This window comes from Anomaloglossus baeobatrachus, unplaced genomic scaffold (genome assembly GCF_048569485.1).
Source record: "Anomaloglossus baeobatrachus isolate aAnoBae1 unplaced genomic scaffold, aAnoBae1.hap1 Scaffold_111, whole genome shotgun sequence".
Lineage (NCBI taxonomy): Eukaryota > Metazoa > Chordata > Amphibia > Anura > Aromobatidae > Anomaloglossus > Anomaloglossus baeobatrachus.
Window position 1 is genome coordinate 375,576 of NW_027441881.1, and position 69,425 is coordinate 445,000.

At 47.7% G+C, this 69,425-nt stretch overlaps 1 long non-coding RNA gene and 1 pseudogene across 1 annotated transcript in view; both read right to left on the reverse strand.

The window, feature by feature from the left end:
- Positions 1–3,586, reverse strand: part of LOC142260483 (uncharacterized) — a 15,335-nt gene extending 11,749 nt beyond the window's left edge. The window contains exon 1 of the long non-coding RNA XR_012728661.1: positions 3,488–3,586. This is a non-coding gene — a long non-coding RNA (uncharacterized LOC142260483). The remainder of the gene's footprint in view (positions 1–3,487) is intronic.
- A 19,550-nt stretch (positions 3,587–23,136) lies between these two features.
- On the reverse strand, positions 23,137–54,254 carry LOC142260485 (uncharacterized; annotated as a pseudogene).
- Positions 54,255–69,425: the final 15,171 nt, after the last annotated feature.

A 69,425-nucleotide genomic window follows, 5' to 3' on the forward strand; every position in this document is an offset into this window, starting at 1 on the left:
GTGCGCCTGCGCGGGTTCGGAGATGTGTATGACGTAGATACGTCACGCACAGATGCTTCAGGAGGATGAAGAAGATGGCTGAAAGAGGAGGCACCGGCACCGGAGGCCGAAGATGCCCATTTCAGCCACATCCACTGTAATGACTGGTTTAGGTGAGTATTCTAAAGTCTTTTTTATGTTCTACACAGCGGCCTGGGCTCTTATATACAGCATGTTAGAATGCTGTATATAAGAGCTCACTGGTGGTGGCTGCAGCTTATAGGGCAAAAAAAAGCCAGGCCTCATGTGTGTGCGCGCGCACACACACACACACACACACACACACACACAGCCAGGCCTCATATGTGCGCACACACACACACAAACACACACAGCCGGCCAGGCCTCATATGTATGTACACGCGCGCTCACACACACGCACACACACACAGCCGGCCAGGCCTCCTGTGTGTGCGCACGCACACACACACACAGCCGGCCAGGCCTCATATGTGTGCGCACGCACACACACACAGCCGGCCAGGCCTCATATGTGTGCGTGTACACACACACAGCCGGCCAGGCCTCATGTGTGTGTGTGCATACACACACTGCCGGCCAGGCCACATGTGTGTGTGCACGCGCACACACACACACACAGCCGGCCAGGCCTCATGTGTGTGTGCACGCGCACACACACACACAGCCGGCCAGGCCTCATGTGTGTATGCACGCGCGCACACACACACACAGCCGGCCAGGCCTCGTGTGTGTGCACGCGCACACACACACACACACACACACACACAGCCGGCCAGGCCTCATGTGTGTGTGCACGCGCACACACACACACACACAGCCGGCCAGGCCTCATGTGTGTGTGCACGCGCACACCCACACACACAGCCGGCCAGGCCTCATGTGTGTGTGCACGCGCACACACACACACACACACACACACAGCCGGCCAGGCCTCAAGTGTGTGTGCACGCGCGCGCACACACACACACAGCCGGCCAGGCCTCATGTGTGTGCACGCGCACACACACACACACACAGCCGGCCAGGCCTTATGTGTGTGTGCACGCGCACACACACACACACAGCCGGCCAGGCCTCATGTGTGTGCACGCGCACACACACACACACACAGCCGGCCAGGCCTTATGTGTGTGTGCACGCGCACACACATACACAGCCGGCCAGGCCTCATGTGTGTGTGCACGCACGCACGCACGCACACACACACGCACACACACACACACACACGCCTCATATAAAAAATATGTGTATATATATATATATATATATATATATATATATACACAGGTCTCCTATATTCGCACATGCGTACACGCACAGCCAGGTCACATACACAGGTAAAACAACAAAGCACAAACACACAGCCCCAGGAATGAATACTTACCCTCAAACACGTGTCTGCACAAGCAATGGCGCCGGCCTCGGAGGAGAACAGGAAGTCAGGAAGCGGCTCTTCGCAGTGAAGTTCCGGCTGATCAGCCCTGCATGACCCTGGCCCCGCCCCCAGGGCTGCTCCGGGAGTGGCTGAGTGCGGCTTCCGTAGAGCAGTGAGTGCAGCTGCCGCCTCCTGTGTCTGCAGACAGGAGCTTCGGGGCCGGAGCAGCCGCTCACACTAATGACACAAATGGCCGATACTACCGCTCATACACCGGCCGGAGGGCAGCTCCCCTGCAGCAATGGCCGCTTCCCCCTGCAGCAATGGCCGCTTCCCCCTGCAGCAATGGCCGCTTCCCCCTGCAGCAATGGCCGCTTCCCCCTGCAGCAATGGCCGCTTCCCCCTGCAGCAATGGCCGCTTCCCACTGCATGTGAGATAGTGGCACGTGGCTGGAGCACAGGTTCATGGGGACAGTGCAGCATCGGTTGTTCCCGGTCTCTGTGTGAGCTCCGGGATAACCCTGCTCCACACAATGGCCCCGGCTCTGACAGTCACTCTCCACTCAGGAGCTCCATGTCTCCTTCCTCACAGAGCAGGGGCTGCAGGGGTTGCACATAAGGCAGGAGGGGGCATCAGGCCACTGTCAGGGGAAGGGCTCTGCTCCCATAGCTTTGGGTTAGTTTGGCCATGGTCTATGTGAGCAGCATTGCTGTGCTCGTGCTGTACCTCATTTATTTGCCCATATTGTCTCCACACGTGTTTTATTGCTGAGACACCTGATCTGTGTCACATACGGTAAGGCTATGTGTCCACGGGAGAATGTAGCTGCGGATTTTTCTGCATCAAAATCCGCAGCTTTCCCACAAAATCCGCACCTTTTCAAAGGTGTGGATTTTCCGCGGAATTGCCGCGGATTTTGGTGCGTATTTTTTTTTTTTTCCCCCAATTTTAAAGCCAAAATCCGGATGAAAATCCGCAACAATAATTGACATGTTGCAGATTTTTCCGGATCAAAATCCGCACGAAATCCGCCGCGGAAAAATCCGCGGCGTGGGCACAGCATTTCCAGAATGCCATAGGCTGGGAAGTGCCTGAGCTGCAGATTTTCGGGAAATCCGCGGCTTTTCCGCGAGAAATCCGCGGCAAAATCCGCGCATTTTCCGCAGCGTGGGCACATAGCCTAATTGTTGGTGTTGTGCTGTATCTGCCCTCACTGGTCTCCTGCAGTGTGCTGCCATCTAGTGTCCTGTCCTTTGCATTACACCCTATATTTTATGTTTTTCACAATGAAGATATGTTTTATCCCTTTTATTTTGTTCTGACTTCTGTGAATTGTTCTTAGTTTTGCTAAACCTGAAGCAATTCCATCCATAGTTATTTCTGAGCAGTGGGTGGTGGGATTATATTGTGATACCTGGACATCTTTTTACTTTAAACCCCTTTGCTCAGTTTAATTGGCTGAAATTTGTTGGGTTTTTTTGCTTGTTTTTTAAGGAAAATGGCGCCCGGAGGTAGCGTGTGCAGATGAGATCCTAGCTTGTCATCTAGCCGATATCACAATCTGCTCATGCGCCGACTCCGGGAGCCATTTCTTTGAAGCCCGCACGGCCGAAAGTTCTGGATGTTTCCTGCCTCACTCACAGCACCCGCAGCCAGCATGTGTTACCCCCTCCGCACCGCCCACAGCATCGCCCTGCTCCACCACCGCCCCTGCCTCCTGTGACCCCGCTCTACCACCGCCCCTGCCTCCTGTGACCCCGCTCCACCACCGCCCCTGCCTCCTGTGACCCCGCTCCACCACCGCCCCTGCCTCCTGTGACCCCGCTCCACCACCGCTGATACCCATTCTCTGTAAGACACCACCGAATTGTAAGACGGACACCCTTTTTTTTTTATCTAAACTTGTGATGCATCTTATAAACTGCAAAATACAGTGTATATATATATACACCCCATACAGGGTATTAATAAAAAATGAACTTTTAACAGACATGAAGGGGTTAAGATACTGAAATAAATAAAGTAGTAAAATGAATCAAATTCCAAAAGTGCCGCCCACTGAAATCCGCATGTCGAAGGCTTCTGCCTACCTGGTTGCCCATGGATACGTCCTGTAGTTCCTTCATGACAGGTCGCACATGCTCAGTAGACACCTGCTGTTCTTCTATAGTGGTCATCCTCTTCTCACTTTGCAGTGATAGTGCGCACGTTTCACTACACAGAGTCAACACTGACACTGTGCTCCCACTTCTGTCACACATAACAGTATCCTCTCAGAAAGTGCCGTAAAGCCGAACGAGCACAGACATACCAGCAACTAAACCACTGTTTTTTTCTCATATAAAGCATGAATATTTATGTTGATATTTGTTATAATGGCCGCCTCCTGCCTATACATACAATATAAACACAACTGGGCCTTCATCCACACTGTCTGAAAGAGAAACTGTCTCTGTTGCCCATAGCGACCAATCAGAGCTCAGCTTTAATGTTTTAAACAGCTCTGGTAAAATGAAACCTGTGCTGTGATTGGTTGCTATGGGAAACAAAGAGATAGGAGAGGACACATAAGGGAAAATATCTAATACACATACAGAATTGTAGGATGGAGGGCGTTGGACTATACACAGAACCTCCTATCACAAGCAATGGAGGAGCAACTAATATAGCTTTACACGGATGAGAGCAGTGAGTCTGGAGAAGAAGCCGGGGCTTGTGGGAAATGTAGTTTATAGAGGTCACATGGCCACCAGTGAAGGACTTCACACTGAGCACAGAAACGTGTATGGAGGAGATGGAGCCAGAAAAATGTAAGGAATGACGCAGTGAGGATCTGGAGATATGGCCGGGCTACTATAGAGAAGAAAGAAATAGATTCAGGGGTAAACATTTTAATTTGCAAATCTTGAGGCGTTTACACTCACACACACATAATACAACTGCTCCAATATACAAGGAAATATCTGTGTATTACATATAGACTGATACATCGGCTGCTGAACCAAGCAGATATTACAGAGAGCGGTATAACTATCCGGGGTGCAGGAGTCACAGTCACCCCAGGATCCTGGGCCCCGCATCTAATCCGAACACTGGGAAAGCTGTGTCAGCCGAGAAATAGGTACAGTTATCACCCAGCTTTCCCAAAGCCAGATATTTTACTAACAAGTGTATGAAAGAGGGATAGTTGATACCCTTTACAAATATTACTATTAACCCCTTCAACCACCTCCCCTTGGCGATTTTCCATTTTTTCCTCCTTCCAAGAGCCATAACCTTTTTATTTTTATGTCAATATACCTGTATGAGGGCTTGTTTTTTTGCAGGACGAGTTGTCCTTTTGAATGACACCTTTCGTTTAACCATATATTGTACTGAAAAAAGAGAAAATATTAAAAGTGCAAATCCACAGTTATTTGGGGGGGGGGGGGGTATTTAACATGTTCACTATATGGCATTATGATTTCCCAGGTCGGTACGAGTTTGTAGACACCAAGCATGGATAGTTTCACTTTTATCTAAGTGGTGAAAAAAAATTCAGAATTTTGCCCAAAAAAATAATTGTGCTTTTGTTGCCATTTTCCGAGGCCTGTGGCGTTCTCATTTTTCAGGATCTGGGGCTCAGTGATGGCTTCTTTTTTTGCATCTTGAGCTGACATTTTTACAATTTTTGCACAGATGAGATGTTTTGATCACCTGTTTTTGCATCTTAATGGATGTTTCTGCGACCAAAAAAAACTATTTGAGTTATAATAATAAGTTTTATTTCTACAGCGCCAACATATTCCGCAGCGCTTTACAGTTCAGAGGGGACATGTACAGACAATATGAGACAATACAAAATAACACTATTAGGGTATGTGCGCACGTTGCGTACTAGCTCAGCACCGTAAAAGGTGCGCTTCAGAGCGCAGCTGAAAAGCTCCGTTCTGAAGCGCATGGTGCCGGCGAGAACGTGCGCTCTGCCTGCAGCTCCTGCCATAGACAGAGCAGGAGCTGCCGGCAAAGCACACGGAAGAAGTGACATGTCACTTCTTTTTGCGCAGCGCTTCGGCAGTAGCCGAAGCGCTGCGCACTAAAACGCCACATGCGCACGGCCCCTGCACAATCTCCATAGACTGTGCAGGGGACGCAGTACGCATGCAGTTACGCTGCGCTGCAAAGCGCAGCGTAACTGCATGAATTTATGCAACGTGCGCACATAGCCTTAAGATACCAGGAGGAGTGAGGGCCCTGCTCGTAAGCTGCAGTCTATGAGGGAATAGGGGAGGCACAAAAGGTGAATGGGGGAGAAAAGCTTGTCATATATGGTCCAGCCATCGATTTAATAGGGGATTCAAAACCAGCTGCATGAACCCGTCATCGGCCAGAATTTATACAGGTACAGGGGACAAGAATTGGAAGTAAAAATTTTGTTATGAAGGGCAGAAAGGGACTAGATTAGATTAGGGCAGTGAGGGGATAGGCTAGTCTAAAGAAATGCGTTTTTAGGGCCCGCTTAAAGGTGTGGATGTTGGGAATTAATCGGATTGCTCTTGGTAGTGTGTTCCAGAGCATAGGCGCAGCTCAGTTAGGAATTATTTTCTCGCCGCGCTGTGTGACAATCAGATCAATTGATTTTATATTTTGCTAGATCGAGCATTTCTGAATGGGGTACCCATGCTGCCTGATAGTATAGGTGTGACGCCCTGGCAAAACTAGGTAGTCATAGATAGGTCCCCGCACAACACCTTCCCTTATTTAGGAAAAACACAGTCGACCTGAAACCCTAGTCACCCCCCCTTAGGCCCCCTTCACACACAGGTGTCTCCGGTACGTGCTAGGTCAGTGCCCGCATGTACCGGAGACACGGGCACACGTAAACCCATTAAAATCAATGGGTTTATGTGCACGCACGTGTTCAGCCATTGGCCCGTGCCTCCGTGTGGAGCAGACGTGTGACCGTGTGCTCCATACAGAGGCATGTCCATTTTTCTCCGGCAGCAAGGGTGTCACGCGGCCCGCACACGTACCACACGGATGTAGTGTGGATACTGGCCCATGTGACACGTGCCGGAGAAACACACGTGTCATTTTATTTCAAATCTGTTTTATTATTAAGTTTATAAATCAAGCATACATCTTGAACATTTATAAAGATTATAAAACATAAACAGTGATTTCTCAGTTTCGGAATGACAAAAATAACATCACATTGTAGATTTCATTGGAACTCTATAAGCTATCCTTATGCTAACACTCCATGACAAACCATACACTAGAAATCAGAGTTCCAGCTAAACATGTCTTCCTGATAATTGACAAGACCACTCTCAGCATAAAACAATCCCCTTTTAAGTTATTGAATAAACATTTAAGAAAAAGTAGAAAACTAGAAAAAAAAAAAAAGAACAGATATAAGCTTAGAAAAGAAGGAATCAAATAGAGTGAAGAAAGTAGGGTAAAGAGGGGGTGGGGGAAAAAAGTGTGTGGGGAGAGGGGAAGACAAGGTATGTCACCATTTCTCATCCCAAATAACCTGCCAGACTCACCGTGAACTCAGGAGACTCCATGAACGTAATCCACGGTCCCCACACTGTGATACATTTTTCCGTGAGCCCATTAAGTTCAGCTGTGAGTTCCTCCATTCTCTGGAGGTTTGCCATCTCCTCTACCCAGTCAGCTAACGTGGGGCATCTAGTCTGTTTCCAGTATCTGGGAATAATTATACGGGCTGCTGCTAAACAAAATCGCAGCAGGTCCCTCTTTTGTGACTTGAATGAACCTGGGAGGATAGAAAGCAGGGCCACCTGGGGAGATCTCTCCACCTCACCCCCACTCATCTTTTTATACAGAGAAAACACTGAGTCCCAGAATGGTTGCAATTTAGCACAGCTCCACCATATATGTAACATAGACCCTTTTTCTGTACCACATCTCCAGCACATGTCGGACACTGAGGGAAAGATAGCATGCAATTTGGTCGGGTATTGGTACCACCTTGTGAGAATTTTATAGTTTTTCTCTTGGGCGGCACAAGCCAGAGAAAGTTTGTGGGTCCACAGAAACGCCCTGCTCCATCTGTCCTCCGAAATGTCCTCTCCCAGTTCCTCTCCCCATCTATAGACAAATTTGGGTTTGTCCGACATGTCTCTCTGGTTCAGCATTTTATAAATAAGAGAGATGACATGCCCAGGTGACGAACCCTGCAAGAACAATTTCTCAAATGGAGTAGGGGGGGTCCTCAACTTCCTCTCCCTGTCCTGGTTGGATAGAAACGATTTCAGCTGCATATATTCTATCCAGGAAACCTCTCTCCCTGTGGCCCGTAGAGATGCATAAGGGGGCAGGGTATTTCCCTGGAGCACATGAAAAAAACGAGTTTCCTCCACCCGAGCATATCCCAGAAATTTATTGGAATGAAGCCCCGGAGGGAACTCCTGGTTGCCAAAGAGGGGGGTAAGTGGACCCCTCCCCTGTGAGAGAGAACCCCTCTTAACCTCACCGTCCCACGTCCCCATCACTGTCCAAATAAACTCCATTCCCTTCTCTATCTGTGACCTACTCTCCTTTCCCATCCATGAGAGGAAGTGCAAAGGGACTCCCAATCCGTCCTGTTCGATCGCGACCCATTGTTTCGAGTTCCTATGGAAGTGCCAATCCATTATCCTCGTTAGAATAGTTGCCCTGTAGTATAACTGGAAATTTGGGAGCCCTGCCCCTCCATTATTTTTGTGTCTGGTAAGAGTTTTTATGCTTGTCCGAGGTCTCCCATTCCCCCAAACGAACCTTGACAAAGCCGTCCGAATTTTGGAAAAGTAACTCCCCGGCAGCTGAATAGGTACCGTTTGGAACAAGAAAAGAAACCTAGGAAGAACATCCATTTTAATAGCGTTGATACGCCCAAACCACGATAGTCTTTTTTTGTCGTACTTCTTTAAATCCCTAATTGTCCTCTCTAACAGGGGTAGAAAATTATGATGCATAATTTTTGTTGGATCCCGAGGTACAACTACCCCCAGATATTTTATAGCTGACGGTTGCCACTTAAAGGGAAAATTTTGGGTTGTACGGGCTAGATCTTCCGCCGACAGAGTCACATTCATAGCCTCTGATTTAGAGAAGTTCACTTTAAAATTACTTAAGTTACCAAACTCCTCGAACTCTTTGAGCAAAGACGGGAAGGATATGTGTGGCTGGGAAATAAACATGAGAAGGTCGTCAGCAAATAAAGCTAACTTGCGATTCCCTCCCCCGGCCTCTATCCCATGGATACTAGCATTATTTCTTATGGCGACCGCGAGATGCTCCATGACAATGACGTAGAGCAGAGGTGACAATGGACATCCTTGCCTTGTTCCATTGTGGACCTGAAACGATGACAACAGAAACCCATCTGTCCTAACTTTTGCTGAGGGTCTCGAATAAAGGGACGCAATCCTATCTAAAAAATTTTTGCCCAAACCCACCTGCTTTAGAGCGGCCATCATGAAATTCCAACTTACCCGGTCAAAGGCCTTCTCCGCATCCACTGAGAGTAAACACATGGGAAGAGAATGAGCCCTCGACCGGGTCATCAGGAGGAACAGTTTGTTGGTATTGTCACGTGCCTCCCGACCTTGTACGAACCCCACTTGATCTGTGTGTATTATCCCGGGCAAGGAAGGAGCAAGTCTGTTGGCTAAGGCTTTGGAAAAAAGTTTTAGGTCTAGATTGATCAGTGAAATGGGTCTGTAATTTGTAACTAACATGTGATCCTTCCCCGGTTTGGGGATAACACATATATGGGCTTCGAGAGATTGCGCCACCCATTGGGAATTTTCTGAGATGGAATTAAATACTTTAGTCAAGAACGGGGATAGCTGAGTTTGGAATATTTTATAAAATTTAGGGGTGAACCCATCTGGACCCGGACTTTTGCCTGAGGGAGATTCTTTAATGATAGATGCCACTTCTGCTTCTGTAAAGTCCGTCTCTAAATTTTCAACCTCAGCGCTGGGTATAACCGGTAGGGCCGTTCTGGATACGTAGTCGTTTATTTTATTTTCTAATGCGTCATGTGGCATGTCTCCAAATTTGCCCTTTATGTTATATAGGTCTCTATAATACTTTTGGAACTGTTCCGCGATGAGAGTTGGGTTCTGAGTCGAAGAGCCGTCTGCTTGTTTAATCATGGGAATGTGGCTGGGGTCTCCCCTAGGGTGTAGAATCCTAGCTAGTGGTCTACCACATTTATCTGCATACTCATAGAGGAATCTTTTTATTCTAGTCCTATGTCGCTCATACTGTCGGTCGAGAATCGATTTAAGCTCCTCTCTATTTTTGACTAGCTCCGCCAGTGTCAAAGGTGATAATGTCTTCTTATGGGCCCTTTCCAGATCTGAAATATTCTGAAGTAGGGACAAAATGGTTTGGGCTCTCTCTCTCTTAAGCCTAGCCCCATGTTTGATCAAAACCCCTCTCAACACACATTTAAGTGCCTCCCACTGCACGGGAAGGGCTGTGGGGTCTTCTGAGTGTATTTCTAAAAATTCATCAATCGTGTTCTGTAGATCCTTCATGCACCCCTGATCCCCAAGCAGACTATCGTTCAGCCGCCAAGACCACGGCCTCCCTGCCCCATCTGGGATAGTAAGGCTCAGGAATATAGGAGCGTGGTCAGACCAGGATATACTGCCTATAGAGGCCTGTATCTGCCAAGTCAGAGCCTTTTGGCTCACAAGAAACAGGTCTATGCGGCTGTACGAGGAGTGAGCCGGGGAGAAGTATGTGTAGTCACGCTCCACTGGGTGTAACGTTCTCCACACATCTACCAATCGAAGCTCTTGTATTGAGCGTTTAACTTTTGTTAGCTTTCTGAGAGAGAGAAAATTGTGTCCCGAAGTTGTATCTACCTTAGGGTCCAAAGTGAAGTTTAAATCGCCACCCACGATCACGGTCCCTTCTGCGAATTCATCCAATGATGACAGGAGAGAGGAGCAGGACGTCGCCAGATCTCTGTTTGGTAAATACCAATTGACAATGGTAAAGATAGATGAATTAACATTAATTTTCAGAAAAATGAATCTTCCCTCAGTGTCCACTCTCGTGTCCAGAACAGTGTGCACCAGGGCTTTATGGATGCCTATAGACACCCCTTTTGATTTTGACTCTGGGTTGGTGCTATGGACCCATTTGGTGTAATATCTGTCTTTAAAGTTAGGGAGGTGACCAGTTTTGAAATGTGTTTCCTGAATCAATAATATATGGACTCGTTTCTTATGCTTGTCAAAGAATACCTGAGACCGTTTTTGCGGGACATTGAGGCCCCTCACATTCAATGAGCCAAAGGTAATCTGCGTCATTCTGAGGAGGAGGAACGGTGAGGAACCGGGAAGTAGGGTCAGAGGATGGGGATGGGAAGAGAGGTGTGGGTGGAGAGAATAGAAAAGGTTAGGAGAGAAAAAAAAAAAAAAAAGAGGGGGGGGTAGAAGGATTAAGTATATGAAGGAAACTACAAACAAAGAGAGAGTACCGTAGGCAAAAAGGTCAAAGCACCTCTTGCCTGTAGGGTCGTAACGTGACCCTTATACTTGGTCAAATAAACTAGAGGTAAATGCAGAAAAATAAGAATCTCTATATACCAGGGATGTTAATCCTACGCCACTACCCTGTGGCGTGTTATCCCAATCAGGGAGGGAACTTTCCACAAAGGAGCCCCCTGCCCTGGACTAAAAAACAACTTTTAACTATATATATTTTGATTTGCAACTTGTTAAAAGCACTAAAATTAATACATCTAGTTATCAAATATTTTATAGTAGTACATACAAGTTCACAGTTCTGTTTATGTTGGAGGGCATAGTATATTAATTAAGTTTTTATAAGGAATACATATTATAATATTCGTATTGAATATACATAAGTGCTGACATGGAAGGATATTTATATATTCTTCCCGAAGCTTCCAGAAGCTTCTGGAAGGTTACGTCATATGGAACTATATTCAACTAAACACCCTATATGGATTGAACAGTTGGTATATAACACACGATGGAGGGGGCTACTGCTCGCTCCTCCACATTGCCTGCTGTCAGAAGACTCCAGTGCTGCAAGATGAAGACACACTGTCCGGCCTAAGAGATGACACCCCCTGCCTTGCCATTCAGGACCCAAAGAGAGATGGGTAAAGATTTCCCATTGATCAGTATGGACTAAATGAACTCTTTGCGTAAGCTATCAAAGTATATTATTTTTCCTTTCTGTAACTGAACCCTGGCAACCATTTTTAAATAGATAAAATACATTTATTTTTTACATTTTTGAAGTCCTTTCTTTCATGCGCTTTTACGTATTTGAAGAAAAATATATTTAAGAGTATATTTTTTAACATTTGGTGAGCCAGCTATTCGTGGTTTTTTTACATTTTTTGTTGTTCCTTCACTTTGCATAAGGGGGGTCGAAGTAATAAGTATCTTAAGTATCTCCTGCAAAGGATCAGGAATCGACAATTTATAAAAATCACGCAGAACCTAGGAAATACGTATAAGTCAAGTTGCATGAAAGTTTTTTTGAATGAACTTTAAAGTCTTTACAAAGCCTCAGAAGTTAACTTTTGACGTATTTTTGAGCAAGAAAGATAAAGCCAGTCCATAAGAAGTATTGGACGTGTTGAAGAAGGTGAATCAAGTCTTAGAAGATCATCTGATCAGTTCAGGTAAGAAAATGGATTTTATCTCTTCATATGTTAAGCAAAGTAAACTTCAGTTCACTTATTCAGACATTTCTAATGTGGAAGAGCTTTGGTTACGCTTTTATGGGGAGTGTGAACTTGAGAATTCACGTATAGAATGTGCAAGGTCTTTTAATAGAGAGAAACAGAAAATCAGAAATGTCTGTCATTTAGTCTATGATTTTCACAAGTTAATAGTAGAAAAATGTAAAAATGGTGGAAATAGACAACCTGAATTGTCAGGAGAGTCAGTGATAGAAAAATCCAAAGACTGCTTAGAACCTGGAATGTCAATCAGTGATATGGTGAATTCTGACTGTAATGTTGGAAATGATAAATCAGATTTTGATAATGGCGGCAGACACGTGCTACCTAATCAAGGTGCCTTTCAACATACTGAGAAAGAAGCAGGAAATGACGTAGAGAAGCCAGAAGGGGGAGGAGCCAGAGTGGGAGACGTGCAGAAAGGACACGTGCAGAGAGAAAATGGCGACGATCAGTTTCTAAAAATAGAACAGGCTAAGTTAGGGATTAAACTTAGAAAAAATTTATTGGACATATGCAAATTAATTCCCGCATATAATCCTAAAATACATGTTTGCAGAAATTCAGAGATATTTGAAAGTTCCATTGAGAAGTTAAATTTAACCAATAGTGAGACGAATCAGTTATTCCGTATGTGGATACCTCAGCATTTCTTTAGACAATTGACATTAAAAAAGTCTTCTGACAATGAGACATTTGATTGTTCAAATGATAACGATATCATAAGGCTGAAAAATCTCATCTTCTGTGCAAGGAATGAATCTGATCCAAATTATGAGATGTTGAAGGAATTACAAATTGAACAGAATGAGAGTACGTTCTCATTTATGTCCGTTTTTGAACGCTTGTATAGGGCGGTCATTCCAAATGTCAGATTGGATGGAATGATACATTTATTCATCAAGAAATTTAATTTCCTTGAGAATGCCGCCTGTGCGGTGGCATTAAATAAAAAGTCCCTATTCGAATGTACGACATTTATCGATTTTGTTAGAAGCCACCAAAGTCAATCAAAACAGAAATTAATTAATTCTGAAAAACCAACAGTGTCTCCCAGATCCAGATATTTCTGTGACAGGGTGTATGAAATTCGAAGGAAGATGCATACGTGTTACAAACCATACAATGCATCCCAATTTTTATCATCTAAAAATCTTTTTTCACAGGAAAAACCCTTGTCTCCAGTGGAGGGTTTGGTCACTGGGATTGATGATCCCAGACAAATGATGAGTAAAAGTTGGGAAAGACAGAAACAGGTGTCTTGTGCAGATTCTTTCCCTGGGTTAGGATTTGACCGCCAGCGACAGCTGGGAGACATTCTCTCTCATTTAAGAGAAAACCTTGAATTACATAAGTTCAGAGATTCCTATAAGTTCAAAGTGAATCTAATAAATCGAATCTTTGAAGAAAAAATTAGGTATGGTCTTCAGTTAAATAAAGTGGATTTCTGGGTAAATTAATTTTATTGTTTGATAAATATGTTTATTCATATACAGTGAATCAATGCATATATATATATTAAAGGTAGTGATAGTAAATCAAGGTCATATTTTCATTTAGTAAAATGATAGTTTAATGTTATAAATTAATAATTTGATCTCTGTATATGGATAATAATATTTAAAATAAAATAATAAGAGAAAGTAACGGATTTTAAGTGTTTCATTTTTATCATAAATATGATAATTTTATTCTTTTATTTCCCTCAGAATTTATCAGTAAAGCAAATTGATGAAGTATTAACTTTTTATTTATACATATGTTCTTGTCCTCAATCAGGTAACATATATTTTCTTGTGTAAGGTTAATCGCGAAAGCATGATTAATAATAATTATTATTTTCTCAGGTACCAATTGTCAGAGAACTATTATTTTAACGTTTCTTTTATGAAATATATACATCTTCTTTAGAGTTATTAGAAATGTAATCTGAGCTTTGGAGTGTAGTAAAACTGCTTGCTGTTTTGGAATGGTGTTCTTTGCACGTAACCAGAGCATGTGACTTGGTACTAAAGCTAATAATAAATGTTTGTTCCATGGTCATATGTACAGTATGTAATACATTGGAATTTGTTTTTTTCGAGAAGTACTTCAAATTAGTAACATAATTTTTGAAATGCGCATAGAATATTGGAAAAAAAGGGATATGTGTCTGTCAGTTTCTATGTAGAAGTATATGTTAAAGAACCATGACAGTCTTGTGTGCATAGATGTGTCTATGAATGATTGATTGTTGGAGCAGCTGCTAATGTGAATGTTAAGTACTTTGGATCCAGAGAGAAAAAAAAAAAAAAGGGGAATTTTTGTTTTAACTTCGAGGTTATAATACATGTATGTATACTATTAGAATAAATAAGTTATAGTACATAAGTATAAATAATGAAGGAATTTATACAGAATATATATCTTATTCTTAGACATATTTCTTTAATATAGAGATGTTAGGATCTTTTGTGTTAAGTCACTTCTTTTACTGATACATAGATTGGTAATCATTTTTCTTTTCAAATATGGAAGTGATATTTATAATATGGTCTTGAAGATATACCACACAAATTTTAATTTAATTTAATCTAAACATATTAATTTTTATAATATCATATTTCATGATATTGAAAGGGAGAGGTTTGGTCTCAATCACACACATTTATATTTGATAAATATATGTGTTTATAGGATACTTTAATAATTAATATTTCAAGTACAAAGGAAGAATTGAAAAAAAAAATATATTTGAAGTATATCATAATGCATTTATATACTAAGAGAAGTGTATTATTTGCAAGGTTACATGACTTAATTATTTTTATAGGTTGCTGATATGATAGGTATGGTAATCCTATAAGATACTGGTAACATTAAGGTTATGTATTATTAAAGACATAGGTGTTATATACATAGAAGGCCTTATTTTTATTTTAATTTTTATTTTTATTCCGATTTTCATTTTTCCTTTTATTCCTAATTTTTATATTAATTATTATTTAATATTCACATTTTTAATCAAAATCTTAATTCTACAATTTTTATTTTTTTCCTTCAAATTTTAAATATCTCAATTGAGAAAACACTTCAATATTTAGTTCAGTAATATCTAATATAAGAATATTACTTTATTAAATATGAATCATATTAAAAGGGAAAAGTTCCATTTTTTGGAAGAAAAGATACTTCCTTCATCAATATATACAATTGTTTACTTTCTGGTAATACATTATTTTTATATTAGTATGTTAACACAATAAGGATGAAATATTACTTATAGTTACACATTTCCTTATAGTAGGTTATTTAATAAATAATAGACAAATCAAATAAATTAAATTAGAGTAATAAAGATGGAAGATCGAGGTACATCTAGGTTTACCTTCCTATATTTACAAATAATATATATTATATTTTTAATCAATAATAATTTATAATGGGTATTATTGTGTTTTGATGGAATCATCCAGTCTTTTCTAAAAGGTTATTTGCTTTGGTTTATAATTTTACAAATAATCTAACTAAAAAGCCACATTGTTGCCTTTCATATTTATAATATGATACATGTTATAGGTACACATTATATTATTTCATATTTTATATTATATTTTGGTTACATTCAACACATTGCCACCTATGGGTTTGGAAGGGTAATGCACCAATGACAAAAAAGGTCATTACATGAGAATACTATTGTCTATACCATTATGCAGTATTATTACATCATTCTAAGTATCAATTATATTAATACTTCTACGATAATAATAATGACATGGTATTATAGTATTAGAGTTATGATACGCTGTGACATTTATTAGTGATAGTTATTGCCATATTTGGTATTTAGATTAGGGAATGAAGTCGTCAATCAAGATTACAGAAGATAAAAAGACTTTATAATTTTCCTAAAGTTAAAAGGGATTCTGCAAAAAGGTCCAAAAGGTAACGTCTCAAATAAGACTGTGAAACATACAATACACTTACCGTGCTTGCACCTCAGAAACATAGTGGTCTTATGGTTCAAGGATGGACAATGACACATGGTCTGTGCATTAAGACCTCCCTAAAGTTACTAAGAAGAGCAATGACGTGTTAAAGTTAACCCCTGTCGTGCTGACCAAGAACGTCTTAACATCTCTTCCAGGATTTGACAACAGGCAGCATGGAGGATAAAGGTGACTAATGTAAATTACACTGCACAGACATCAAAGACTTCTGCTATTCTTTAACACTCATGAACTGTGGTTTATCAACATTGGCTATGGACTTTGTAATAAAGAATAAAGTTTATGGACTTGATCTAACGATGATAAACGCAATATGGGACTGTATAAATTGGTAACCATTCATTTTTATCAAAGGATTTATTTCTAAGAGACTGTGTTTATGCCAGATTACATCGGAGATAAGAAGACATCAACTCAGATGACATCATATGGTGACCGGATTTGTTTTTTGCATTTCTTTTTAGGTCTAGCGAAGTATAGTTATATATTTTTATATGATTGATCAGTCACGGCCTATCATAACATGAATCCACATTATTATATTATTGAACTTACAACATGAATAATCCAAATTGATTATTATTCATCATTATTATTGATATTAATCCATTATCACCAAATAAGGAAAGAAGATTTGTTATTTTAATGATGTATTAATTCTCGGGGTTACTCCACCCGCTTCAAGGGGGGATTGTTAAAAGCACTAAAATTAATACATCTAGTTATCAAATATTTTATAGTAGTACATACAAGTTCACAGTTCTGTTTATGTTGGAGGGCATAGTATATTAATTAAGTTTTTATAAGGAATACATCTTATAATATTCGTATTGAATATACATAAGTGCTGACATGGAAGGATATTTATATATTCTTCCCGAAGCTTCCAGAAGCTTCTGGAAGGTTACGTCATATGGAACTATATTCAACTAAACACCCTATATGGATTGAACAGTTGGTATATAACACACGATGGAGGGGGCTACTGCTCGCTCCTCCACATTGCCTGCTGTCAGAAGACTCCAGTGCTGCAAGATGAAGACACACTGTCCGGCCTAAGAGATGACACCCCCTGCCTTGCCATTCAGGACCCAAAGAGAGATGGGTAAAGATTTCCCATTGATCAGTATGGACTAAATGAACTCTTTGCGTAAGCTATCAAAGTATATTATTTTTCCTTTCTGTAACTGAACCCTGGCAACCATTTTTAAATAGATAAAATACATTTATTTTTTACATTTTTGAAGTCCTTTCTTTCATGCGCTTTTACGTATTTGAAGAAAAATATATTTAAGAGTATATTTTTTAACACAACTAAAGCTCTGTATAAAGAAGGGAGAAGGGGCTTTGAGAGGGTATTGTACCTTATAATGTTGAGGGGCGCCCCCCATTACACCCAGGATGGAAGGAGGGAACCCGCCACCCCCCTGTCCAGGGCGATACAATAACCCCACAACGCGAAATTCCCATCAGGACCAGGGGATAGACTCCATCGTACTGTGATCTTATAACCAAAAACATACTAGAACAATTTAATCCACCATTCTCTTATACATCAGACCGGCCTCCCTCCTCTTTCTCTACGAGAGCCACGCATCCGATCACCGGCTGGGACGGTGACTCCCCCCCATTGGAAAGTCCGGCCAGTCCTCTATAGGCACTAATGGAATGTCCAAGGCCGCGGTGAACGAGGGTAAATCCGCCGGAGACCGAAGAACATGCATTCGTCCCGCGTGCCGAACCTGCAGGCGGAAGGGGAACCCCCAGCTATATGGAAACTCGTATGAGCGGAGAATGTCCAGCAGAGGTTTAAGAGCTCTTCTCCTTTGTAAGGTAAAACGGGATAGATCTTGTAGAATCTGGATTTGGCTCCCCTCATACGATGGTGATACTCCACTGCGGAGCTTAAACAGAATGGCCTCCTTAATAACATAGCGGTGGACCCTACAGATCACATCCCGAGGTCGGTCGTTCTGGGCTGGTTTGGGGCCCAACGCTCTATGCGCTCTATCCAATTCCAGGGGTTGGCTTGATGGTTCACCCAGAATATTATTGAAGATCACTTGAAGGGTACCATGTAAGTCCTTGGACTCGACAGACTCAGGCAGGCCGCGCACTCTGAGATTGTTTCTTCGGCCCCTATTTTCAGCATCATCCATTGCTTCAACCACGTATTGTATTTGGCGGGAGTGTTGTTCTAATAGTGCCCCGTGGGCCTGTGAAGTGTCCTCCATATTCTGAATTTTAGCTGCCTGCACTTGACTCTGGGTGTCCACTCTCTCCACCTCCCCTTCAGGGCTGACAGCTCTGTGCGGTATGCCTGCTCCAATCTGGTTATATATGCCTCCATATCTTCCCTGGTGGGTATAGCTGAGAAACGTGCCCGCATCTCATTAAGCTCTGTCAGAACTCCTGACTCTTGTGTTTTTGTTATGGCTGGCTCTGACCCTGCATGCTTGTCTGCATCTGGTAGCTTTAGATTTATGTTGTGCTTCTCCCTGGGTACGGTCTCACTTCTGTCAGGGACCTGTAACTCATTTGCAGTGCAGTGTCCCCCCTCCTGAAATTCCTCACACTCCTGCATGTGTGTTATAGGAGAGGACGTTGCTTCCCCCTCCAGAGGCCTCCAGGCTTCAGGGCTACTGTTTACATCAGCAGGCACTTCCCCCGTGCTTCTCACTCCGGGTTTCCCCTGTACCTGCAATCTTGGGCTGTCTGGCCTTATCTTCTGTATCTCCTCTTCACTCCGGGTGGTCTCTCCTCTCAGTCGCGTCAGCTGCTGAGCCTTTCCCTGCATCTCCATAGCTGCCATCTCACTGCTGCACGCTGAGCTCACCTCGTGTGTAGCCTTAGCAGCCATCTTGGGTGCCACCTGTGAAGCTTCTCTCTGCCCCGGCCCGGATAAAAAGTGTTTGATCCCTCTCTCCTCCGATTGTGAAGCTCTGCTGCTGCACCCCTGGGATCTCTCTCGTCTCCTCCGCTGCATAGCCTGTGTTGCAGAGTCCTCAGTTGCGTGGATCATCAGTTATAAAGTCCAGTGGCAGGAGCTAAGACAAGTCACGTCCTCACTCCTTCATAGCCAGGACACGCCCCCACACGTGTCATTTTAAAAATATTAAAAAAAGCACATACCTCCACCAGCTTTGCAGTCTCTGCCACGGCTGTCACCTCCATCCAACCCCCAGTGAATTTGAACAACACATCTTCTTCACTGGGGGCCGGAAGCAGCGTCAGCAGGGCGTGGCCTGTGCCGGACACTGTCATTCAGCACCACAGACAGCTCCGGAAGACACAGGTAAGGCGGGGCTTTCCGCTCTCCGTGTGTTATTACGTATAACACACAGAGAACACGCATGTGCCACAAACACGGTACACTGGGAGCAAACCACCCCTTTAATACGTACGTGAAAAAACTGTACTTTTTTTCATGTTCGTGTGAAGGGGCCCTTAGGGAAAGATAGACACACCAGTGGGCGTGACCAGGCCGTTGGACAAGCCCACCCAGGGGTCTAGACAGCCTGGGGTGGGAAAACAGTAGTTAGTGTAGTTTTGGAGTTCAAGGAGAGAGGAGTGTGGGCTGAAGCTAAGTGTAGCTCCAGCAGAGAAAGTTCAAGTTGAACGGTGCCAGGGTAGGAGCCCTGGTGCCACTGGCTAGATGGCAGACGGTGGTCTCCGTCAGCAGGAGACGGGAAGACGGCTTGGCAGAACAGAGGTGTACCGGGCCAGGGTTGTAGCCCGCCGGTACCAACACAGGAACAGACCCAGAAACCGGAGCACAAAGGGGGGTACTCGGACCCTGAAACCAGGACCGGAAATAAGCGGCCTGGTTAACCAACCGATTAAGGCCAGGATTATAGGTCCTGTCCCACCCAAAGTCCCTGATAGAAGACAACAGCCCACCGAAAGGAATAAGAGGTCACCGCCAGGGCCCATAGATCCCACGGGCCAGCATCTGCGGGCTCGGCTCTTTAGGCCACATCCAGCCGGGAGCGGACTCATGAGTTCCAGACTAGGAAGTCCATCTTACACAAAGTCAGTGCAGAGGAAAATTATAGAGACCACCAGCCTGGGTGGGGGACCCGAATGCAACCGGCCACCAGCGCCTTACTTTACCAGAAACTCGTGTGATTTCTTGACTGATTAATCAAGCACTCCCCCCTGGCGTCGCTATACCCTGCACCAGACAGCACATAGGGAGCATAGTTTTCCCATTTCCTGGCAATAGACACATGGAGACAGGCAGAGGAGGAAAAAGCTGTGGAGCCTAGGAGAAAGGCTTGTGACTTAGGCTGGTTTCACATCTGCGTTGTTTCAACGCAAACGGACTCCGTCACTAATGTTTACAGTTCATTTATTTACAGTGGAAGAACGACAGCATGACTCATGCACTACCCGCATGTGTCCACATGGTGTCGTGCTTACACTGTAAATAAATGAACTGTAATACAGTAGTGACGGATTCCGTTTGCGTGAAAATAGCGCAAGTGTGAGTGGGGCCTTAGCTAGCTAGGAAGTGAGGGTAGGCAACACTCATTATGAGAGTAGGATTCCACTTGTGAGAAACGCACGCTTATCTCGCATCGCATCACCCGGCACGGCCTGCCTCTTTCCTGACAGGAGCGGGTCAGCTGCATAGAAATACAGAAGCAGACCCGCTCCTGTCGAGAGAGAGGTAGGCCATGCCAGGTGATGCAATGCAAGATATGCGTGAGTTTCTCGCAAGTGGAATCCTACCCTAAAGGTTACTAAAGAGGGATACAGAGGCCCCTGAAAAGAGCTCCAGCCGGATGTTGCTTTTTTATGGTACATCTCACGTTATGCCGGCGTCACACAGGACGATAAATCGTGCAATCGCATAAGCAATCGCACCCGCCCCCGTCGTTTGTGCGTCACGGGCAATTAGTTGCTTGTGGCGCACAAAGTAGTTAACCCCGTCACACGCACTTACCCCCCCTAGGCGACGTCGCTGTGGGCGGCGAACACCCTCTTCCTGAAGGGGGAGGGACGTTTGGAGTCACAGCGATGTCACACGGAAGCCGGCCAATAGAAGCGGAGGGGCGGAGATGAGCGGGACGTAACATCCCGCCCACCTCCTTCCTTCCGCATTGCCGGCAGGACGCAGGTAAGCTGTGTTCGTCGTTCCCGAGGTGTTACACGGAGCAACGTGTGCTGCCACGGGAACGATAAACAGCCGGAGCACAGAAGGAGGACCGACATTCTGAAAATGAACGACGTGTCAACGAGCAACGATAAGGTATTTTTGCTCGTTCACAGTCGTTGGGAGGTGTCACACGGTACGATATCTCTGATGATGCCAAATGTGCATCACTAACGACGTGACCCCGACGACATATCGCCCGTTATATTGTACCGTGTGACGCCGGCATTAGTCCCTGGTTCCTAGACAAGATTTCCCCTTGACACATTTTCGTGACTTTTTTTTTAGTCACAAATACTAGTTAAAGCAATAAATGGAACATTTTTATTTTCTGCTAAATTCATGAACTGTGTGCAAAATTTTGAAAACTTTGGGGCAAAATAAATTCGTCAAAAAAAGACAAAATAAGAAAATTGGCTTCATGAAATCACAAATGATGAATCCGGCCCATAGTTTTCTTAGATGTTTGTTTGCATATTATACCGTACTTTCCGAATTATAAGACGCACTTTTTTCCCCCCAAAACTGGGGGAAGAATGGAGGTGTGTCTTATAATCCGGGTATGGTATAGGCGAAGTTCACACTTCTGTTGCTTTGCATCAGTCACAATCCGTCGCCTTGAGGAATTACGGTATCCTGAAAAATATTTTGCGGGAATCCTTTTTTTTCCCCCATAGAATTCTATTAGCGACGGATTGTGACTGATGGCACTGTGTTGCATCCGCCGCGTGACGGATCAGTCGTTTACTGACTGACCATCCGGCGGGAGCAACGTTTTTTGTCTGCGGCTGATTGGTTTTTTTACTGTGAGCATGCGCACAGTAAAAAACCATGATGACTGTAAATTCAGTTCCAGCGGCCAAAACGATCAGCTGATCGCCTGGTGGCTGGCTATTGTGAACGATCAGCTGATCGCCCGGTGGCTGGCTATTGTGAACGATCAGCTGATCGCCCGGCGGTCGTAAAAAAAAACCCAGTAAAAAAGAAAAACACAACTGATCTTTTTTGCAGCATCAGTTGTGCCACTATCTGCAACGCAACGCATCCGTTGCATCAGTTACACTACTGATTGTGACTGATGCAAAACAACGGAAGTGTGAACTTAGCCTTACCGGCACTGGTGTCACAGGGTTGGAGATACAGAGAGATCGGAGAGGGGGGTGTCACTGCAGCGGAGCAGCTCAGGAGGGTCAGTGGACAGTCAGCGAAACTGCGGACTCGTGGGGTGTTGCTGCTGCGGGCACCATTAATCTGCCAGTGGGCTGCTGGCTGTTTTGAGTTGTCAGTTGACACAATGGAGTTCAAGAAAATGGACGCAGAGGCCAATCTGTGCAAGCGCTCGCTCTGCAGCCATTTTCTTGAATTCCATTGTGTGAACAGCCGAAGATTCCACGGAGCCTGCAGCCCACCAGCAGATCAATGGTGCCAGCTGCCGTGACACCCCACGAGCCTGCTGTATTGCCAACCCTCGTGCCACTGACCCTCCTGAGCCGGGACACCCCTTCCTCCGAGCCCACAGCATCACCGACCCTGCCTCCTGTGACCTGCCTGAGCTGCGCCACCACTGCCGCTCTCCCCTGGTGAGCTAATATAAGATGCATAGAATTATAAGACGGATCCCAATTTTAACAGTAAAAATATTTTTTTCCTATTTTCCTGCTTCAAATTCGGGGTGCGTCTTATAAAACGAAAAATACGGTACAGAGAAATCATATCCCACTGTAGGTTACATTAGGTGAATATATTTCTTCCCTGAATCCGCCCCTCCCAGATGACTACTCCTGTAGTAATGAGACATTTTTATAAAATTGCCCCCAGTTCACCGAGCCGCACACACAATAAAAACACCAGCAGTAATGTGCAATAATATACCATTTATTATCAGCAGTTTTAGCTGTAGTTATACAATCATTTGTCTTATCATTAGTCATTTTTATTTATTACAGTTAAAATATTTTCAGTTTTTGCCATCTGGAAACCATTAACAAGAAGCTGATGTCAGATCCTTACATGCTTATGAGGATTCTTTTTAACAGTATGACGATATACAGTAATTCTGGCCACCACTAGGGGGAGCTAAATGTTTAAAAGATTTATGCAGCATTTTTTTGGACTTAAGGGGTTTTTCACTTATAGAAAACTGGTTTCAATATGTTTCCCAGCCTGTAACATACAGTTAGTACTTGCCCTCCCGCTGTTCAGCACCAGTTCTCCACCGCAGCTTTGGTTTCTGCGTATCGGTTGCAGAGGTGACACCATGACTGCAACGCACATCGCTGCGACCTGACACTAGACCGGGGGAGGGGGGAGTACTGTCTACGTTTGTGATTTTACATGCTGGGAAACGATTGGGGATCACTTTTCTATAAGTGGAAAACTCCTTTAATGACAGCTGTATAAATCTTTACGTCGTGATCTCCCCTTCGTAATGGCTGAAAGTAGCGGCTGTTACAGTCATATAGCTATCAGGGTACAGGCAGGCAGGAGCCGGCGGCGGTGACTCCGGCCTCATAGTACTCGGCTATGCTACTAGTGATTTCAATATTCAGAAAGCGCCACCTTCATGTGCTCAATGTGCTGACTACACAGGATGAAAATAACAGGATCTGTGACCAGCAACCCATCTCATCATAACAGCAAATGGATCCAGTTGTCAGTCAAGATAAACATTTACTAAATGGAAGCGGAAGCAGCGATCGGCTGATCATCAGCAGATCTCTCCTAAGGGGAATATATCATCTATATCGTCTAATAATTAACACCGGAGCTGAGCCTGTTGTACACAGGGGACATGTTGTCTCTTTTCCACAGTATCTGTCTTTAAAGGGAATCTGGCAGCAGGTTTTTGCTATTTAATCTGACAGAAGCATGTTGTAGGGGCAGAAAGTCTAAAGGGTACTTTACACGCTGCGATCTCGCTAGTGAGATCGCAAGCGATCGTACCCGCCCCCGTCGGTTGTGCGACACGGGCATATCGCTGCCCGTGGCGCACAACCTTGCTTACCCCTGTGACACGCACTTACCTGCCCTGTGATGTCGCTCTGGCCGGCGAACCACCTCCGGCAGGCGTCCAATAGAAGCGGAGAGGCGGAGATGAGCGGGACGTAACATTCCGCCCACCTCCTTCCTTCCTTCCGCATTGCCGGTGGAGGCAGGTAGGGAGATGTTCGTCGCTCCTGCGGTGTCACACACAGCGATGTGTGGTGCCGCAGGAACGAGGAACAACATCGCTAATAAGCAGAAAAAGATTTTTGGTTTTAGGACGACCTCTCCAAAACCAACGATTTTTGTCTCTTTTGCGACCGTTTAAGGTCGCTCATATGTGTCACACGCTGCGATGTCGCTAACGGCGCCGGATGTGCGTCACAAACACCGTGACCCCGACGATAATTCGTTAGCGATATCGCAGCGTGTAAAGCACCCTTAATTCCAGGGATGTGTCAATTGCTCAGTAGCTTGCTGTAATTTCAATCAGTGTTTTATCAGCAGGACATTATCACTAGAGGATTAGGTCTCATGTGGTGGCTAGTCCAGCTAGTCTGTGTAAACCTGACCCCAGCACTGATTGGCAGATTGCTGACAATATACAGTGTACACAGGAAACTGCCAATCAGTGGTGTGGGCGGGGTTATACAGAGCTCAGCATTCCGAGTTCTGCTACATCTACAGCAGTGAAGACAGGGATTATATCAAAACTGCACAAGCAGTTCAGTAATTGACACATCCCTGGAATCAGACTCTTTGCCCCCACAGTATGCTGCTGTCAGATTACATAACAAAAACCTGCTGACAGATTACTTTTTACAGCAGCAAACAGTCAACAATCAAACTGGTAACTTGATAAATGTTCCGGTCAGTCACTAACAGCAGCATTTAGGCTCCAAGATCCGACTCAGGTGTTAGTTTGACTGCCCATTAGCCTTCCCGCAACATGATCATGAGGCATCGATGGGCTGCCATGACGGCTGAGGACCTATGTAAAGTCCACATACTGGTCAAGCTGATTTTCCTGTGATGTTCAGCCATAAGCCGTGATTTTTACACTACACAACATCAATGGAGCATTGCTCTATACAGAACAAGCAATCACAGGGTCAACGCCGTTAAAAAAGAAACCTAACATGTTAGAAAAGGAAAAAAACCACAAACATTCAAATCCCCTCCTTTTCCTAAGTTAAAAATAAAGAAATGTAAAGAATTCAAAAATTGAAAAAAACAACAAAAAAAAACCAAAATTGTATATATAAATCTGAAATTAATCAGCCCAATCTGCATTTGGATTTTTTTTCCCATTTTCCTAACTTTATACGGTAAAATGAATGGTGTCAACAAAATCTGCAGCTATTCTCACAAAACACAAGCTCTTATACGTCTATGGTGACGGAAAGATAAGAAAGTTATGGTGATTAGAAAATTGGGAGGAAAAAATGAAAATGCAAAACTCTAAATTGTCTGTCTTTAAACGGTTAAGTCTGAATAATCCTAAATTTGCATTAAGAATTAGACGCTATTATTACATATGATCTGTTTTCTCTTTTTCTTATTGATTTTCACATTTAATTTTAATTTTTTATATTTTAGCTTCTATACATGATTATGGGGGCGGCCATATTGTCTGAGCTGCTGCTATTTCCTGTTAATGTCACTCAAAGATTTGCTCCACAGCAGACACATGGATGGAGGAGACCGTCGTCTGGAGAGGACTTGTGGGCATGCTCTGTGTCCTGTGCAGAGATCCCTGTGCGGGGAGGGGGAGCTGTGTCCATCAGTTATTGTCAATGGTGGATCCTGCATTATCCTCCTCCAGCTTTATACCAGAGGTGTTACCTTACATTTCCTTCCTGTGTTGATAATGAGACTGCTGAGAAGTGATCTCTGTGGAAAATCTATTCTTAAGGTCAGTGGTGTCAGGAAACACAGGAAGATTTCAGGAGGCTCCGGAGGGAAATGTATTTTATGTCATAAAATTCAGAAAAATGTTTACAATGAAAGTTACTTTACAAATAAGGAATTTTCTGATGTTACTTTCCTGTTATGTTCTAATCCTCACCCAGTTCTCTACACAGTGATCATCAATATATACCATAAATACACATAATACAGCATGAAGGGGCTCGGAGAAGGCGGCAGTGAAGGTGTGTAAGTGTCTGATGGGGTCACACAGCTCATAAAAGGACAACTGCCCGGCCTCATAATCCAGACAGATCCTGACTCTATCACTGGAGATCTTGTCCGGTAACTGGATCTCTTCACTGTCATGTTTCACTGAATACTGATTATTAAATCTACACAAAATCCAGGATTTGTTATTCTCTCCAATCAATGACTGATCTCCCCTCCTGTCTATACTGGGATAACACATCCCCACCATCCACCCCCCTGATCTACTGCCCTCCACATCCCAGTGATGTCGTCCTGAGGTAAATCCCCTCCTGCTCATCACCTTATTACACTGGAATCTCTCTGCTGTTTCTGGACGATTCTGGTTATTTTGTGTCCTGGTTGCAGTTTTCAGGTCGTCTGATATAAGGAGATTATTAGCAGCTGTGTTTACATCCAGTAATATGTCTGCAGGATCCTCCACATAGATCCCCCTCCTTATACCTGATATTACCTCACATAATGTGTGTAATGTGTGTGAGATCACAGCCACATCCAGGTCATCTCCATCATGGAGCTGTTTATCATGTCCCCCTGTGTCCTCATCACCTCCCTCCTCCTCAGGATCACACAAGTCCCCGGTGTCTGGTTCCTGTAAGACGGTCAGTGGATCAGTCATGTTACACAGCTCCTCAATGTGCCTCATCTTCCTGGACAGCTCGTCCTTCTTTATCTCCAGCTGATGGATCAGAGCAGACAGTGACAGTGACTCTTCCTTTTCTTGCCTGGAGATCTCACTCAGGGCCTTCTTCTCCAGGTCGTCCACCCGTCTCCTGATGTCTGTACACAGGGCAGTGACTCTCTCGGCTTCTCCGGCTGCTTTCTCTTCAGCTTTTCTCCTCTGCTCCTCCAGACTCCAGACTCTTTCCACAGCTTTCACTCTCTTTGTGATCAGTTTATGGAGAACAATTATCAGTTTCTTCTTCTTGTTCTCTGAGGCCTCATCCAGTGACTCCATTTTATGTCCTTTATGTTCTCCAATCAAACTGCAGGACACACAGATACATGCGGCGTCCTCAGTGCAGTAATATTCCAGGATCTTCTTATGGACAGAACATTTCCTTTTCTCCAGAGAAGTGCTGGGATCAGATAAGACGTGTTCTGGTGATTTGCTGTGAGCCCTCAGGTGTTTCTCACACAGAGAAGCCTCACAGTGTAGACAGGATCTAACAGCAGGTACAGGAGAGTCCACACAGTAAGTGCAGCAGATCCCGGTGATCTCTTGTTCTTGCTGAGTAACCAGGAATCGTTCTGCGACATTATGAAGATTTATGTTCTTCATCAGCGCCGGCCTCTCCTGAAACCCTTCTCTGCATTCAGGACAGGAATAAACTCCAGACCCGTCCTGTGTATCCAGCACACGATCAATACAGACCCGGCAGAAGTTGTGTCCACATCTCAGCGTTACAGGATCCTTAAAACTAGATAAACAGATGGAGCAGAGCAGCTCGTCTCTCAGAATAGCAGACGCCATGGCTGACGAAAGAAGGAAGAAATGAAACTGAATGTGAATGTTACTCAATATTTAACAATGTTGTAGTTACATCCATTCATTTAAACCCTTCACCCCCAGATCAGCAGACACCGTGGCTCATAGTTGAGGGAAGGAGGAAACGAAACTGATAATACTTAGCGATGTTGTAGTTACACCTATTCACTTAAAGGGGTGGTTCACCCCTTTTCATTATGGGCCACATCGATATAATGTTGAGAAATAAGGTTTCTTTCAAATACCTTGTGTTGCCAATAGTGCCTGTTAGCAGCGCTATTGTGGTCCGCTTACCCCATCACGTGACCCCTGGGCTCCATGACCCCCAGCATCCGGTGTTGTCACGCCAACTGAGGCTGGCTGCAGTCTCCATGAGTGACTGGGCAGTGGGCGTCGTTGCACCGCTCCACACAGCCCAGCATGAAAGTCCATCTCCCTGCTCCCTCCTCTTTCACTCCAGAGCAAACAAGCCGGAGCGATGCTGGGCTGTGACGAGCAGGGAAACGCCACCCACAGCCCAGTGACTCACGGAGATAGGGGCCGGCCGCGGTGGTGTCATGTGAACAGGAAGTTGACATCACCAGATCCGAGGTCACGGAGCCCAGGGGTCACGCGATGGAAAACAGCGGTCCGCAATAGTGCTGCTCACAGGCACTATTACCAACGGAACGTACTTGAGAGAAATATTGTTTCTCAATGTTATACGGATGTAGCAAAAAAATGGGTGAACCGCATCTTTAACTCCTTAATAGGAATCTGCCACCAGTTGTTTAATACCCCTTGTGAGAGTAACGTGATGTAGGGGCAGAAACCCTGATTTCAGAGTTGTGTCACTTACTTCACTGGGTCCTGCATTTATTATTAAAAACGGTTTCCTCTGTTGCACAGCTACAAGTTTTCTGAATGCTGAGCTCTGTATAACCCCACCCAGGCCACTGATTGGCAACATTCAGTCTACAATCTACATAAGCTGAAAGCTGCCAATCAGTGGTGGGTACAGAGAGAAAGAAGCAAGAAAAGCACAATACGGTGATACCATAACACAATTGTGAATAGATAAGGGATGTATGCTCACCAGATTAAGTTGTATATCACAAGAACTTTAGAGTATATCGGCTGCCAATGGTCACACGAGAGATGATTGAGGAGAGTTGTAGGAAATATACGTGACTTCTATCTCCGCTGCTGGAAGGTGAGACAAACGGGTGGGGAAAAACAACAAAAGCACTCCTTAGTATCTTCAGTAGGGACCTTCGCAGCTGCAATAGAAACACCACCACTTACTTTAATGGGTCCTGCATTTTTTATTAAAAACGTTTTTTTCTGATGCACAGCTTCATTACCAGTTTTCTGAATGCTGAGCTCTGTATAACCCCACCCAGACCACTGATTGGCAGCATTCTGTCTACAATGTGGATAAGCAGAAAGCTTAAAATAGGAAATATGCATGACTTCCACCTGCGCAGCTGGAAGGTAAGAAACAGGTGGGAAAAGACAAACAAAAAGCACTCCTTTGTTTCTTCAGTAGTAAACTTCGCAGCTGCAATTGAAACAACACCACAGCTATGCAGCGCTGAGCTCCTTCAACATAGTCAGCATAAGTATGAGCTATAGCCGGCATAGGGAGGAGTGAAAAGTGAATATTTACAGGAGAAGGTTGTGGCTGCAGCTGAGATTACAACTACCTGTTACATCACTGCAGAATAGACATTTACCTTAACCCTTTCAATACTTGACGGATTGAAATACGGTAAAAAGGATGCAGGAGACACAAGATGATTCCTAAGATTTATTTCCTAAGCATCTCAAGGTATTCCAACCTCATTAATCAGGAAAAAAAAAACCACAAAAGGCGCAGGCATCTCAAAAAAGTCCACATTTCAAAAGGCGCCAAGGTCGAGCACATGACATGTCAGAGGTCACTCTCAGTTTGATTCAAAAGTAAAAATATGCAAAAAAAAAAAAAAGTTGAAATGTCATGTATATAGACAATTTGGCATAAAATTATATATAAATATAAGCTTTATTTTGTGGACATAAAAGTATCTCCGATAAAATGAGTGTTTGCCTGCGATGTGTATAGAGCTTGTAATCATGTGGGGATGTGATAACTGAACTGCTGTTAGTAAGATGAGCTACAATGAGGTTAGGATCGCAGGCCGATAACGAAGGACGGGTGGACAGTCAGAAGAACAACATCAAAAGGAAGAGAGGTTGGTCAATTACAAAGTGGAAAAAGTGGTCCACGTCATACACACTCGCCGCCACTGAGGTCCTTGCACAGGCGCACTACAATACTTTGATCTGCCCTGAGCAGGGCAGATCAAAGTGCGCCTGCGCAGGACCTCAGTGTCAGCGAGTGTGTATGACGTGGAAGCGTCATGCACACAGGCTTCAGAAGACAGAGGAGCAAGATGGCCGAGAGAGGAGGCGCCACTCACCAGGCCAACCAGCACCGCAGTGACTGATTTAGGTGAATATTATAAAGTGTTTTTTTATGTTCTCACAACAGCCTGCGCTCTTATATACAGCATGTTAGAATGCTGTATACAAGAGCCCAGTGGTGGTGGCCGCAGCTTATAGGCCATAAAAATGACGACAGGTTCCCTTTAAACTTTTGTAAAAAATAAACTGAAAATTGCGGCATGCAATATTATTCATCCCCTTTACTTTCAGTGCAGCAAACTCACTCCAGAAGTTCATTGAAGATCTCTGAATGATCCAATGTTGTCCTAAATGATTGATGATGATAAATATAATCCACCTGTGTGTCATCAAGTATCCGTATAAATGCCCCTGCTCTGTGATAGTCTCATGTCTCATGTTCTGTTTAAGGCGCAGATAGCATCATGAAGACCAAAGAACACAACAGGCAGGTCCGTGATACTGTTGTGGAAAAGTTTAAAGCCGGATTTGGTTGCAAAAAGATTTCCAAAACTTTAAACATCCCAAGAAGCACTGTGCAAGCGATCATATTGAAATGGAAGGAGTATCATACCACTGCAAATCTACCAAGACCCGGCCGTCCATCCAAACTTTCATCTGAAACAAGGAGAAGACTGATCAGAGATGCAGCCAAGAAGCCCATGATCGCTCTGGATGAACTGCAGAGATCTACAGCTGAGGTGGGAGAGTCTGTCCATAGGACAACAATCAGTTGTACACTGCACAAATCTGGCCTTTATGGAAGAGTGGCAAGAAGAAAGCCATTTCTCAAAGATATCCATAAAAAAAGTGTCATTTAAAGTTTGCCAAAAGCCACCTGGGAGACACCAAACATTTGGAAGAAGGTCTCTGGTCAGCTGAAACCAAAATAGAACTTTTTGGACACAATACCAAACAATATGTTTGGCATAAAAGCAACACAGCTCATCACACCATCCCCACTGTCAAACATGGTGGTGGCAGCATCATGGTTTGGGTCTGCTTTGCTTCAGCAGGAACATGGAAGATGGTTAAAATTGATGGGAAGATGGATGGAGACAAAAACAGGACCATATTTAAAGTAAACCTGTTTGAGTCTACAAAAGACCTGAGACTGGGACGGAGATTTGTCTTCCAACAAGACAATGATCCCAAACAAAGCAAAATCTAAAATGGAATGGTTCATAAATAAATGTATCCAGGTGTTAAGGCCCCGTCACACACACAGATAAATCTTTGGCAGATCTGTGGTTGCAGTGAAATCATGGACATATTGTTCCATTTGTACACAGCCACAAACCTGGCACTGATTGTCCACAATTTCACTGCAACCACAGATCTGCCGCAGATTTCTCTCTGTGTGTGACAGGGCCTTTAGAATGGCCAAGTCACAGTCCAGACCTGAACCCAATCGAGAATCTGTAGAAAGAGCTGAAAACTGCTGTTCACAAACGCTCTCCATCCAACCTCACTCAGCTCCAGCTATTTACAAAGGAAGAATGGGCGAGATTTTCAGTCTCTCGATGTGCAAAACTGATACACATACCCAAAGCGTCTGCAGCTGTAATCGCAAAAAAGGTGGCACTACAAAGTATTAACTTAAAGGGGCCGAATAATATTGCACGCCCTAATTTTCAGTTTTCTATTTTTTACAAAAAATGTAAAATAAGCAATATTCAACTTCATTGTGTCCCACTTGTTGTTGATTCTTCACCATAAAATTTAAAATTTTTACCATTCTGTTTGAAGCCTGAAATGTGGGGAAAGGTTGAACAATTCAAGGGGGGGGGGAATACTTTTGTAAGGCACTGTACCTCATGTAATAGTTCAAACTGCTTTTTTTACTCAGGTGGCATCAATATTAGCTTCATAGATGGTCATTGCTAGACACAATTAAGCTTCAGAAAGGTCTAGTGCACAATCAGCTCAGCGTTCACCGCAGACACAGAACTGCTCGTGGTTCTGGGTGCATATTGCACCCGACAGGTTCACTTTAAATGAATGTGAACATCTCAAGCACTACATGGCTCAAGATGAAAATTGTGAGACTCTTCTGTGTCGCCCAGGGCTATGGGGTACTCCCGGCCCGTATATTTACGGGGATACTGTGTCACGGGAGAATACTGGCCGTTGCCCGGTTCCGTGACCTTGGGGACGCTTTATAATGGGGAGTATTTGTAAGTTAACAGTTTTACTCACTCTGGACCCTTGGACGGCTGGTTCAGGTCCCTGTAGTTCGTTTGATGACTCAGTTGCTCTGTCCCCAGCACCCTCAGTGTGGTTGGGTCCCCGTAGCATGAAGTCTGAGTCCCAACTGTCTTTTGGCAGTCACCTCGTACGTATGGTGGGCATTGTGGACCCTGTAAGGTTGGTCCGTGGTCCCGAACCCTGATCCGCTTGTTACTGCCGATACCCCCGGATCTGTGGGTCAGTGAAGGTCCCCTCATTGTGCAGGTATTTGCCAGGCCGCGTGAAGATGGTGCCTGACCTAGGACCCTGTGCCCCATCGGTGCTCTGGTTCCAGTGGTACTTGGGTGTACCTATCCTGGCAACTACTCTCCTGTACCCTCGGGTCACCATTGCACGACCCAGCTTGAGGCACTTCCATTCACTTTCACTCTCCTGACTTGACTGACTGTTCCCTCCCACCAGGCTGTCTAGTCCCCTGGACTGGCTCCGCTCTCTAGGTGGTCATCCCTGTGGTGTCTGACTAGCCAATTACCCTTGGTGTGGAGTGGAAACTGGGATTTTGTGTGTGTGCAGATGTTACTGGCACTGGTGTTCCAGGTCCCTGGGGGTAGGCCCTGCATCCAGGTGAGGATGCAGTACCTAGTAGTGCCCTGAGTAGTTCAGGGGCGCTACATTTCCTGCATAGGACTAAAAAAAATTGAAATCTGAATTCCCAAATGTTGAAATTGCATTCAGATAGTTCATGTGCTTGACGGTGACCAACTCTACTGGAGAACGTACTTTTTCAAAACTGAAACTTCTAAAAAATCTGCTTCGTAATCACCGTTTCCACTGGCTTTCCTCATGTGCATGGAAAGTGACATCCTGAAGACCATTGAATTCAAGGCAATAAGAAAGAAATTCTCTGAAAACAAAATCCATACCTCCATAGTGTGCCATATAATGTATGACTTACTGAGGATTGTGTTTTTCGAGCCTTATGTATTGTTCAGGTGTTTATCATGTTGATCACTTCAATGTTTTTAATGTGCTCACACCAGTTTTGTTGATGTGCCAATAAAATAAATATATTTAATATTATCGCCATTTACTTTTTATTCCTGTAAGTGGTTGTCGTAGAGGTCCCAGCACAGTGGTTTGCCCAGGGACCCAAAATGCTGTTAAAGGGAACCTGTCACCGGTTTTTTACCTATAAGATGCGGCCACCACCAGTGGGCTCTTATATACAGCATGTTAGAATTCTGTATATAAGAGTCCAGGCCGCTGTGTACAACATAAACACTTTATAATACTCACCTAAACCGGTCGTTATGGTGGATGTGGCTCAAATGGGCATCTTCGTCCTCCGGTGGTGGCGCCTCCTCTTTCGGCGATCTTCATCCTCCTTCTGAATCCTGCATGAAGCGTCTACGTCATCCACACTCGCCGGTCCCGCGCATGCGCACTACAATACTTTGATCTGCCCTGCTCAGGTCCTGAATGCCGGCGAGTCTGTATGACTTAGGACGCGTCATGCACCGCGGCTTCAGAAGATGGAGGACAAAGATGGCTGAAAGAGGAGGCGTCGGCACCGGAGGATGAAGACACCAATTTGACCCACATCCACAGCAGCAACCGGTTTAGGTGAGTATTATAAAGTAATTTTTATGTTCTACACAGCGGCCTGGGCCCTTATAAACAGCATGTTAGAATGTTGTATATAAAAGCCCACTAGTGGTGGCTGCAGTTTATAGGCTAAAAAACTGGTGATAGGTTCCCCTTAAGATGGCCCTGGTCTGGAGACTTGTGGTCAGTCTGTACATCACAAGCCATTCTCAGATTGTGAGACATGGATGAATGAGGCCGGCCTCACAGAGGTCACCTCACACCTCTGCCGCTTCTCTCAGCTATATTATCTAAGGGGTTTAAATTCCGGTTGCTTCGCTATCTCCATTCTCGGCCTTTGCAGCAGAGTATCTGCTCTATTTTATAGATGACACCAACTGCTTAGGTGAAAGCACAACATCTCTGGAGAACGTGTAGGGTGGCACGAGGTGGTAGGGGCGGATGAGGGACTGACTCCAGACGCCCCCGAACACTACATGAAAACCGTGGCCCTGGCTGGGTGCGTGGACTTGTGTGGTGTAGGTCATGCCTCTTAGCAGACCGCATGTCACCATTGCCTTTGGCAGGCCAGGACCAGACAGCAGTGTAGACTGACACCGAGATCACCAGTCCTTATTAAGCAAGTCTTTTACGGAACAGTTTCCACAGTTCTTTCAGCATTACATCACATGTGAGCAGGGGCTGGCTGGCAAATTTTGGCCGGGGGGGGTCAAGCACACAGCAGCGGCCCATGAGCAGCGGCCAATCCTTGTTGTATTTACCTCCGGCTGCTTCATGTAGGGAGTAGAGGGAACAAGTTTTTTGAAAAGATAAAGCCGAAGTAATGATGATATAGTTGTGGTCAAATGCCAACTAAATTCTCATCCACGTCTATCAGTGTCCTACTGAGAGAAGTGCCCGGGACTCTACTCAACACGTGACCATAACTGTGCAAAATGCATACATCTGATCACTACACTGGGAATACAGGGGAATCCTGACAGTGTGCACAGCGCTCTATCACCATTCAGCAGTCTGCTGTCACATAGGGACTACAGAAATCTGTCTAGAGCTCGGAAAACAGTGTTGGAAAAAAAATGTTGCCTGGAAATTGCATGTTGTCCACAGAGTTGATTCATATATACTCCCGACCATTATAAAATAGACAAAACAGTGTGTGTGCGCGCACAGCCACGCCTCATATGTGTGCGCGCGCGCGCACAGCCACGCCTCATGTGTGTGCGCGCGCGCGCACAGCCACGCCTCATGTGTGTGCGCGCGCAGCCACGCCTCATGTGCGCGCGCAGCCACGCCTCATGTGTGCGCGCGCGCGCAGCCACGCCTCATGTGTGCGCGCGCAGCCACGCCTCATGTGTGCGCGCGCGCACGCACAGCCACGCCTCATGTGTGCGCTGCGCTGCGCGCACAGCCACGCCTCATGTGTGCGCGCGCGCGCGCGCACAGCCACGCCTCATGTGTGCGCGCGAGCGCGCGCACAGCCACGCCTCATATGTGTGCGCGCGCGCACAGCCACGCCTCATGTTGCCTGGAAATTGCATGTTGTCCACAGAGTTGATTCATATATACTCCCGACCATTATAAAATAGACAAAACAGTGTGTGTGCGCGCACAGCCACGCCTCATGTGCGCGCGCGCGCAGCCACGCCTCATGTGCGCGCGCGCGCAGCCACGCCTCATGTGCGCGCGCGCGCAGCCACGCCTCATGTGCGCGCGCGCGCAGCCACGCCTCATGTGCGCGCGCGCGCAGCCACGCCTCATGTGCGCGCGCGCGCAGCCACGCCTCATGTGTGCGCGCGCGCGCGCAGCCACGCCTCATGTGTGCGCGCGCGCGCAGCCACGCCTCATGTGTGCGCGCGCGCAGCCACGCCTCATGTGTGCGCGCGCGCGCGCACAGCCACGCCTCATGTGTGCGCGCGCGCGCGCACAGCCACGCCTCATGTGTGCGCGCACAGCCACGCCTCATGTGTGCGCGCACAGCCACGCCTCATGTGTGTGCGCGCACGCGCGCACAGCCACGCCTCATGTGTGCGCGCACAGCCACGCCTCATGTGTGTGCGCGCACGCGCGCACAGCCACGCCTCATGTGTGTGCGCGCACGCGCGCACAGCCACGCCTCATGTGTGTGCGCGCACGCGCGCACAGCCACGCCTCATGTGTGTGCGCGCACGCGCGCACAGCCACGCCTCATGTGTGTGCGCGCACGCGCGCACAGCCACGCCTCATGTGTGTGCGCGCACGCGCGCACAGCCACGCCTCATGTGTGTGCGCGCACGCGCGCACAGCCACGCCTCATGTGTGTGCGCGCACGCGCGCACAGCCACGCCTCATGTGTGTGCGCGCACGCGCGCACAGCCACGCCTCATGTGTGTGCGCGCACGCGCGCACAGCCACGCCTCATGTGTGTGCGCGCACAGCCACGCCTCATGTGTGTGCGCGCACGCGCGCACAGCCACGCCTCATGTGTGTGCGCGCACGCGCGCACAGCCACGCCTCATGTGTGTGCGCGCACAGCGCGCACAGCCACGCCTCATGTGTGTGCGCGCACGCGCGCACAGCCACGCCTCATGTGTGTGCGCGCACGCGCGCACAGCCACGCCTCATGTGTGTGCGCGCACGCGCGCACAGCCACGCCTCATGTGTGTGCGCGCACGCGCGCACAGCCACGCCTCATGTGTGTGCGCGCACGCGCGCACAGCCACGCCTCATGTGTGTGCGCGCACGCGCGCACAGCCACGCCTCATGTGTGTGCGCGCACAGCCACGCCTCATGTGTGTGTGCACGCGCGCACAGCCACGCCTCATGTGTGTGTGCACGCGCGCACAGCCACGCCTCATGTGTGCGCGCGCGCGCACACACACACAGCCACGCCTCATATGTGTGCGCGCGCGCGCACACACAGCCACGCCTCATATGTGTGCGCGCGCGCGCACACACAGCCACGCCTCATATGTGTGCGCGCGCGCGCGCACACACAGCCACGCCTCATATGTGTGCGCGCACACACAGCCACGCCTCATATGTGTGCACGCACACACACACAGCCACGCCTCATATGTGTGCACGCGCGCAAACACACACAGCCACGCCTCATATGTGTGCACGCGCGCACACAGCCACGCCTCATATGTGTGCACGCGCGCGCACACACACACAGCCACGCCTCATATGTGTGCACGCGCGCGCACACACACACACAGCCACGCCTCATATGTGTGCACGCGCGCGCGCACACACAGCCACGCCTCATATGTGCGCGCGCGCACACACAGCCACGCCTCATATGTGCGCACGCGCACACACAGCCACGCCTCATATGTGCGCAAGCGCACACACAGCCACGCCTCATATGTGCGCAAGCGCACACACACAGCCACGCCTCATATGTGTGCGTGCGCGCGCACAGCCACGCCTCGTGTGTGTGCACAAGCGCGCGCGCGCGCACAGCCGCGCCTCGTGTGTGTGCACAAGCGCGCGCGCACACAGCCGCGCCTCGTGTGTGTGCACAAGCGCGCGCGCGCACACAGCCGCGCCTCGTGTGTGTGCACAAGCGCGCGCGCACACAGCCGCGCCTCGTGTGTGTGCACAAGCGCGCGCGCACACAGCCGCGCCTCGTGTGTGTGCACAAGCGCGCGCGCACACAGCCGCGCCTCGTGTGTGTGCACAAGCGCGCGCGCACACAGCCGCGCCTCGTGTGTGTGCACAAGCGCGCGCGCACACAGCCGCGCCTCGTGTGTGTGCACAAGCGCGCGCGCACACAGCCGCGCCTCGTGTGTGTGCACAAGCGCGCGCGCACACAGCCGCGCCTCGTGTGTGTGCACAAGCGCGCGCGCACACAGCCGCGCCTCGTGTGTGTGCACAAGCGCGCGCGCACACAGCCGCGCCTCGTGTGTGTGCACAAGCGCGCGCGCGCACACAGCCGCGCCTCGTGTGTGTGCACAAGCGCGCGCCTCATGTGTGTGCACAAGCGCGCGCGCGCACACAGCCGCGCCTCGTGTGTGTGCACAAGCGCGCGCCTCATGTGTGTGCACAAGCGCGCGCACACACACAGCCGCGCCTCATGTGTGTGCACAAGCGCGCGCACACACACAGCCGCGCCTCATGTGTGTGCACAAGCGCGCGCACACACACAGCCGCGCCTCATGTGTGTGCACAAGCGCGCGCACACACACAGCCGCGCCTCATGTGTGTGCACAAGCGCGCGCACACACACAGCCGCGCCTCATGTGTGTGCACAAGCGCGCGCACACACACAGCCGCGCCTCATGTGTGTGCACAAGCGCGCGCACACACACAGCCACGCCTCATGTGTGTGCACAAGCGCGCGCACACACACAGCCACGCCTCATGTGTGTGCACAAGCGCGCGCACACACACAGCCACGCCTCATATGTGTGCACAAGCGCGCGCACACACACAGCCACGCCTCATATGTGTGCACAAGCGCGCGCACACACACAGCCACGCCTCATATGTGTGCACAAGCGCGCGCACACACACAGCCACGCCTCATATGTGTGCACAAGCGCGCGCACACACACAGCCACGCCTCATATGTGTGCACAAGCGCGCGCACACACACAGCCACGCCTCATATGTGTGCACAAGCGCGCGCACACACACAGCCACGCCTCATATGTGTGCACAAGCGCGCGCACACACACAGCCACGCCTCATATGTGTGCACAAGCGCGCGCACACACACAGCCACGCCTCATATGTGTGCACAAGCGCGCGCACACACACAGCCACGCCTCATATGTGTGCACAAGCGCGCGCACACACACAGCCACGCCTCATATGTGTGCACAAGCGCGCGCACACACACAGCCACGCCTCATATGTGTGCACAAGCGCGCGCACACACACAGCCACGCCTCATATGTGTGCACAAGCGCGCGCACACACACAGCCACGCCTCATATGTGTGCACAAGCGCGCGCACACACACAGCCACGCCTCATATGTGTGCACAAGCGCGCGCACACACACAGCCACGCCTCATATGTGTGCACAAGCGCGCGCACACACACAGCCACGCCTCATATGTGTGCACAAGCGCGCGCACACACACAGCCACGCCTCATATGTGTGCACAAGCGCGCGCACACACACAGCCACGCCTCATATGTGTGCACAAGCGCGCGCACACACACAGCCACGCCTCATATGTGTGCACAAGCGCGCGCACACACACAGCCACGCCTCATATGTGTGCACAAGCGCGCGCACACACACAGCCACGCCTCATATGTGTGCACAAGCGCGCGCACACACACAGCCACGCCTCATATGTGTGCACAAGCGCGCGCACACACACAGCCACGCCTCATATGTGTGCACAAGCGCGCGCACACACACAGCCACGCCTCATATGTGTGCACAAGCGCGCGCACACACACAGCCACGCCTCATATGTGTGCACAAGCGCGCGCACACACACAGCCACGCCTCATATGTGTGCACAAGCGCGCGCACACACACAGCCACGCCTCATATGTGTGCACAAGCGCGCGCACACACACAGCCACGCCTCATATGTGTGCACAAGCGCGCGCACACACACAGCCACGCCTCATATGTGTGCACAAGCGCGCGCACACACACAGCCACGCCTCATATGTGTGCACAAGCGCGCGCACACACACAGCCACGCCTCATATGTGTGCACAAGCGCGCGCACACACACAGCCACGCCTCATATGTGTGCACAAGCGCGCACACACACAGCCACGCCTCATATGTGTGCACAAGCGCGCACACACAGCCACGCCTCATATGTGTGCACAAGCGCGCACACACACAGCCACGCCTCATATGTGTGCACAAGCGCGCACACACACAGCCACGCCTCATATGTGTGCACAAGCGCGCACACACACAGCCACGCCTCATATGTGTGCACAAGCGCGCACACACACAGCCACGCCTCATATGTGTGCACAAGCGCACACACACACAGCCACGCCTCATATGTGTGCACAAGCGCGCACACACACAGCCACGCCTCATATGTGTGCACAAGCGCGCACACACACAGCCACGCCTCATATGTGTGCACAAGCACGCACACACACAGCCACGCCTCATATGTGTGCACAAGCGCGCACACACACAGCCACTCCTCATATGTGTGCACAAGCGCGCACACACACAGCCACGCCTCATGTGTGCACGCGCGCACACACACAGCCAGGCCTCCTATGCGTGTGTGCACGCACACAAAACAAACAAATACAGGCCTCATATGCGCGCACGCCATTTTTATAATATATATATATATATATATATACTGTACATACATACACACATATACCTCATATATTCGCGCGTGCACACACAGCCAGGTCACATACACAAGTAATACAACAAGGCACAAATACACAGACCCAGGTATGAATACTTACCCTCACACACGTGTCTGCACAAGCAATGGCGCCGGCCGCAGAGGAACAGGAAATCAGGAGGCGGCTCTTTGCAGTGAAGTTCCGGCAGATCAGCCCTGCATGACCCTGGCCCCGCCCCCAGGGCTGCTCCGGGAGTGGCTGAGTGCGGCTTCCGTAGAGCAGTGAGTGCAGCTGCCGCCTCCTGTGTCTGCAGACAGGAGCTTCAGGCCGGAGCAGCCGCTCACACCAATGACACAGATTGCCGATACTACCGCTCATACACCGGCCGCAGGGCAGCTCCCCCCCGCAGCAATGGCCGCTCCCCCCTGCAGCAGTGGCCGCTCCCCCCTGCATGTGGATAGTGGCACGTGGCTGGAGCACAGGTTCATGGGGACAGTGCAGCCTCGGTTGTTCCCGGTCTCTCTGTGAGCTCCGGCATATCCCTGCTCCACACAATGGCCCCGGCTCTGACAGTCCCTCTCCACTCAGGAGCTCCATGTCTCCTTCCTCACAGAGCAGGGGCTGCAGGGGTCGCACATAAGGCAGGAGGGGGCATCAGGCCACTGTCAGGGGCAGGGCTCTGCTCCCATAGCTTTGGGTTGGTTTGGCCATGGTCTATGTGAGCAGCATTGCTGTGCTCGGGCTGTGCCTCAGTTATTCCCCCATATTGTCTCCACACGTGTTTTATTGCTGAGACGCCTGATCTGTGTCACACATTGCTGGTGCTGTATCTGCCCTCACTGGTCTCCTGCAGTGTGCTGCCATCTAGTGTCCTGTCCTTTGCATTACAACCTATATTTTATTCTGTTTTTCACAATAAAGATTATATGTTTTATCCTTTTTTTTGTTCTATCTTCTGTGAATTGTTCTTACTTTTGCTAAACTTGAAGCAATTACACCCATAGTTATTTCTGAGCAGGGGGTGGTGGGATTATATTGTGATACTTGGACATCTTTTTACTTTAAACCCCTTTGCTCAGTGTAATTGGCTGAAATTTGTTGTGTCTTTTGCTTGTTTTTTTAAGGAAAATGGCGTCCGGAGGTAGCGTGCGCAGATGAGATCCTGGCTTGTCATTGAGCCGATATCGCAATCTACTCATGCGCAGCCGCCAGGAGCCATTTCTTTGAAGCCCGCACCGCCGAAAGTGTCTGGATGTTTCCTGCCTCACTCACAGCACCCGCAGCAAGCATCTGTTACCCCCTCCACACCGCCACAGCATCGCCCTGCTCCACCATCGCCGCCTCTGCCTCCTGTGACCCCGCTCCACCACCGCCCCCGTCTCCTGTGACCCACGCTCCACCACCGCCCTGCTCCACCACCGCCCCTGCCTCCTGTGACTCCCGCTCCACCACGGCTGATACCCCTTCACGGTAAGACACCACCGAATTGTAAGATGGACACCCCTTTTTTTTTATCTAAACTTGTGATCTTATAATCCGTTGCATTTTATAAACTGCAAAATACGGTGTGTGTGTGTATACACCCACACACACACACACCGTATTTTGCAGCTTACACCTCATCTCTAGAACAACTATTAAAGGGAACCTGTCACCTAAAATATGCGTTCTGACCTATCAGCAGACGCATGTGTGCCCTAATTACACCTCCCTACCCATCCCTGTGTTAGAAAATTGTATAATATGAAAGTAATAAAAAACGTTTTATTACCTTCATATTTCGTATGTAAATAGCAGGGAATATGGACACAGGGGCGGCGCCTTGCCCTGCATACTTTCCGTGGTATCACACCCCTGCGTGCATTGTGGCAGGCTTCGTTTCCGGGTGTTCACGCACCGGCTTCAGACGCGCACTACGCGTCTGAAACTGACAAGGAGAACCCGGAAGGGAAGCCTGCGGCAATAGTAAGTGTAAACGCGTGCAGGATAGAATGAGTGACGGTGACGTGGCTCATGTGACTCCATGGTATCATGCCCACAGGGGCGTGATACCACGGAAAGTATGCAGGGGCAAGGCGCTGCCCCTGTGACCATATTCCCTGCTATTTACATACGAAATATGAAGGTAATAACGTTTTTTATTACTTTCATATTATACAATTTTATAAGACAGGGATGGGTAGGAAGGTGTAATTAGGGCACACATGCGTCTGCTGATAGGTCAGAACGCATATTTTAGGTGACAGGTTCCCTTTAAGAGGAGACTTTGTGCAGCAGGCCTTCATGGTAAAATAGCTGCTAGGAAACCACTGCTAAGGCAGGCAACAAGCAGAAGAGACTTGTTTGGGCTAAAGAACACAAGGAATGGACATTAGACCAGTGGAAATCTGTGCTTTGGTCTGATGAGTCCAAATTTGAGGTCTTTGGATCCAATAGTGCGCACATTTCACATTTCGTACAGTGCCCATGTTGACTCTGTGCGCCCGCTCCTGTCACACACATAATAGTATCCTCTCATAAAGCGCTGTAAAGCCGAACGAGCACAGACATACCAGCAACTAAACCACTAATGTTTTTTCCTCATATAAAGCATGAATATTTGTTATAATGGCCGCCTCCTGCCTATACATACAATATAAATACAACTGGGCCTTCATCCACACTGTCTGAAAGAGAAACTGTCTCTGTTACGCATAGCGACCAATCAGAGCTCAGCTTTAATGTTTTAAACCGCTCTGGTAAAATGAAACCTGCGCTGTGATTGGTTGCTATGGGCAGCAAAGAGATAGGAGAGGACACATAAGGGAAAATATCTAATACACACACAGTATTGTAGTATGGAGGGCGGTCGGCCTATACACAGAACCTCCTATCACTACTCCTATCACAAAGCATTGGAGGAGCAGCTAATATAGCTTTACACGGATGAGAGCAGTGAGTCTGGAGAAGAAGCCGGGGCTTGTGGGAAATGTAGTTTATAGAGGTCACATGGCCACCAGTGAAGGACCGCCCACTTCACACTGAGCACAGAAACGTGTATGGAGGAGATGGAGCCAGAAAAATGTAAGGAATGTCGCAGTGAGGATCTGGAGATATGGCCGGGCTACTATAGGGAAGAAAGAAATAGATTCAGACATAAACCTTTTAATTTGCAAATCTTGAGGAGTTTACACTCACACACACATAATACAACTGCTCCAATATACAAGGAAATATCTGTGTATTACACATAGACTGATACATCTGCTGCTGAACCAAGCAGATATTACAGAGAGCGGTATAACTATCCGGGGTGCAGGAGTCACAGTCACCCCAGGATCCTGGGCCCCGCATCTAATCCGGACACCGGGAAAGCTGTGTCAGCCGAGAAATAGGTACAGTAATCACCCAGCTTTCCCAAAGCCAGATATGTTACTAACAAGTGTACGAAAGAGGGATAGTTCATACCCTTTAGAAATATTACTATTAACCCCTTCAACCACCTCCCCTTGGCAATTTTCCGTTTTTTCCTCCTTCCAAGAGCCATAACCTTTTTATTTTTATGTCAATATACCCATATGAGGGCTTGTTTTTTTGCAGGACGAGTTGTACTTTTGAATGACACCTTTCGTTTAACCATATATTGTACTGAAAACAGAGAAAATATTAAAAGTGCAAATCCACAGTTATTTGCGGGTGGGGTGGGGCGGGGGGTATTTAACATGTTCACTATATGGTATTATGATTCCCCAGGTTGGTACAAGTTTGTAGACACCAAACATGGATAGTTTCACTTTTATCTAAGTGGTGAAAAAAATTCAGAATTTTGCCCAAAAAAATAATTGTGCTTTTGTTGCCATTTTCCGAGGCCTGTGGCGTTCTCATTTTTCAGGATCTGGGGCTCAGGGACGGCTTCTGTTTTTGCGTCTTGAGCTGACATTTTTACTTATACAATTTTTGCACCGATGAGATGTTTTGATCACCTGTTTTTGCATCTTAATGGATGTTGCTGCGACCAAAAAAACAATTTGAGTAATAATAAGTTTTATTTCTATAGCAATATATTCCGCAGCGCTTTACAGTTCAGAGGGGACATGTACAGACAATATGAGACAATACAAAATAACAAAATTAAGATACCAGGAGGAGTGAGGGCCCTGCTCGTAAGCTACAGTCTATGAGGAGATACGGGAGGCACAAAAGGTGAATGGGGGAGAAAAGCTTGTCATATATGTGGTCCAGCCATCGATTTAATAGGGGATTCAAAACCAGCTGCATGAACCCGTCATCGGCCAGAATTCATACAGCTACAGGGGACAAGAATTGGAAGTAAAAATTTTGTTATGAAGGGCAGAAAGGGACTAGATTAGATCATGGCGGTGAGGGGATAGGCTAGTCTAAAGAAATGCGTTTTTAGGGCCCGCTTAAAGCTGTGGATGTTGGGAATTAATCGGATTGCTCTTGGTAGTGTGTTCCAGAGCATAGGTGCAGCTCAGTTAGGAATTATTTTCTCGCCGCGCTGTGTGACGATCAGATCAATTGATTTTATATTTTGCTAGATCGAGCATTTCTGAATGGGGTACCCATGCTTCCTGATAGTATAGGTGTGACGCCCTGGCAAAACTAGGTAGTCACAGATAGGCCCCCGCACAACACCTTCCCTCATTTAGGAAACACACAGTGGACCTGAAACCCTAGTCACCCCCCCTTAGGCCCCCTTCACACGCAGGTGTCTCCGGTACGTGCTAGGTCAGTGCCCGCATGTACCGGAGACACGGGCACACGTAAACCCATTAAAATCAATGGGTTTATGTGCACGCACGTGTTCAGCCATTGGCCCGTGCCTCCGTGTGGAGCAGACGTGTGCTCCATACGGAGCCATGTCCGTTTTTCTCCGGCAGTATGGGTGTCACGCGGCCCGCACACGTACCACACGGATGTAGTGTGGATACGGGCCCATGTGACACGTGCCGGAGAAACACACGTGTCATTTAAAAAATAAAAAAAGCACACACTCACCTCCACCAGCCCTGCAGTCTCTGCCACGGCTGTCACCTCCATCCAATCCCCAGTGAATTTGAACAACACATCATCTTCACTGGGGGCCGGAAGCAGCATCAGCGGGGCGTGGCCTGTGCCGGACACTGTCATTCAGCACCACAGACCGCTCCGGAAGACACAGGTAAGGCGGGGCTTTCCGCGCTCCGTGTGTTATTACGTATAACACACGGAGAACACGCATGTGCCACAAACACAACACACTGGGAGCAAACCACCCCTTTAATACGTACGTGAAAAAACGGTACTTTTTTCATGTTCGTGTGAAGGGGGCCTTAGGGAAAGATAGACACACCAGTGGGCGTGACCAGGCCGTTGGACAAGCCCACCCAGGGGTCTAGACAGCCTGGGGTGGGAAACCAGTAGTTAGTGTAGTTTTGGAGTTCAAGGAGAGAGGAGTGTGGGCTGAAGCTAAGTGTAGCTCCAGCAGAGAAAGTTCAAGTTGAACGGTGCCAGGGTAGGAGCCCTGGTGCCACTGGCTAGATGGCAGACGGTGGTCTCCGTCAGCAGGAGACGGGAAGACAGCTTGGCAGAACAGAGGTGTACCGGGCCAGGGTTGTAGCCCGCCGGTACCGACACGGGGAACAGACCCAGAAACCGGAGCACAAAGGGGGGTACTCGGACCCTGAAACCAGGACCGGAAATAAGCGGCCTGGTTAATTAACCGATTAAGGCCAGGATTATAGGTCCTGTCCCACCCAAAGTCCCTGATAGAAGACAACAGCCCACCGAAAGGAATAAGAGGTCACCACCAGGGCCCATAGATCCCACGGGCCAGCATCTGCGGGATCGGCTCTTTAGGCCACATCCAGCCGGGAGCGGACTCTTGAGTTCCAGACTAGGAAGTCCATCTTACACAAAGTCAGTGCAGAGGAAAATTATAGAGACCACCAGCCTGGGTGGGGGACCCGAATGCAACCGGCCGCAGCGCCGGCCACCAGCACCTTAGTTTACCAGAGACTCGTGTGATTTCTTGACTGATTAATCAAGCACTCCCCCTGGCGTCGCTATACCCTGCACCAGACGGCACATAGGGAGCATAGATTTCCCATTTCCTGGCAATAGACACATGGAGACAGGCAGAGGAGGAAAAAGCTGTGGAGCCTAGGAGAAAGGCTTGTGACTTAGCTAGCTAGGAAGTGAGGGTGAGCAACACTCATTATGAGAGTAGGATTCCACTTGTGAGAAACTCACGCTTATCTCGCATCGCATCACCCGGCACGGCCTGCCTCTTTCCTGACAGGAGCGGGTCAGCTGCATAGAAATACAGAAGCCGACCCGCTCCTGTCGAGAGAGAGGTAGGCCATGCCAGGTGATGCAATGCAAGATATGCGTGAGTTTCTCGCAAGTGGAATCCTACCCTAAAGGTTACTAAAGAGGGATACAGAGGCCCCTGAAAAGAGCTCCAGCCGGATGTTACTTTTTTATGGTACATCTCACGTTATGCCGGCGTCACGCAATCGCATAAGCAATCGCACCCGCCCCCGTCGTTTGTGCGTCACGGTCAATTAGTTGCTTGTGGCGCACAAAGTAGTTAACCCCGTCACACGCACTTACCCCCCCTAGGCGTCGTCGCTGTGGGCGGCGAACACCCTCTTCCTGAAGGGGGAGGGACGTTTGGAGTCACAGCGACGTCACACGGAAGCCGGCCAATAGAAGCGGAGATGAGCGGGACGTAACATCCCGCCCACCTCCTTCCTTCCGCATTGCCGGCAGGACGCAGGTAAGCTGTGTTCGTCGTTCCCGAGGTGTTACACGGAGCGACGTGTGCTGCCACAGGAACGATAAACAGCCGGAGCACAGAAGGAGGACCGACATTTTGAAAATGAACGACGTGTCAACGAGCAACGATAAGGTATTTTTGCTCGTTCAGTCGTTCGGAGGTGTCACACGGTACGATTTCTCTGGCGATGCCGGATGTGCATCACTAACGACGTGACCCCGACGACATATCGCCCGTTATATCGTACCGTAGCAATACACTAGAATTCTCCAGCAACGGTGCGGCTGCACTTGCACATCTTATCTCTAAGGCACCTTTTTCAATTGTCTTAGTGCTTCAGTGCACTATATTCCTCACCTTATACAGTCACCTATCAGACAGAGACTTGATAAAGACCCGGTAGGTCGAAACGTCGTTGGATATTTTTTCTTTTCCACGTTTCATTAAAAATTATTTCACGTTCAATAACGAGTGCAGTGAATTTATTCATACATGACTTTCGGGTATTACCCCATTTTCACTTGCACCATCCTCAACTCAGCCTGAGTGCAGACCATTTATTTGTTATTAATATCGTACCGTGTGACGCCGGCATTAGTCCCTGGTTCCTAGACAAGATTTCCCCTTGACACATTTTCGTGACTTTTTTTTTAGTCACAAATACTAGTTAAAGCAATAAATGGAGCATTTTTATTTTCTGCTAAATTCATGAACTGTGTGCAAAATTTTGAAAACTTTGGGACAAAATAAATCCGTAAAAAAAAGACAAAATAAGAAAATTGGCTTCATGAAATCACAAATCCGGCCCATAGTTTTCTTAGATGTTTGTTTGCACATTGTACCGTACTTTCCGAATTATAAGACGTACTTTTTTCCCCCCAAAACCGGGGGAAGAATGGAGGTGTGTCTTATAATCCGGGTATGGTATAGGCGAAGTTCACACTTCTGTTGCTTTGCATCAGTCACAATCCGTCGCCTTGAGGAATTACGGTATCCTGCAAAATATTTTGCGGGAATCCTTTTTTTTCCCCCATAGAATTCTATTAGCTACGGATTGTGACTGATGGCACTGTGTTGCATCCGCCGCGTGACGGATCAGTCGTTTACTGACTGACCATCCGGTGGGAGCAACGTTTGTCTGCGGCTGAATGGTTTTTTTACTGTGAGCATGCGCACAGTAAAAAACCATGACTGTAAATTCAGTTCCAGCGGCCAAAACGATCAGCTGATCGCCCGGTGGCTGGCTATTGTGAACGATCAGCTGATCGCCCGGTGGCTGGCTATTGTGAACGATCAGCTGATCGCCCGGTGGCTGGCTATTGTGAGCGATCAGCTGATCGCCCGGCGGCCGTAAAAAAAAACCCAGTAAAAAAGAAAAAAACACAACTGATATTTTTTGCAGCATCAGTTGTGCCACTATCTGCAACGCAACGCATCCGTTGCATCAGTTACAGTACTGATTGTGACTGATGCAAAATAACGGAAGTGTGAACTTAGCCTTACCGGCACTGGTGTCACAGGGTTGGAGATACAGAGAGATCGGAGAGGGGGGTGTCACTGCAGCGGAGCAGCTCAGGAGGGTCAGTGGACAGTCAGCGAAACTGCGGACTCGTGGGGTGTTGCTGCTCCGGGCACCATTAATCTGCCAGCGGGCTGCTGGCTGTTTTGAGTTGTCAGTTGACACGATGGAGTTCAAGAAAATGGACGCAGAGGCCAATCTGTGCAAGCGCTCCCTCTGCAGCCATTTTCTTGAATTCCATTGTGTGAACAGCCGAAGATTCCACGGAGCCTGCAGCCCACCAGCAGATCAATGGTGCCAGCTGCCGTGACACCCCACGAGCCCGCTGTATTGCCGACCCTCGTGCCACTGACCCTCCTGAGCCGGGACACCCCTTCCTCCGAGCCCACAGCATCACAGACCCTGCCTCCTGTGACCTGCGCCACCACTGCCGCTCTCCCCTGGTGAGCTAATATAAGATGCACTAGAATTATAAGACGGATCCCAATTTTAACAGTAAAAATATTTTTTTTCCTATTTTCCTGCTTCAAATTTGGGGTGCGTCTTATAAAACGAAAAATACGGTACAGAGAAATCATATCCCACTGTAGGTTACATTAGGTGAATATATTTCTTCCCTGAATCCGCCCCTCCCAGATGACTACTCCTGTAGTAATGAGACATTTTTATAAAATTGCCCCCAGTTCACCGAGCTGCACACACAATAAAAACACCAGCAGTAATGTGCAATAATATACCATTTATTATCAGCAGTTTTAGCTGTAGTTATACAATCATTTGTCTTATCATTAGTCATTTTTATTTATTACAGTTAAAATATTTTCAGTTTTTGCCATCTGGAAACCATTAACAAGAAGCTGATGTCAGATCCTTACATGCTTATGAGGATTCTTTATAACAGTATGACGATATACAATAATTCTGGCCACCACTAGGGGGAGCTAAATGTTTAAAGATTTATGCAGCATTTTTTGGACTTAAGGGGTTTTTCACTTATAGAAAACTGGTTTCAATATGTTTCCCAGCCTGTAACATACAGTTAGTACTCCCCCTCCCGCTGTTCGGCACCAGTTCTCCACCGCAGCTTTGATTTCTGCGTATCGGTTGCAGAGGTGACACCATGACTGCAACGCACATCGCTGCGACCTGACACTGGACCGGGGGAGGGGGGAGTACTGTCTACGTTTGTGATTTTACATGCTGGGAAACGATTGGGGATCACTTTTCTATAAGTGGAAAACTCCTTTAATGACAGCTGTATAAATCTTTACATCGTGATCTCCCCTTCGTAATGGCTGAAAGTAGCGGCTGTTACAGTTATATAGCTATCAGGGTACAGGCAGGAGCCGGCGGCGGTGACTCCGGGACTCATAGTACTCGGCTATGCTACTAGTGATTTCAATATTCAGAAAGCGCCACCTTCATGTGCTCAATGTGCTGACTACACAGGATGAAAATTACAGGATCTGTCACCAGCAACTCATGTCATCATAACAGCAAATGGATCCAGTTGTCAGAGTCAAGATAATCATTTACTAAATGGAAGCGGAAGCAGCGATCGGCTGATCATCAGCAGATCTCTCCTAAGGGGAATATATCATCTATATCGTCTAATAATTAACACCGGAGCTGAGCCTGTTGTACACAGGGGACATGTTGTCTCTTTTCCACAGTATCTGTCTTTAAAGGGAATCTGGCAGCAGGTTTTTGCTATTTAATCTGACAGAAGCATGATGTAGGGGCAGAAAGTCTAAAGGGTACTTTACACGCTGCGATCTCGCTAGCGAGATCGCAAGCGATCGTACCCGCCCCCGTCGGTTGTGCGACACGGGCATATCGCTGCCCGTGGCGTACAACCTTGCTTACCCCCGTGACACGCACTTACCTGCCCTGTGACGTCGCTCTGGCCGGCGAACCACCTCCTCTCTAAGGGGGCGGTTCGTGCGGCGTCACACGGCAGGCGTCCAATAGAAGCGGAGGGGCGGAGATGAGCGGGACGTAACATTCCGCCCACCTCCTTCCTTCCGCATTGCCGGTGGAGGCAAGTAGGGAGATGTTCGTCGCTCCTGCGGTGTCACACACAGCGATGTGTGGTGCCGCAGGAACGAGGAACAACATTGCTAATAAGCAGAAAACTATTTTTGGTTTTAGGACGACCTCTCCAAAACCAACGATTTTTGTCTCTTTTGCGACCGTTTAAGGTCGCTCATATGTGTCACACGCTGCGATGTCGCCAACGGCGCCGGATGTGCGTCACAAACACCGTGACCCCGACGATAATTCGTTAGCGATATCGCAGCGTGTAAAGCACCCTTAATTCCAGGGATGTGTCAATTGCTCAGTAGCTTGCTGTAATTTCAATCAGTGTTTTATCAGCAGGACATTATCACTAGAGGATTAGGTCTCATGTGGTGGCTAGTCCAGCTAGTCTGTGTAAACCTGACCCCAGCACTGATTGGCAGATTGCTGACAATATACAGTGTACACAGGAAACTGCCAATCAGTGGTGTGGGCGGGGTTATACAGAGCTCAGCATTCCGAGTTCTGCTACATCTACAGCAGTGAAGACAGGGATTATATCAAAACTGCACAAGCAGTTCAGTAATTGACACATCCATGGAATCAGACTCTTTGCCCCCACATTATGCTGCTCTCAGATTACATAACAAAAACCTGCTGACAGATTACTTTTTACAGCAGCAAACCGTCAACAATCAAACTGGTAACTTGATAAATGTTCCTGTCAGTCACTAACAGCAGCATTTAGGCTCCAAGATCCGACTCAGGTGTTAGTTTGACTGCCCATTAGCCTTCCTGCAACATGATCATGAGGCATCGATGGGCTGCCATGACGGCTGAGGACCTATGTAAAGTCCACATATCCACATACTGGTCAAGCTGATTTTCCTGTGATGTTCAGCCATAATTTTTACACTAGACAACATCAATGGAGCATTGCTCTATACAGAACAAGCAATCACAGGGTCAACGCCGTTAAAAAAGAAACCTAACATGTTAGAAAAGGAAAAAAAAACACAAACATTCAAATCCCCTCCTTTTCCTAAGTTAAATATAAAGAAATGTAAAGAATTCAAAAATTGAAAAAAAACAAAAAAACAAAAAACAAAATTGTATATATAAATCTGAAATTAATCAGCCCAATCTGCATTTGGATTTTTTTTCCCATTTTCCTAACTTTATACGGTAAAATGAATGGTGTCAACAAAATCTGCAGCTATTCTCACAACACACAAGCTCTTATACGTCTATGGTGACGGAAAGATAAGAAAGTTATGGTGATTAGAAAATTGGGAGGAAAAAATGAAAATGCAAAACTCTAAATTGTCTGTCTTTAAACGGTTAAGTCTGAATAATCCTAAATTTGCATTATCTAAGAATTAGACGCTATTATTACATATGATCTGTTTTCTCTTTTTCTTATTGATTTTCACATTTAATTTTAATTTTTTATATTTTGTCTTCTGTACATGATGATGGGGGCGGCCATATTGTCTGAGCTGCTGCTATTTCCTGTTAATGTCACTCAAAGATTTGCTCCACAGCAGACACATGGATGGAGGAGAGCGTCATCCGGAGAGGACTTGTGGGCATGCTCTGTGTCCTGTGCAGAGATCCCTGTGCGGGGAGGGGGGAGCTGTGTCCATCAGTTATTGTCAATGGTGGATCCTGCATCATCCTCCTCCAGCTTTATACCAGAGGTGTTACCTTACACTTCATTTCCTTCCTGTGTTGATAATGAGACTGCTGAGAAGTGATCGCTGTGGAAAATATATTCTTAAGGTCAGTGGTCTCAGGAAACACAGGAAGATTTCAGGAGGCTCCGGAGGGAAATGTATTTTATGTCATAGAATTCAGAAAAATGTTTACAATGAAAGTTACTTAACAAATAAGGAATTTTCTGATGTTACTTTCCTGTTATGTTCTAATCTTCACCCAGCTATATACATAGTGACCATCAATATATACCATAAATACACATAAGGCAGCATGAAGGGGCTCGGAGAAGGCGGCAGTTAAGGTGTGTAAGTGTCTGATGGGGTCACACAGCTCATAAAAGGACAACTGCCCGGCCTCTCAATCCAGACAGATCCTGAATCTATCACTGGAGATCTTGTCAGGTAACTGGATCACATCACTGTCATGTCTCACTGAATACTGATTATCATATCTACACAAAATCCAGGACTTGTTATTCTCTCCAATCAGTGAATCTTCTCCCCTCCTGTCTATACTGGGATAACACATCCCCACCATCCACCGCCCTGATCTACAGCTCTCCACATCCCAGTAATGTCGTCCTGAGGTAAATCCCCTCCTGCTCATCACCTGATTATACTGGAATCTCTCTGCTGTTTCTGGACGTTTCTGGTACTTCTGTGTCCAGGTCGCAGTTTTCAGGTCGTCTGATATAAGGAGATTATTACCAGCTGTGTTTATATCCAGTAATATGTCTGCAGGATCCTCCACATAGATCCCGCTCCTTATACCTGATATTACCTCACATAATGTGTGTAATGTGTGTGAGATCACAGCCACATCCAGGTCATCTCCATCATGGAGCTGTTTATCATGTCCCTTTGTGTCCTCATCACCTCCCTCCTCCTCAGGATCACACAAGTCCCCGGTGTCTGGTTCCTGTAAGACGGTCAGTGGATCAGTCATGTTACACAGCTCCTCAATGTGCCTCATCTTCTTGGACAGCTCGTCCTTCTTTATCTCCAGCTGATGGATCAGAGCAGACAGCGACAGTGACTCTTCCTTTTCCTGCCTGGAGATCTCACTCAGGACCTTCTTCTCCAGGTCGTCCACCCGTCTCCTGATGTCGGTACACAGGGCAGTGACTCTCTCGGCTTCTCCGGCTGCTTTCTCTTGAGCTTTTCTCCATCGCTCCTCCAGACTCCGGACTCTTTCCTCAGTCTTCTCTCTCTTTGTGGTCAGTTTCTGGAGAGCATGTCTCAGTTTCTTCTTCTTGTTCTCTGAGGCCTCATCCAGTGACTCCATTTTATGTCCTTTATGTTTCCCAATCAAACTGCAGGACACACAGATACAGACGGCATCCTGAGTACAATAATACTTTAAAGGTTCCTTATGAACAGAACATTTCCTTTTCTCCAGAGAAGTGCTGGGATCAGATAAGACGTGTTCTGGTGATTTGCTGTGAGCCCTCAGGTGTTTCTCACACAGAGAAGCCTCACAGTGTAGACAGGATCTAACGGCAGGTACTTGAGAGTCCACACAGTAAGTGCAGCAGATCCCGGTGATCTCCTCTTGTTCTTGCTGAGTAACCAGGAATCGTTCTGTGACATTATGAAAATTTATGTTCCTCATCAGCGCCGGCCGCTCCTGAAACTCTTCTCTGCATTCAGGACAGGAATAAACTCCAGACTCGTCCTGTGTATCCAGCACACGATCAATACAGACCCGGCAGAAGTTGTGTCCACATCTCAGCGTTACAGGATCCTTAAAAATAGATAAACAGATGGAGCAGAGCAGCTCGTCTCTCAGATCAGCAGACGTCATGGCTGACGGAAGAAGGAAGAAATGAAACTGAAAGTGAATGTTACTCAATATTTAACAATGTTGTAGTTACATCCATTCACTTAAACCCTTCACCCCCAGATCAGCAGACACCGTGGCTCATAGTTGAGGGAAGGAGGAAACGAAACTGATAATACTTAGCGATGTTGTAGTTACACCTATTCACTTAAAGGGGTGGTTCACCCCTTTTCATTATGGGCCACAGCGATATAATGTTGAGAAATAAGGTTTCTTTCAAATACCTTGTGTTGCCAATAGTGCCTGTGAGCAGCGCTATTGTGGTCCGCTTACCCCATCACGTGACCCCTGGGCTCCATGACCCCCAGCATCCGGTGTTGTCACGCCAACTGAGGCTGGCTGCAGTCTCCATGAGTGACTGGGCAGTGGGCGTCGTTGCACCGCTCCACACAGCCCAGCATGAAAGTCCATCTCCCTGCTCCCTCCTCTTTCACTCCAGAGCAAACAAGCCGGAGCGATGCTGGGCTGTGACGAGCAAGGAAACGCCACCCACAGCCCAGTGACTCAAGGAGATTGGGGCCGGCCGCGGTGGTGTCATGTGAACAGGAAGTTGACGTGACATCACCAGATCCGAGGACACGGAGCCCAGGGGTCACACGATGGGAAACAGCGGTCCGCAATAGTGCTGCTCACAGGCACTATTACCAACGGAACGTATTTGAGAGAAATATTGTTTCTCAATGTTATACGGATGTAGCAAAAAAATGGGTGAACCGCATCTTTAACTCCTTAAGGCTACTTTCACACATCCGGTTTGAGCACTGCGGCTCAATCCGGCTGTGAAACCTATGCAACGGATGCGGCGAAAACACCGCATCCTTTGCATAAGTTTTTACATGCGGCCGGTCCGTTTTTTTCCGGTTGCAGCACGCTACTGAGCATGCGCAGTGGAAGAAACCGCCTACGGCGGCGGCGTGCGTTTTTTTCCGCATCGCGCCGCATCCGGCGTCCATAGGCATGCATTGAAAATGTGCCGCAGCGGCCGGATGCGGTTTTTTTTTGCCGGAGCAAAAAACGTTGCAGGCAACGTTCCATCCGGCCGCGGCATCGGCTAAATCTGCCGCATGCGGCAAAAACCGGACCGAACGCAAGCCCATGCGGCACAATACGGCACTAATGTAAGTCTATGCAAAAAAACCCGCAACCGGCGGCAAAAAAAACGGTTGCGGTTTTTCTGCAGAGTGCCGTATTGTGCCGCAGAGCAAAAGAAGGATTTTTGTGTACTCACCGTAAAATCTCTTTCTCTGAGTCTTCATTGGGGGACACAGGACCATGGGTTATGCTGCTGTCACTAGGAGGCTGACACTAAGTAAACAGAAAAAGTTGGCTCCTCCCCAGCAGTATAACCCCTGAGCCGGAGGCGGGCTCAATCAGTTTAGTGCACAAGCAGTAGGAGGAGAATCAAACCATTCTGGATAATACAGATAAAAACTATGAATAGTAGTCGTGTGACCAGTGGCCTGGGGAAATAGCCACTGAGGTAACCGACAGGAAATATATATAACAAATAACACAAGCAGGGTGGGTGCTGTGTCCCCCAATGAAGACTCAGAGAAAGAGATTTTACGGTGAGTACACAAAAATCCTTCTTTCTCTATCGTTTCATTGGGGGACACAGGACCATGGGACGTCCAAAAGCAGTCCCTGGGTGGGAAGAAAAACCATCACCGGAGATAGGAAGGTAACCGCTTCCCCGTCGGGCTTGCGCCAGACTTACAAGCACCTACGTTGTTACAGGTGTGTCACTGCCACCCGCAAACCTTACTCCAAGGCTGGCCGTTGCCGAAGCTTGGGTGTGAGCCTGGTAGAAACTAGTAAAGGTATGCCGACTAGATCGGGTGGCGGCCCAGGGAACCTGGACGGTCGACATCTGTAGTCCAATCGCCCAAGGGGTATCCCTTGCTCGGTAGACCGCGGCGGAAGTCCGCCCTTCATGCGATAGTCTTCACATATGGAGTAATGGATCCATGTGAAAAAATCAGGCCCCTGGCGCCGGCATGGGCCTATTGGGACCGGGTGGAAGGGTGGACTGGTTGTCGGTGTAACCCAAAAGGGTGTCCTGCAGACATGTAAGACTGAGGGCTCGTACCAGTTCTGGAACGAACTAGGCCCCTTTCCGGCTGAGAGAGGAGACTAGAACCGAAAACTGAATACTAAACACCTCTTCTGGAAGGAAACAGCGAGCTGCCTTGGACAGAAACGAAGAGTTCTGGCCGGAGCCTCCCCCTGTCCTGCTGGAGGCGCTGGAAAACAAAAAGGGGAGAAGAACGACAAGAGGGCTGTCCGCCCTGATGCTGTCTGTAACAACGAGATGGCCACGAGGCGCCCACCTAACAAAAACAGGTGGAGCCGGGAAAAAAGGGGGTACCTTGAACGAACCCCTCACTGGAAAAAGAATCCACGTTTTTGGTGAAACGATGAAACAGCCGAGCCAGATGGACGCTTCTCAGAGCGAAGGCTCTGATTGGATGACGGAAGTGAAAAGACTCCGAAAAAATCCGAAGCGAAACGGGCCAACAACTGGCCCATACAGGGACGCGCGAGAGGGCGCATTCGGATCTGACTGGAAGAATGCTAGCAAAAAAGAGGGAAGATGTGGTCCTCACCCACCGGGGGAGCTCTTTCCTAGTGGAAATAAATCCTGGAGGAAACTTGATTCCCGGCCCTCAACGTTGTCTGTAATCCTCTTGTCAACAGCCTGACTGAGGCAGTACCCGGGATCCACTGGTGAGGCCGTCGAACTTGGGGCCTTTGAGTCCTGGTAGAGGAGAGGGGCCCCGACACAGATAACTTGGCGGTCGGGAAGGAGCCCCGGGGCCTCCGTGAGGAGTTGAGTAGGCTATGCGAAATATGCTCGCCTGGGTCACTCCAGAGGCATCGTTGCCTTGGTCCATCCTGAGAACCCTCGAGACCATGGGAAGCTGCGGGAAGATGCAGGAGAACCTGAACAGGCTACACGACCGGTCGAGGGAGTCGCACCTAGACCAGAGCAGGTGGTACACTCGAAGCACTATTGACTTGAAAGTTGGAACGGGAGAACAATAAGTCCACGACTGGAGGTCTTCCCTCGCCCGTGAACTGACTGGTGACTTCCCTGTTGAGGAGCACTTTTCCTAAGGGAGGTCTTTCCTACCGAAAAAATCGGCCGTCCAAAACGTCCATGCCAGGGATGGACTGACCGAGATAGCGAGTTAATGGACCCGTCCCAGGGCAGAATCTTCTTGGCCTCTTCCTTTGCCATGACACTCTCTGGGTCTACCTGGTGGATGATGCATGTCACCGCTGTGGCATGGTCCGACTGGAACCTGACTGGGCAAGGCCCGACCCAGAGAAGAATTGTAGCCGTGCTAACCGGATGGCTCTGGCTTCCGGAATGTTGAAGGGGAAACAACGCTCTAGGGCTGACCCTCGGGACCGTGCCGAGGAAAAAGTGGGGGTAGCATACCCCAGCACGGGAGACTGGTGACGGTTGAGAATATCCTCCAGCGGAGGGAAGGGAAGCTTCTCAAGGGACGATTTCGAAGACTGGTCCGCTATGAGAAAGTTGGCGGATCAACCGTGAAGACGGAACCCTCTTTGTCTCCGATCTTCAGTGTGGTCCACTGGAGAGAAGGGGTGAAATCTGGTACGTGCACCGTCGCTATCACCTGCACAAACTGCCGAGGGCTCGCATAGCCAAAACGGGAGCGGGTGGCAAGGGTACGCGGAACTCTGTGCCAGGAAGGAAACTATTCCTGCGTGAGGAGTACTTCCTCCTGAACGGGCTCGAAAAAACCATGCCTAAGGGATGATGGACCGAGCCGGGGTCTGGGAGGACTCGTTCCGGTATCTCAGCTACTCTAGTAGCGGAAAGTGAATATGACGGTCTAACCTCAAGCAAGGAACCTTGAAGGGAGAACCCTGGACCTCCCGGCCGTACTTGGGCGTAGAGAACCTAGCAGCCCTGTAGAGTAGGGTGCGCAGGGACAGAGATCCCTGTCAGCGCTCTTATAAAAAACTGGAACGGTCCACTGCCACGCAAGGCGGAGGGGCTGTTGGAGGAATAGAGGCTTCCTGACGAGAGCGGCGTGAACGGCTGGAACCTAGTGTGAGGGGACGATCCTGATGCCTCTGGATCGATGCAGGGAAAAGGATGAACCCTTCCCTTACGTAGTCTAGGGGAGAGAAGTACTCTACCCTGACGTAGCCAAGGAGGGCCACTGAACTCGCCTATCTTCAGAGGGGCGTTCCCTAAGGTCCGAAGGGAAGTCAGTGGCCTCCTAGATGCCGAATCTGCGTACCTGATCCCGAGTCAGAGGCCTCGACGGGTGGACACACTGATGGTAGAGGCTCAGGCCGAGCGGCAGGCAGGCCCCAGGTATGTGAAGAGAGGGTACTCACTGAAGATGATAACCAGTCCTGGGACAGCATAGGTGGAACTTGGTCCGCTGCGTATGGAGTTCGCTGATTCTCCGAGGGACGCCACGTTCGGGACGAGAAACCCGGAGGAACACAGGCGGGTCGACTACAGGGTGGGGTGCCCCTTCCATTTGGAGCCCCCTTTCTAGAAGGGGTAATGACAATAAAAGGACTTACCACCGGTAAAAATCGAGGCCTGGGATTATCCGTGATAACGCAGTCACACGGCGAACTGTATTCCAATGAAACCGCAGGGGCCTGCCCTCTTCGTCTCTGCAAGGTAACTGCCCCCTCTCTCCAGAGCCCTACGGGGGAATGATAATGACCAAAATACACGACTTACCGCTGGTAAACGCCGTGTCTGGTAGATGTCTGTGGTCAACGACTCCAGTGTAGCATGGTCATACTCTCCGAAAACCCCTTTGGAGAAGGGAATAATGACAATGACATGGCTTACCGCTGGTAAACGTCGTGTCTGGTGGATGTCTGTGAACACGCGGTAACTCGGCGAACTCTGGATGTCCCCCGAGCACATCAAGGGTCTGCTCCAAACGCCCTAAAGGAGACCTGGGTGCACAGAGAGAAGAGGGGCTGTCCGTAGCCTTACGGCCTGACTCACCGTTTCGAGCATGCTATTCGTCCTGCGCCAAAACATCCAGGTCCTGCTCGGAGTCCAGCGGAGGTGGAAAGCCTGGGCCATCACCCGGGAGGTCGGAAGACTACCGGAGGAGGGGCAGTCTGGACCTGGGGAATAAGGTGGAAAAACTGGGGGGCCACGAAAGGCGAGACCTGGCGGGTCCGCTTCTAGCCTAGGCAAAAAGTCCCTGGTACGGAACTCGTCTCCCCGAGGGAATGGCGCCGTTTTGTGGATGGTATGACCAAGCGTCGGCGGGGGACGCGGCGCATGTGCACGAACCCGAGGGACGTCAGCGAGGGAATATCTGGCCTGAGACAGGGCATTAACCAGCCGACAGGGGCGAGATACAGGGGCGTGCGGAGCCAGTGACTGCGGTAGCTGTCAACCCCAATCTGCCATTATGTGCGGAAAATTACCATTAAGGAAAACGCAAACTTGAGCTACCGGTCCCAATAACTAAAAAACTCAGCTCTGAGAGCTCTATAGACTAACCCTATGGGATGTGTCTGATGCAAGCCCGAAAAAGGTACCTGAAGGGGTTAAAAAATATAATGTACAAAACGCCAGCCCTGAGTAAAAAACCCCACTGTATTTAATAAACATGGAAGACTTGGGTCTATTTTCCCCTGATATACGGGCTGCTGCAGCGTCAGCAAACCGCATACCAGGAGTTTGACATAATCCCCTTTTTTTTTTTTTTTGATGAACGCTGGGGAGGCTGGAGGCGGGCCCAGGAGAGCGGGAAAAAGCATCCACCACCCCCACTGTGATGCCTGGGGCTGAGTGGAGGGCGGAGACGGAGCGGCCGGCGGCCAATAGCGATGCGGCGGGGGGCGGGCCTGTGACGCCGGAGACAGGGCCGAAGCCGGGGCCTAAATTTTGAGGCAGCCGGCGCGTGTGATCTAGAGACCGCGGTTCTACCCGCGGGAGCGGCGGCGCGGCAGCTGGAACCGGCCGAGCACTGCGGGTGTAGAGAGGACTCCAGGGCCGGATGGGGACGTGGCTGGTGGCGCCCGGTGAGTAGGCCCGGACTGGGGCCTAAATTTTGCAACAGCCGGCGCAGGGAAAAGTAGCGACCGACGGTCCTACCTGCGGGAGCGGCAGCGCGCAGCAATGTCCGGGCACCGGCCGAGGTGCTCGGTGACTGAGTAGGCCCGGACCGGGGCCTATATCTTGAAGCCGCCCGGGAGAAGGTAGGGGGAGTGTCCTACCTGGTCGGCGGCGCCGCATCTGGCAGTGTGCAGGCGTGGAGCTCTGCACTTGTGTCTGCGTGCTCCGCACACCGGAGGGCTGGCTGCGGGCCGCAGAAGAAGAATGAGGCAGGCAGGCAGGCAGGGAGGTGGACGTCGGTGGGGGCAGGGAGCCCCCTGTAGTGAAGCAGCGCTGCGGGCCCGATCATCATCCAGACGCGCTGCGAGGTCCAGTCCCTGCTGTATGCCCCTTGCACCCTTTGGGGTGATACCGCAGGGTGAATAGGGGGTGCCCCGGAAGGAATAGCCCCACATGCCAACCCGGGAGTGGTACCGTGGAATTGGACGGGGGAGAGGGCCCGACGAGTCAAGCTTCTGCGACCCAGGGGAGTGGTACCCACACGGGCTGCGAGAGCTGAGTAGAGAGAACGATACCTGCAGAAAAAAAGAATTCCAACAGATGAGAGCGACGAGCGTCGCCGAGAGAAAAAATGAAAAAAAAAAATATACGCAAAAAATCAAGTGGCTGAAGGGGGCCCAGTCGGCCCACATCAGCCTCCTACGACACTAAGCAAAAAACTGATTGAGCCCGCCTCCGGCTCAGGGGTTATACTGCTGGGGAGGAGCTAACTTTTTCTGTTTACTTAGTGTCAGCCTCCTAGTGACAGCAGCATAACCCATGGTCCTGTGTCCCCCAATGAAACGATAGAGAAAACCGGATGTGTGAAAGTAGCCTAATAGGAATCTGCCACCAGTTGTTTAATACCCCTTGTGAGAGTAACGTGATGTAGGAGCAGAAACTCTGATTTCAGAGTTATGTCACTTACTTCACTGGGTCCTGCATTTATTATTAAAAACGGTTTCCTCTGTTGCACAGCTACAAGTTTTCTGAATGCTGAGCTCTGTATAACCCCACCCAGGCCACTGATTGGCAGCATTCAGTCTACAATGAACATAAGCTGAAAGCTGCCAATCAGTGGTGGGTACAGAGAGAAAGAAGGAGCACGAAAAGCACAATATGGTGATACCATAACACAATTGTGAATAGATAAGGGATGTGTGCTCACCAGATTAAGTTGTATATCACAAGAACTTTAGAGTATATCGGCTGCCAATGGTCACACGAGAGATGATGGAGGACAGTTGTAGGAAATATACGTGACTTCTATCTCCGCTGCTGGAAGGTGAGACAAACTGGTGGGGAAAAACAACAAAAGCACTCCTTATTATCTTCAGTAGGGACCTTCGCAGCTGCAATAGAAACAACACCACTTACTTTAATGGGTCCTGCATTTTTTATTAAAAACGGTTTTCTCTGATGCACAGCTTCATTACCAGTTTTCTGAATGCTGAGCTCTGTATAACCCCACCCAGACCACTGATTGGCAGCATTCTGTCTACAATGTGGATAAGCAGAAAGCTTAAAAGAGGAAATATGCATGACTTCCACCTGCGCAGCCGGAAGGTAAGAAACAGGTGGGAAAAGACTAAAACAAAAAGCACTCCTTGGTTTGTTCAGTAGTAAACTTCGCAGCTGCAATTGAAACAACACCACAGCTATGCAGCGCTGAGCTCCTTCAACATAGTCAGCATAAGTATGAGCTATAGCCGGCATAGGGAGGAGTGAAAAGTGAATATTTACAGGAGAAGGTTGTGGCTGCAGCTGAGATTACAACTACCTGTTACATCACTGCAGAATAGACATTTACCTTAACCCTTTCAATACTTGACGGATTGAAATACGGTAAAAAGGATGCAGGAGACACAAGATGATTCCTAAGATTTATTTCCTAAGCATCTCAAGGTATTCCAACCTCATTAATCAGGAAAAAAAACCACAAAGGCGCAGGCATCTCAAAAAAGTCCACATTTCAAAAGGCGCCAAGGTCGAGCACATGACATGTCAGAGGTCAAAATATGCAAAAAAAAATGGATTTAACAAAACGTTTTACAATTATGCTGAAATGTCATGTATATAGACAATTTGGCATAAAATTATATATATAAATATAAGCTTTATTTTGTGGACATAAAAGTATCTCCGATAAAATGAGTGTTTGCCTGCGATGTGTATAGAGCTTGTAATCTTGTGGGGATGTGATAACTGAAGTGCTGTTAGTAAGATGAGCTACAATGAGGTTAGGATCGCAGGCTGATAACGAAGGACGGGTGGACAGTCAGAAGAAGAACATCAAAAGGAAGAGAGGTTGGTCAATTACAAAGTGGAAAAAGTGGTCCACGTCATACACTCGCCGCCACTGAGGTCCTTGCACAGGCGCACTACAATACTTTGATCTGCCCTGAGCAGGGCAGATCAAAGTGCGCCTGCGCAGGACCTCAGTGCCGGCGAGTGTGTATGACGTGAAAGCGTCATGCACACAGGCTTCAGAAGACAGAGGAGCAAGATGGCCGAGAGAGGAGGCGCCACTCACCAGGCCAACCAGCACCGCAGCGACCGATTTAGGTAAATATTATAAAGTGTTTTTTATATTCTCACAACGGCCTGCGCTCTTATATACAGCATGTTAGAATGCTGTATACAAGAGCCCGGTGGTGGTGGCCGCAGCTTATAGGCCATAAAAATGGCGACAGGTTCCCTTTAAACTTTTGTAAAAAATAAACTGAAAATTGCGGCATGCAATATTATTCATCCCCTTTACTTTCAGTGCAGCAAACTCACTCCAGAAGTTGATTGAGGATCTCTGACTGATCCAATGTTGTCCTAAATGACTGATGATGATAAATATAATCCACCTGTGTGTCATCAAGTCTCCGTATAAATGCCCCTGCTCTGTGATAGTCTCATGTCTCATGTTCTGTTTTAGGCGCAGATAGCATCATGAAGACCAAAGAACACAACAGGCAGGTCCGTGATACTGTTGTGGAAAAGTTTAAAGCCGGATTTGGTTGCAAAAAGATTTCCAAAACTTTAAACATCCCAAGAAGCACTATGCAAGCGATCATATTGAAATGGAAGGAGTATCATACCAATGCAAATCTACCAAGACCCGGCCGTCCATCCAAACTGTCATCTGAAACAAGTAGAAGACTGATCAGAGATGCAGCCAAGAAGCCCATGATCACTCTGGATGAACTGCAGAGATCTACAGCTGAGGTGGGAGAGTCTGTCCATAGGACAACAATCAGTTGTACACTGCACAAATCTGGCCTTTATGGAAGAGTGGCAAGAAGAAAGCAATTTCTCAAAGATATCCATAAAAAGTGTCATTTAAAGTTTGCCAAAAGCCACCTGGGAGACACACCAAACATTTGGAAGAAGGTCTCTGGTCAGCTGAAACCAAAATAGAACTTTTTGGACACAATACCAAACAATATGTTTGGCATAAAAGCAACACAGCTCATCACACCATCCCCACTGTCAAACATGGTGGTGGCAGCATCATGGTTTGGGTCTGCTTTGCTTCAGCAGGAACATGGAAGATGGTTAAAATTGATGGGAAGATGGATGGAGACAAAAACAGGACCATATTTAAAGCAAACCTGTTTGAGTCTACAAAAGACCTGAGACTGGGACGGAGATTTGTCTTCCAACAAGACAATGATCCCAAACATAAAGCAAAATCTACAATGGAATGGTTCATAAATAAGTGTATCCAGGTGTTAAGGCCCCATCACACACAGAGATAAATCTTTGGCAGATCTGTGGTTGCAGTGAAATCATGGACATATTGTTCCATTTGTACACAGCCACAAACCTGGCACTGATTGTCCACAATTTCACTGCAACCACAGATCTGCCGCAGATTTATCTCTGTGTGTGACAGGGCCTTTAGAATGGCCAAGTCACAGTCCAGACCTGAACCCAATCGAGAATCTGTAGAAAGAGCTGAAAACTGATGTTCACAAACGCTCTCCATCCAACCTCACTCAGCTCCAGCTGTTTACAAGGGAAGAATGGGCGAGAATTTCAGTCTCTCGATGTGCAAAACTGATACCCAAAGCGTCTGCAGCTGTAATCGCAAAAAAGGTGGCGCTACAAAGTATTAACTTAAAAGGGGCCGAATAATATTGCACGCCCCAATTTTCAGTTTTTTATTTTTTACAAAAAATGTAAAATAAGCAAAATTCAACTTCATTATTGTGTCCCACTTGTTGTTGATTCTTCACCATAAAATTTTAAATTTTTACCATTCTGTTTGAAGCCTGAAATGTGGGGAAAGGTTGAACAATTCAAGGGGGGGGGGGGGGGTGAATACTTTTGTAAGGCACTGTACCTCATGTAATAGTTCAAACTGCTTTTTTTACTCAGGTGGCACCAATATTAGCTTCATAGATGGTGATTGCTAGACACAATTAAGCTTCAGAAAGGTCTAGTGCACAATCAGCTCAGCGTTCACCGCAGACACAGAACTGCTCGTGGTTCTGGGTGCATATTGCACCCGACAGGTTCACTTTAAATGAATGTGAACATCTCAAGCACTACATGGCTCAAGATGAAAATTGTATGACTCTGTGTCGCCCAGGGCTATGGGGTACTCCCGGCCCGTATATTTACGGGGATACTGTGTCATGGGAGAATACTGGCCGTTGCCCGGTTCCGTGACCTTGGGGACGCTTTATAATGGGGAGTATTTACAGGGGAGATTAAAGTCTTTTCTGTGACGCCACCTGCGGATTGCAGTTAGGATGGTGGAACCGCTGCTGCTGGGTTGGTTATCCCTAGGGCTGGTGGTAATGGCAGCTGTGGTGGTAGGCCCTCTACAGGTAGGGCCGGGCCCTGGGGAATAGATAGTGGAGACTTTTGCTGAAGAAGGGAGGCCACACTGTGGGGTGTAAGTTAACAGTTTTACTCACTCTGGACCCTTGGACGGCTGGTTCAGGTCCCTGTAGTTCGATTGATGACTCAATTGCTCTGTCCCCAGCACCCTCAGTGTGGTTGGGTCCCCGTAGCATGAAGTCTGAGTCCCAACTGTCTTTTGGCAGTCTCCTCGTACGTATGGTGGGCATTGTGGACCCTGTAAGGTTGGTCCGTGGTCCCGAACCCTGATCCGCTTGTTACTGCCGATACCCCCGGATCTGTGGGTCAGTGAAGGTCCCCTCATTGTGCAGGTATTTGCCAGGCCGCGTGAAGCTGGCGCCTGACCTAGGACCCTGTGCCCCATCAGTGCTCTGGTTCCACTGGTACTTGGGTGTACCTATCCTGGCAACTACTCTCCTGTACCCTCGGGTCACCATTGCACGACCCAGCTTGAGGCACTTCCATTCACTTTCACTCTCCTGACTTGACTGACTGTTCCCTCCCACCAGGCTGTCTAGTCCCCTGGACTGGCTCCGCTCTCTAGGTGGCCATCCCTGTGGTGTCTGACTAGCGAATTACCCTTGGTGTGGAGTGGAAACTGGGATTTTGAGTGTGTGCAGATGTTACTGGCACTGGTGTTCCAGGTCCCTGGGGGTAGGCCCTGCATCCAGGTGAGGATGCAGTACCTAGTAGTGCCCTGAGTAGTTCAGGGGCACTACATTTCCTGCATAGGACTAAAAAAAAAAAATTGAAATCTGAATTCCCAAATGTTGAAATTGCACTCAATTCATGTGCTTGATGGTGACCAACTCTACTGGAGAACGTACTTTTTCAAAACTGAAACTTCTAAAAAAATCTGCTTCGTAATCACCGTTTCAACTGGCTTCCCTCATGTGCATGGAAAGTGACATCCTGAAGACCATTGAATTCAAGCCAATAAGAAAAATTCTCTGAAAACAAAATCCATACCTCCATAGTGTGCCATATAATGTGTGACTTACTGAGGATTGTGTTTTTCGAGCCTTGTGCATTGTTCAGGTGTTTATCATGTTGATCACTTCAATGTTTTTAATGTGCTCACACCAGTTTTGTTGAAGTGCCAATAAAATAAATATATTTAATATTATCGCCATTTACTTTTTATTCCTGTAAGTGGTTGTCGTAGAGGTCCCAGCACAGTGGTTTGCCCAGGGGCCCAAAATGCTGTTAAAGGGAACCTGTCACCGGTTTTTTACCTATAAGATGCGGCCACCACCACCGGGCTCTTATATACAGAATTCTAACATGCTGTATATAAGAGTCCAGGCCGCTGTGTACAACATAAACACTTTATAATACTCACCTAAACCGGTCGTTATGGTGGATGTGGCTCAAATGGGCATCTTCGTCCTCCGGTGGTGGCGCCTCCTCTTCCGGCGAGTCTGAATGACTTAGGACGCGTCATGCACCACGGCTTCAGAAGATGGAGGACAAAGATGGCTGAAAGAGGAGGCGTCGGCACCGGAGGACGAAGACACCAATTTGACCAACATTCACAGCAGCGACCGGTTTAGGTGAGTATTATAAAGTAATTTTTATGTTCTACACAGCGGCCTGGGCCCTTATATACAGCATGTTAGAATGTTGTATATAAAAGCCCAATAGTGGTGGCTGCAGTTTATAGGCTAAAAAACTGGTGATAGGTTCCCCTTAAGATGGCCCTGGTCTGGAGACTTGTGGCCAGTCTGTACATCACAAGCCATTCTCAGATTGTGAGCCATGGATGAATGAGGCCGGCCTCACAGAGGTCACCTCACACCTCTGCCGTTTCTCTCAGCTATATTATCTAAGGGGTTTAAATTCCGGTTGCTTCGCTATCTCCATTCCCGGCCTTTGCAGCAGAGTATCTGCTCTATTTTATAGATGACACCAACTGCTTAGGTGAAAGCACAACATCTCTGGAGAACGTGTAGGGTGGCACGAGGTGGTAGGGGCGGATGAGGGACTGACTCCAGACGCCCCCGCACACTACATGAAAACCGTGGCTCTGGCTGGGTGCGTGGACTTGTGTGGTGTAGGTCATGCCTCTTAGCAGACCGCATGTCACCATTGCCTTTGGCAGGCCAGGACCAGACAGCAGTGTAGACTGACACCGAGACCACTAGTCCTTATTAAGCAAGTCTTTTACTGAACAGTTTCCACAGTTCTTTCGGCATTACATCACACGTGAGCAGGGGCTGGCTGCCAAATTTTGGCCTGAGGGTCAAGCACACAGCAGCGGCCCATGAGCAGCGGCCCATCCTTGTTGTATTTGCCGCCGGCTGCTTCATATAGGGAGTAGAGGTAACAAGTTTTTTGAAAAGATAAAAGCCGAAGTAATGATGATATAGTTGTGGTCAAATGCCGACTAAATTCTCATCCACGTCTATCAGTGTCCTACTGAGAGAAGTGTCTGGGACTCTACTTAGCACGTGACCATAACTGTGCAAAATGCATATATCTATCACTACACTGGGAATACAGGGGAATCCTGACAGTGTGCACAGCACTCTATCACCATTCAGCAGTCTGCTGTCACATAGGGACTACAGAAATCTGTCTAGAGCTCGGAAAACAGTGTTGGAAAAAAAATGTTGCCTGGAAATTGCATGTTGTCCACAGAGTTGGTTCATATATACTCGCCTCCATTATAAAACAGACAAAACAGTCCACCTAAAGAAGCCGCACATTGACTTTTTTCTCTCTGTGTAAAGGTCAGTGCAATGTACGGTCAGTGTGTTAGTATACTCACCTGCAGCGACCTTCTATGTGCTGCACCACTCTGCTCCTCTTCTCACTGATGTCACCGCTCTGCAGACTCTCCTGGCTGCACTGCACTCTGCTCCTCTTCTCAGTGACATCACCACTCTGCAGACTCTCCTGGTTGCACTGCACTCTGCTCCTCTTCTCAGTGACATCACCGCTCTGCAGACTCTCCTGACTGCACTGCACTCTGCTCCTCTTCTCAGTGACATCACCGCTCTGCAGACTCTCCTGGTTGCACTAAGATCTGCTCCTCTTCTCACTGAGGTCACCGCTCTGCAGACTCTCTGCGTCGCACTGTGCTCTGCTGCTCTTCTCAGTGACGTCACCGCTCTGCAGACTCTCTGGGTCACGCTGCGCTCTGCATGACCTAGAAGAGGCTTTTACAAAGTAAGTCTATGGAATAAGGTTCCATAGACTTACATTGTAAAAGATGTCCAGGTCACAGCACAGTGTGAACCAAGGAGTCTGACAAGCGGTAACATCACTCAGAAGAGGAGCAGAGCGGTGCTGGATACCGGAAAAGGCGCTTGGTGAATATAATAACACACTCGCACTGCAGAGCACGAACATTTACACAGAATTTGGGGGGAAAGTTCATTGGACACGTCTTCAAAGCAGAAAATAAGCGACATCTTGTTATATCCTTTCTTTGTAGTAGACCTGGATACAGAAATATGGAAAAAGGATAATATGACTGGTATATGATGTATCAGAGACATATTATCCTGCAATGTATATACATCTGATGTCTGTGCACATAGTATATTACATACAGTATAGAGGACAAGACGTGACTGGTATATGATAAGTTATGAGTACAGATATCAGATGGTATATACTGAATATGTGAGTTATTATACTATGAGTACAGACATCATTATACCATTCACATTTTACCCTGTATATAACGTTAGATGTTACATACAGTATACAGGATAATATGTGACTGGTGTAAGTACAGAATATCGGATATTATACCAGCTACATATTATCCTGTATATGACATCTGATGTCTGTACATAGTATATTACATCCAGTATACGGGAGAATATGTGACCGGTGTATGATATACTGTGAGTACAGACAGTTATTGTAAGAGGCACATGTGAATGGCGCTTCAGAGCGTATGATCAACTACAGCTCCACATACATGGCGCTATTCAGAATATACAAAATAATAAACCAATAATGACCCTGAGAAGTGCGAAGTACAATGTCTCCTCTCTGATAACAGGACAGGAGAAAGGGAACTGTGCAGTGTATATACAGTGTGTCCACCCATATCCTGTCCACTGCCATTAACCTGAGAACAGCGGCAGCTATAGGCATAGAAGTGGTGTGTAGGTATAGTAAAGTAGCCATGCGCT